The sequence below is a fragment of the Lutra lutra genome, chromosome 8 (genome assembly GCF_902655055.1).
Source record: "Lutra lutra chromosome 8, mLutLut1.2, whole genome shotgun sequence".
Lineage (NCBI taxonomy): Eukaryota > Metazoa > Chordata > Mammalia > Carnivora > Mustelidae > Lutra > Lutra lutra.
In genome coordinates, this window is record NC_062285.1 from 90,304,955 (window position 1) to 90,377,043 (window position 72,089).

Genomic DNA, 72,089 nt, shown 5'->3' on the forward strand with positions numbered 1-72,089 from the left:
GGGGAAGCCAGCTACAGAGACAGAGCCGAGGAGTGACTCTCAGCTCGGGGTTACCTTGAACCGGTCGCAGGCTCGGTCAGCTCGGAGCGCGGCCGGAGGTCAGGGTGGCGGGACTCATTGGGCGCTGTTCTCTGGGTGCGCACTGAGGAGTGGGGCCCCGGGCTCTCGGCTCCTTCGAGCCAGAGACCGGGAGGCCGCCATCTTCATTCCCGCCCTCCGGAACTCTATGGAAAGCGCTCAGGGAACAAAAGCTCCCGAAAGCAAACTCGAGCGGATTACTCAGCCCGGCCCGGGTAAGGGTGGTGCAACTCCGCCTGGGACAAAGACGCTTGAGAATCACTACAACAGGCCCCTCCCCCAGAAGATCAGCAAGAACCCAAGGCCAGGACCAAGTTCACCTACCAAGGAGTGCAGTTTCAATACAAGGAGAGCGGCCGGAATTCCAGAGGAGGAGAAAGAAAAGCACGGAACTCATGGCTTTCTCCCCATGATTCTTTAGCCGCACAGTTAAATTAATTTTTTTTCTTTTCTTTTTCAATTTTTTTTCTTCTTCTGCTAAATTTTTTTAACCTTTACACTTTTCTTTTTCAACATTTTTTAACTAGTTTATCTATAATATCTATACTATATATTTTCCTTTTATACTTTTTCTTTATGGTTTTCTTTTTTTAATTTTTTTTCTTTCTTCTGAGCCTCTTTTTATCCCCTTTCTCCCCCCCACGATTTGGGATCTTCTGATTTGGCTAAAGCATATTTTCCTGGGGTTGATGCCACCCTTTTAGTATTTTACTTGCTCCTTCATATACTCTTATCTGGACAAAATGACAAGGCGGAAAAATTCACCACAAAAAAAAGAACAAGAGGCCGTACCAAGGCTAGGATGTAATCACTACGACATTGGTAATATGTCAGATCTAGAGTTCAGAATGACGATTCTCAAGGTTCTAGCCGGGCTCAAAAAAGGCATGGAAGATATTAGAGAAACGCTCTCGGGATATATAAAAGCCCTTTCTGGAGAAATAAAAGAACTAAAATCTAACCAAGTTGAAATAAAAAAAAGCTATTAATGAGGTGCAAACAAAAATGGAGGCTCTGACGGCTAGGATAAATGAGGCAGAAGAAAGAATTTAGCAATATAGAAGACCAAATGACAGAGAATAAAGAAGCTGAGCAAAAGAGGGACAAACAGCTACTGGACCCCGAGGGGAGAATTTGAGAGATAAGTGACACCATAAGACGAAACAACATTAGAATAATTGGGATTCCAGAAGCAGAGGAACAGAGAGGGGAGAAGAAAGGTATATTGGATAGAATATTAGGATAAGAATTTCCCCAATATGGCAAAGGCAATAAGCATCAAAATCCAGGAGGTTCAGAGAACCCCCCTCAAGATCAATAAGAATAGGTCCACACCCCGTCACCTAATAGTAAAATTGACAAGTCTTAGTGACAAAGAGAAGATCCTGAAAGCAGCCCGGGAAAAGAAGTCTGTAACATACAATGGTAAAAATATTAGATTGGCAACAGACTTATCCACAGAGACCCAGCAGGCCAGAAAGAGCTGGCATGATATATTCAGAGTATTAAACGAGAAAAACATGCAGCCAAGAATACTATATCCAGCTAGGCTATCATTGAAAATAGAAGGAGAGATTAAAAGCTTCCAGGACAAACAAAAACTGAAAGAATTTGCAAACACCAAACCAGCTCTATAGGAAATATTGAAAGTGGTCCTCTAAGCAAAGAAAGACCCTAAAAGAAGTAGATCAGAAAGAAACAGAAACAATATACAATAACAGTCACCTTACAGGCAATACAATGGCACTAAATTCATATCTCTCAATACTTACCCTGAATTTTAATGGGCTAAATGCCTCAATCAAAAGACACAGGGTATCAGAATGGATAAAAAAAACAAAACCCATCTATATGTTGCCTACAGAAAACTCATCTTAAACCTGAAGACACCTCCAGATTTAAAGTGAGGGGGTGGAAAGAATTTACCAGCTAATGGACATCAGAAGAAAGCAGGAGTGGCAACCTTATATCAGATCAATTAGATTTTAAAGCCAAAGACTATAATAAGAGATGAGAAGGACACTATATCTACTCAAAGGAACTATCCAACAAGAGATCTAACAATTTTAAATATCTATGCCCCTAACGTGGGAGCAGCCAACCTAGAAACCAATTAATAACAAAATCAAAGAAACACATCGACAATAATACAATAATAGTAGGGGACTTTAACACTCCCCTCACTGAAATGGACAGATCATCCAAGCAAAAGATCAACAAGGAAATAAAGGCCTTAAATGACACACTGGATCAGATGGACATCACAGATATATTCAGAACTTTTCATCCCAAAGCAACAGAATACACATTCTTCTCTAGTGCACATGGAACATTCTCCAGAATAGATCACATTTTCGTCCTAAATCAGGTCTCAACCATTATCAAAAGATTGGAATCATGCCCTGCATATTTTCAGACCACAATGCTCTGAAGCTAGAACTCAATCACAAGAGGAAATTTGGAAAGAACTCAAATACATGGAGAGTAAACAGCATCCTTCTAAAGAACGAATGGGTCAACCAGGAAATTAAAGAAGAATTGAAAAAATTCAGGGAAACAAATGATAATGAAAACACAACGGTTCAAAATCTGTGGGACACAACAAAGGCAGTCCTGAGAGGAAAATATATAGCGGTACAAGCCTTTCTCAAGAAACAAGAAAGGGTCTCAGGTACACAACCTAACCCTACACCTAAAGGAGCTGGAGGAATAGAACAAGAAGAAACCCCTAAACCCAGGAAGAGAAGAGAAATCATGAAGATCAGAGCAGAAATCAATGAAATAGAAACCAAAAAAACCAATAGAACTAATCAACAAAACTAGAGCTCTTTTCTTTGAAAGAATTAATAAGATGATAAACCTCTGGCCAGACTTATCAAAAAGAAAAGACAGAGGACCCAAATAACTAATATCATGAGGTGAAGAGGAGAGATCACAACAAACACCAAAGAAATACAGACAATTATAAGAACATACAATGAGCAATTGAGGAAGACACAAAGAAATGGAAAAATATTCCATGCTCCTGGATTGGAAGGATAAGTATTGTGAAAATGTCTATGCTACCTAAAGCAATATACACATTTTATGCAATTCCTTTCAAAGTACCATCCATTTTTTTCAAAGAAATGGAACAAATAATCCTAAAATTTATATGGGACCAGAAAAGACCTCGAATAAGCCAAAGGAATATTGAAAAAGAAAGCCAAAGTTGGTGGCATCACAATTCCGGACTTCAAGCTCTATTACAAGCTGTCATTATGAAGACAGCATGGTACTGGCACAAAAACAGACACATAGATCAATGGAACAGAAGAGAGAGGCCCAGAAATAGACCTCAACTCTATGGTCAACTCATCTTCGACAAAGCAGGAAAGAATGTCCAATGGAAAAAAGGACAGCCTCTTCAATAAATGGTGTTGGGAAAATTGGACAGCACTGCAGAAAATGAAAATTGGATCATTTCCTTACACCACACACGAAAATAGACTCAAAATGGATGAAGGATCTCCAATGTGAGAAAGGAATCCATCAAATCCTTGAGGAGACACAGGCAGCACCCTCTTCGACCTCAGCCGCAGCAATTTCTTCCTAGGAACATCACCAAAGGCAGGGAAGCAAGGGCAAAAATGAACTATTGGGATTTTATCAAGATCAAAGCTTTTGCACAGCAAAAGGAAACAGTTAACAAACAAAAGACAACTGACAGAATGGGAGGAAGATATTTGCAAATGACATATCTGATAAAGGGCTAGTGTCCAAAATCTATAAAGAACTTAGCAAAACTGAACACCCAAAGAACAAATAATCCAATCAAGAAATGGGCAGAGGAACAGAACAGAAATTTCTGCAAAGAAGACATCCAGATGGCCAACAGACACTTGAAAAGTGCTCCATATCACTCGGCATCAGGGAAATACAAATCAAAACCACAATGAGATATCACACTCACACCAGTCAGAATGGCTTAAAATTAATAAGTCAGGAAATGACAGATGCTGGTGAGGATGCGGAGAAAGGGGTACCCTCCTACATGTTGGTGGGAATGCAAGCTGGTGCGACCACTCGGGAAAACAGCATGGAGGTTCCTCAAAATGTTGAAAATAGAACTGCCCTATGACCCAGCAATTGCACTGCTGGGTATTTACCCTAAAAGATAAAACGTAGTGATCTGAAAGGGCAATGCACCCGATGTTTATAGCAGCAATGTCTACAACAGCCAAACTATGGAAAGAACCTAGATGTCCATCAGCAGACGAATGGATAAAGAAGATGTGGTATATATACACAATGGAATACTGTGCAGCCATCAAAAGAAATGAAATCTTGCCATTTGCGACGACGTGGATGGAACTAGAGGGTATCATGCTTAGCGAAATAAGTCAATCGGAGAAAGACAACTATCATATGATCTCCCTGATATGAGGGATAGGAGATGCAACATGGGGGGTAAGGGGGTAGGAGAAGAGTAAATGAAACAAGATGGAATTGGGAGGGAGACAAACCATAAGTGACTCTTAATCTCACAAAACAAACTGAGGTTTGATGGGGGGAGAGGGTGTTGGGAGGGGAGTGGGATTATGGACACTGGGGAGGGTATGTGCTATGGTGAGTGCTGTGAAGTGTGTAAACCTGGTGATTCACAGACCTGTACCCCTGGGGATAAAAATATATTATATGTTTATAAAAAATAAAATTAATTAAAAAAAAAGAAAAAAAAAAGAAGACAACGATTGAAAAAAGGTAAGGGTACTAAAATCTCTTATTCATTAACTGAGCAGGAAATCATTTGTGCAGAATTAAATCTTCAACGCGTTTCTGAAGACCTTCAAGGGAATGACAAGAATTACCACTGCAAAAATAAAGCACACAGTAAGACACACAGTACAACTGCTCTAGGATGTGAACTTGGGGTGCAGATGTGTGGGGAAGAGTAGGGAATGATCTCACATATTTTTCATTTGTTGGTGAGAGCTTGAAGTTGGAATAAGGTATTTTCATTGATATCTGAGGACTAACTTTACTCAGGCGTTGTAAATCATAGTCTTTGACCAACAACTCATGGAGCATTGTGTTTAATGGAAATTAAATGACATATGGCCAGAAAGATTACAATGGTAGATATGGGTTTGTGGTCCATGTTTATACCTATGATTCCCTGTGCATCTTTGATTCTCTTGTATGTAAACTGTCTAAACTTTAGTCTTCATCCATCCATCCTTTCACTGTTTCATTTCTCTCCCCACAGATTTGCCGTCATCTCTAGAGACGCTCCTTGCTGTGATTTTGGGAATCACCTGCCTTGTCTTGACCTATATTGTAGCAAGAATGATAAGTTCTCATCCCTGTGAGTAAATCTTTGAATGATTATGAGAAATCTTTTCATTTTAATGATCATCAGTGCCTCTAAGCATATCAAGTATCATGGAATGGAACTTTCCTTTTCATGTATGCATTTAGACAAATGTGGAATGCTTATTCTTAATTTCTCAAAAGTATAAATAACAATGATTGTAGAAAATATTCATGTACACATAATTGAAAACACAAGTTAATTCTTGAGACTCGGTAAACGAAATACTCTAAGAAATGCTGATGTTTGGTTGTTTAAGGTTTTGGATTGATTTACCCTCAAATCTTAATGATATTGTTAATTTTAGCAAATCAGTTTTATTCCAGAATATTCTAATCTTAGAAAGTATATCAAGTTTCAAACAGAAAAACTAGACTTATTACAAGGATTAATTTTTATTTTTAGATAGTGGAACACCACAGCAGAACAATTCGTACCCAGTTACAAGAATCCAGGAATGTATGTAATGATTTTTATAGTTCTGATAGTAGTACAGTTTATATTTTGTCTCCATTTAGGCTGTACAAAATCATCATAGAGTTTGAGGGGAAACATATATTTTAAATGCAGAAAATAGATGTTAGTACGTAATGATTATAAGAGCTTATTCCTTCTTAATGCAACAATATAAAGAAATCCTCCTTTAAAATTACCATACCCATTGGGCACCTGGGTGGCTCAGTTGGTTAAGCACCTGCCTTTGGCTCAGGTCATGATCCTGGAGTCCCGGAATCTAGTCCCACATCTGGCCCCCAGCTCCACAGGGGAGTCTGCTTCTCCCTCTGTCCTTCATCTCTCTCGTCCTCTCTCTCACTCTCTCTCAAATAAATTTAAAAAAAAATCTTTAAAATTGCCATACCCTTTGTTAGTAACTGCTTCAAATTTCCTTCTGCCCTGACATGATAAGAGGTAAATCATTATATAATTCCAAAAAAGTGGTTTTGTTCAGTGACTCAAATGACGTGTAGATATGGACTTTTTTGTGTGTTTGCCTTTTATAGGCACATAAATTAGGGGAGGGAAGCCTGACTCTTTTGGGAGTGTGTGTGTGTTTTATTTTTGCCAGCTGTGAGGGTGCATGGACATGTCATATACATATGTGTATATATATGAAAGTTGCAAATTTGTGAGTTTTAATATTCAAAGTCTTTTGGCTAATATCTCATAATCTTTCTTTAGCTGACCCATGTGGTCATTGTCCAAAAGAGTGGATTACATATTCCAAAGATTGCTACTACATTAGCACTGAAAGAAAACCATGGAATGAGAGTCAGTTGTCCTGTGCTTCTAAGAACTCTACCCTGCTCTCCATAGAGGATGAAGAGGAAATGGTGAGGTTTCAAATGTTTCCAGCTTTTATTAAAAGCCTATCATTTAATATTACATTTGTAGATCTCATCCATATAGTCAAACATATTTCTTACTTATTTTAAAATCTGTTACTATTCTATAGTTTGAATCTATGATATTTTACTATTTTTATACCTTTAATGTACATTTAATAATTTCTAGTTCTTGCTTTTCATAGAAAGCCATACTTCTATAAATGCTCTTTTGACTGAAATAACCTACTATATTTCTTACCACACATCATGAAAACTATATGACTGGGGCACCTGAGTGGCTCAGTGGGTTAAGCCTCTGCCTTCAGCTCAGGTCATGATCTCAAGGTCCTGGGATTGTGTATCAGGCTCTCTGCTCAACGGGGAGCCTTCTTCCTACCCCCCCTCTGCCTACCTCTCTGCCTACTTGTGATCTCTCTCTCTCTGTCAAATAAATAAGTAAAATCTTAAAAAAAGAAAACTATATGATTGTGCATACTAATCAAAAAGTAGTCAGAATATAATTACAAATCAGATAATGAGCGAGAAGTTTTGAGTCTCTATTAGTCCTGCCAATTTTAATGCTGTGAAATATCTTTGCTTATTTTTGGAATTTGTATCGATTGAATCATTCAGTATGCATTATTATATGTGTCTCCTTTTGCTCTCATATCATATTTGTAATCTGTCTATATTACTGCATTTGTCTATAGTTTGTGAATTTTCACTGCTGCTGTCTTATATGAATAGGACATTTTAAAAACTATCCTCAGAAACTTACATTCTTTTTAGTATGTGGGTTTTATGAATAATTATTTTATGAAAGGCTTTTTCTATGTGTTTCCCACATATTGCATTTATAATAACTTATTATACAGAACTACATAGAATATAGTATATTTATGAAATGTAAATAATGCATTTGTCAAAATAATGCATAAATGTAACATTACAATTATGTTTACATGAGTTTATTACACATTTTTTTCTAAGCATTAGTATGAAATTGCACGGTAATAGATATGTGTGTCTTTCAATATATTACATTATCCCTACATTTATCTAATGTATTGTGTAAATACATTGTACAAAATAGTCCCTTGATCCGAAAATCAGAGGTCTGAGAAAAATTATGACAAAAAGTTCTGGTGGTTATATAACATTATCATTTTTCTGGGATGTGAGTTATTAGGATATTGTCTTCGGTGAGAAGGACTCAAGTGTATCCCTTGCTCATTTCTCCTAGATGTTGTTTTCTTTTGTCTTCTTGGAAGTCATTATCATGTTTTAAATATGAGCTCTTTTTTGAGTTTACAAGATGGAAATAGCTCTATATTGCATTTTACTCCTCTATTGGAGTCCTTTAATGATCAGAATTTTAGTATTACCATGTTCCCATATTTCATTTGGGTATTAGCGATTATTTTGAACCTATTTCAGAAGTTAACTAAAGTTCATAACATAATTTCCCATATTACTTTTATCATTTTTCTTTATTTATTAATTTTTCACTTTAATTAGAGTTTCTGATGCAATTGGGAATTATTTTTGGTGATGTTGTGTTTGGCGATGCAGTGAGATAAATGTGAAGGTTATAGTTTTCTACATCATGAACCTAATTGACGGAGCATAATGTAAGCAAAGTTGATCTTTTCTTCATAAATAGCTTTAATACATATATAGTCATATACATTCCACATATGTTCTAATCTGCTTCATATAAACAATGTAGATAGTATATATCATTATATAGAAAATTATAAACACATATATCAGTCTACACATTTTGTCACAACCCACAGCACTTTGAATAAAATGTAGAGCCTTACCTTTCTTGATGTCCCTTTACTGTGTCTCATTTCTATTATGTTTTAAATGTTTCTCTACTTACATTGAGAATTATGTGAATGTTATCACTTTGCTACAACTGATGATTTTTATTCAAATATCAAACAATTTAGACTCTAGAATTGAAGCGAAGTCCCTAGACTAATGATAGTTTTATACTTTTCTTTTGTTTTCCCTTTCTTCCTGGTGATCCTTGCAAGATTGCTTCTGTTACCATTTTAATTCTGTTTGGATAATTCCCTTTAGCAGTTCTTTCAGAGTGGGGTGGCGGTGACACTTTTCCTAGTTTTCTTTATCTCAGAATGTCTTGAGTTTCCCGTATTCCTGAGTGATATGTCCCATGGATAGTCAATGGTTGCCTGAAATAACGCACTTAGTGTCTACATTTTTTTGTTTGTTTGTTTGTTTAGGTCTTTCTAGATGCCTTTTTTCTATTATGTGACTAGAGAGAAAAAAAAAATATTTGGGGGCCTTTTGTCTGTGCACTTTTGTTGTCTGTGGTTTGCTCCCAGTCTGAGATATGTGAGCAAAGGAGAAATTCAGGGCACTCACCACCGTGTCATTCCTCGGGGTTAGAGGGCACAGTTCTGTCAGTTTTCTCATCACCTGTTTGAATGTTATGTTGTTTTGTGTATAATATCCAGGTTTTTAGCTGTATTTGGGGGGGAAGTTAGGGAACAGTAGCATATCCTCTCCTTGCTGGAATAGGAATTCTGATATGTAGTGGTTCTAAGTGAATGTTCCTAAGACTGATAGTGTTGAGCAACTTTCTCTGTATTTATTTGCCATCAATATACATTTTTGGTGAAGTATCTTGAAAATTTTTTTATATTTTTTAATTTTTGTTATCATATTTTGAGAATTCTTTCTGTATCCTGGCAGCAAGTTTTTTATTAGATGTATTATTTGTAAATATTTCCTCTCAGTCTGTGACTTGTCTTTCTTTTCTCTTCAAAGCGCAGACATATCTAAGGAAACTACACTTCATCACTTTTGTTCTTTTATGGATCGTGTTTTCTTTCTCTCTAAGAAAATCAATGCCCAACTTGAGGTCAGATGTTCTTCCTAATAAATCTTCTTGAAATTTTATCATTTGCACTAACAGATGATCATTTTTAAACATTTTTGTATATGGATAAACTATATATTATTAATTTGTTTTGAAACTAATGTTTCCACAACCTACATTTATTTATTTATTTATTTATTTTTAAGATTTTCTTTATTTATTGACAGGGAGAGGACACAGCAAGAGAGGGAACATGAGCAGAGGGAGTAGGAGAGGGAAGTGGCAGGCCTCCTGCCAAGCAGGGAGCCCAATGTGGTACTCGATCCCAGGACCCTGGGATCATGGTCTGAGCTAAAGGCAGACGCTTAGCGGACTGAGCCATCCAGACACCCCACCACAACATTTATTTTAATACTATACTTTCTCCAAGGAATGATTTTGCATCATTGCCTAAATCTGCATTCCATATATGTGTGGGTATGAACTTTGCTCTTCCGCCTCAGTATCTTTGATCTTGTATATATTTTTGTCAATCCATACTTTAACAACTGTCCTTTTATAAACAGTGGATTTATATTAGTTCTTTTTCAGAGTTATTGTATCTATTCTAGATCTTTGCATGAATGTTTTCTTTTTTTTAAATTCACTTTTTTTAAAGATTTTATTTATTTATTTGACAGACAGAGATCACAAGTAGGCAGAGAGACAGACAGAGAGAGAGAGAGGGAGGAAGCAGGTTCCTGGCAGAGCAGAGAGCCTGATACAGGGCTCGATCCCAGGACCCTGGGATCATGACCTGAGCCAAAGGCAGAGGCTTTCACCCACTGAGCCACCCAGGCACCCCTGAATGTTTTCTTTTTTATTTCTATCAGTTTAAATGTCTTTTTAATGAAAAATAAAAATGAGTTTTATCTTCTGCATCATAGAAATCACATCTTTTGACCTTCTTTACTCTGCTAATGTGACATATTAAGTTAATGGAATTGCAAATATAAATCTGATTTGTTATTGCATCAATAAATCTACTTTTCTTGTAGTTCATTATTTTATATATTATCACAATCAGTTAGATTGCCACTGACATGTAATTTCCTTTTGTTAGTATTACAAGAAAATGCACACAACATGTATTTTATTAGACCATTTTTTCTACCTTGTAAGATCTTCTTTTTGGTTTTTAATTTACATTTCATCTTTCTTTCCTCGTAAGCATCTAAGTATTCTATAACTGACTATGAAAAGTTTTCTGCATTAGAGATTAAATTATATTAGAAGTTAAGACACTTCTGATATTTTTATTTTCTTTTGTTTTGGTTTTCACAAGTTGTATTTGGTAGGATGCTTTCAATTTTACGTCTAGTTTTAAACATATTTACGTATTTTCATGGTATTCTCTTATGTTAATTTTACTGTGGTACAATGTACATACAGACTGTTCCACATGAGATACAAGACCAACAGCTGGCTGAATTTTCAAGTGTCACCATCATAGGAAGGAGAAAATGAATATTACCAGCACTGCAAAATGCCCCTTTCATGTTTTCAGCTCCATTTACAAACATTTACATAAGTAGAATAATACAGTATGCATATTTTATTTTTGGCATTTTCAGGGGAAGCTAAACTTGTGCCTTTCATCTATAGTTGCATGAAGTTGTAAATCGTCCAAACTCCTTGCTGTTTCTTTTTCTTTTTTTAAGATTTATTTATTTATTTGAGAGAGAGAGATCACTGGTAGGCAGAGACTGAGAGAGATCACTGGTAGGCAGAGAGGCATGCAGAGAGGGGCAGGGGGGAAGCAGGCTCACCTCTGAGCAGAGAGCCTGATACAGGGCTTGATCCCAGGACCCTGGGATCATGACCTGAGCCGAAAGCAGAGGTTTTAACCCACTAAACCATCTAGGCTCCCCTCCTTGCTGCTCTGTTGTTTGGTTCTATTACAGGGCACTCATCCACGCTATTGCTAATGCTCCTGGATATTTGGGTATTGATCGACTTAGGCTGCCATGAGTTACTCTACTATTCGTACTTCACAGTCAATTTTCTACTTAGTATATGTTTATTATTTCTTTTTCTTTCTAACTTTAATAGTTTCTTCTCTGTACAGTATCTTGAGAGGGAATCTATTCAGATCATCCATTTTATAACATTCTTCCTTTTGGGTATAAGTGACAGAGCTATGAATTGTCTCTAAACACTACTTTTGTTCCATCTTAAAACTTTTGATATATTCTCAGTTTTGTATCACCCAGTACAAGGTATTTTCACAGATTTTATTTTTGAACTATATATATTTCAGGAAGTGTGTCACTTTTCCACATGTTTGGAAATCCCTAAAATTTCTTTCTGTTGTTGCTTCTAGTTTATTTCTTTAGAGAAAATTTGATTTGTCTTCAGAGAATATACTTTGTAAAATTTCCATCCTGTCAATGTTTGATCCCTATTTATGACCTAGAAGAATAATTTCTATATATGCCAGTTTTGTCAAGCTGTTTCCTAGAGCTCTGCCAGTCTTCCATGGGGCTCCTGATTTTGTGACTGGATGGTCTCTCATTTACTGATGGAAGAGTTTTACAATCTCCAACTGTGTTCATTGAATTGTTCATTTATCTTCCCAAATCTGTCAGTTTCTATTTCATGTGTTTAAGGGTTCCATTGTTTGGAATTATAATTTATAATTATTTAATCTTTTTCTCATATGGACAGCCTTAATGTGTGAAATGTTTCTTTTAAATTCTAATTAAATTTCTTGTTTTAACAGCTACGTTTTCTGATACTAGAATAGCCATTTGTACTCACTTATGGGGTTACTGTTTGTATGGATAGCTCTTTTGCTTTTGTTTTTCTTTCATCCCTTGTGCCTTCAAATCTAAAGTGTGTATATTACAGAAAGCATAATGACAGATCTTATTCTTTTTTTCTTATTCAGGAAGATAATTTATATTTTTTGATGGTAATATTTACTGAATTAGCATGAATGTATTATTTTGATAGTTGGATTTAGGTCTCCCATTTTGCTATTCATTCTATATTTGTGTCTTGTTTTCTTCTTCTGCCTGATGTATAACACTTATCTGATGTATATATGTAGGAGTGACATCACTGAATAATATGGTATTTTTATTTGTAATGCTTGAAAAAATGCTGTACTATTTTCCATTGTGGCAGCTCCAATTTATATTTCTTCCAAAGGATTTCCTTTTCTTAAGATCCTCACCATTATTCTCTTATGGTTTTGGAAAAAGCAATTCTAACTGGTGAGAGTTGATATTTTATTGTGATTTTGATTTTCATTTTCATGATGATCAGTGGTTTTCTTTCTTGTACCTATTGGCCATTTCTATGTCTTCAGAAAAGTGTTTCTCAGACCTTGTGCCCATTTCTGAATTGGATTATTTTCCTTGTTTTTATTGCATTGGTTGTGATATTTATGTATTATGGATATTGGTCCCTCATCTGATATATGGTTTACAATATTTCCCTGTTCTGTACGTTGTTCTTCCAAATATTTTTTCAACTTCTTTGTTCTTTCCTTTGCTGTGCAAGTGCTCTTTAGTTTAATGTACTCTGTTAATTTTCTTCTTTTTCTTTCTCATTCATGAGATGAATTAATTCTATTATTCCTTTCTCAATTTCATATATTTTTTCTACTGTATCTCCAATTTCTGGAGAGCCAATGAAGTGAATTTTCATTCAGGTGTATAATGATAAACTAAGAATTTCTCTGTGGTTTATTCATATAGTTTTATTTCTCTATTGATATTTCCTATTTGCTATATTCCTGCCATTAAATGTTCATTTACTTATCTGAACTGTTTTCTTTATTATTTCCATATAATTATTTTTTTTAAGATTTCTCTTATTTATTTCAGAGAGATTGAGAGACAGAGACAGCACAAGCATGAGTGGGGAGGAAGGGCACAGGGAGAAATGACTCCCCACTGAGCAGGGAGCCCAATGTGGGGCTTGATCCCAGGACCCTGGAATCATGACATGAGCCAAAGGCAGAAGTTTAACCAACTGAGCCACCCAGGTGCCCCATATAATTTCTGTATATTTATAAACAGTACTCTAAAATACTGTCTTTTAATTAATGTAACACCTTATCCCAGTAGAAGTTTATATTGACCTATGCTTTCACTTAGCATAGAAGACATTTGTCAGTGTTTTTTCATGTTCTGTATTTTGTTTTTGATTTTAGGTAGATATTTTTGGTAATACAGTATAAATAACAGTCTGTTTCATATTCTTAGATGTATGTTTTTTTTAAGTTCTACACTATACTGAAGGATCTTCTCCCGTATAATCTGCCTGCTGATATATTTGTTCACTGTTTCCAAATTCTTATTCTTTATTTTTATTTTTTAGCCTACATGCCCTGGTGATTTTGTAGCTTAGATGAAACCCACAAGTTTTTTAAAAACTGTATTCAAAGACTGCAAGTCAGTAGAGCTTGTACCTTCTGCCATGGTGTGTGTGTGTGTGTATGAGTGTGAGAGGGAAGTGCTCACAACTTGAATATCAGTTCTCAAGTCTCCTTCTGCTTTCACTTTCTGCTGGCTCATCTTGGTCTCCTCTCCATGTGTGCATAATTTTTTCCATCAGTCAGGAGTGTGTAGAAAGCTCATGTCAACTCTTCTGTTGTACTCTCACTAACAATATCTTGCCATTGTATATATGGGGGTCACAATGCTTGACAGAAAACCACAACCTCTGACTAATGAACATATGGGTTTTCCTCATTCATTAACAAGCAAAATCATCACTCTGAGCTGAAAAGTCAATGGGCTCTTTCAGTCCCTTCCCCACTGCTGATCGAGTCTCCCCTGTGGCACCAGCACCATTGCTTTCTGCAGCTTCTCCAAATTATGGAACTACAAGCTTCTGGATCACTGAGCTACGGTGGGCAGGTACGGAGGCATGGGAGCAGTTCTGGGCTAGAAAACTACAGATGTGCTCCTTTTCACATGAATCTCTAGGAGTTTTTCAATAATGGATATTTCATAAAGTATTATTAACCTTTGATAAATTATCAGAACACTGCAATCATCTTTGTAATGTTTTCCTATTCATTTACTCCTACTAAGATATTTTTATAACATGTTCAGTGTATAACACTATATTAAAATGTGAAAGATTCTATAGAATAAGAAAACATAACAGTGGTTATTACAAATTCAAATAAGAGCTTTTATTTGACTTCTAAAAAAATTGTTTTCTCATAGTGTTTGTTCGGCTTCCTCATTCATTCTTCATGGATTAGTAGAATTTCCCAGAGTATCAATATTAATCCATCTCTGTGTCCAAAAGACTCTGCCTTCTTTCCTAAACCGTAACTTTCTTGACAACTTTTGTATTTTATGCCTTAAGAGGACCAATCTTACAAAGAATCAGTACAGTACGTGAACAATCCTATAACACAATTGTTAAAGTGTTTCCATAGCAGAATAATATGGGAAATACTCAGATTCAGATGTACAACTGTTACTTTACATAAACTGTTTATTGTTCAAAATATTGTGATTTATATTTTTTAAGAGTAATAAGATATAATTCTCTGTATTTCAGGTCCTCAGTTTTTTCAGCAAGTGACAAGAATTGTCCATTTTTCAACTTTGACTCAAACATAAGATCTTTTGAAAACTGTTTAGATCTAAAAATATATGTTTATAAGCATTAGGCATTTTAGTTACCTAATTTTGGTATAATGCTATCTCACCACCTATAAAGAAGATATTTCTCATTTCTTCAAAAGGCATGCAATTTTCCTATATACTTTTCAGATACTCTTTTTAGAACAATTTTAGTTCACAACAAAATTGAGAAGAAGGTACATAGCTACCTCCAGTGTCCCTGTATGCACACATGTGTGGCCTTGCCCATTCTCAGCATCATTCACTAGAATGGCTCATTGGTTACCAAAAAGGAACCTGCAGTTTGAATCATAATCATGCAAAGCCCAAAGTGCACCTGAGGTTTCCCCCTTGGTGTCAAAGAACTGTTTTTCCATCTTAATTTTATTAATGTAAAAAATATATGCTCAGGTACATATTATACAGTTCTTAAGCTTTTGTTATTTGTTAAATAATAAAGTGCAAATTATAATATCAGGCACTGTTATTGTGAAGTCTTCAATAAGGTCATCAATCCACTCATATTTCCAAATGAATTGATTTATCCTGCAAATAAAGATTGCAAATAAGGGTTGAATGACCCTGGGTGGCAAGATTACCCATGAGAATTGACTCAGGAACAGAAAACAAGGAAGGGGGCGCCTGGGTGGCTCAGTGGATTAAGCCACTGCCTCCGGCTCGGGTCATGACCTCAGGGTCCTGGGATCGAGCCCCACATCGGGCTCTCTGCTCAGCAGGGAGTCTGCTTCCTCCTCTCTCTCTCTCTGCCTGCCTCTCTGCCTACTTGTGATCTCTCTCTCTGTCAAATAAATAAATAAAATCTTAAAAAAAACAAAACAAAGGAAGACTGATGTAAACCATTATTATCCAATTGTAAGGGAAAGTCTACTAGATGGAAAGGCTACTAAAATGAAGAAAATCATAAAGAATTTCTTAGGATTAAAGGAGAGTACCCAAGGGAGAGATCACTGGGAAGCCACATCTGCTCTCTGAAGATGGGATTTAGATATCATTGAAGACAATGTGGACACACACAGCTTCCTGGCACACATGCTCCCTGCGTTGACCTGGGACAGAGCAGCTCCAGAGTCCACAGGTTGAACTAGGTGGGGATGGATCTCAGGCTGTGACTGGCAGGCAGGAAGAACGCCTGTTAGGAGGCACAAAGCAGAAGGGCAGGAAGCTTTGACTGGGACTGGCCACAAGGACCTGCTGGAGGCTGAATACACTTCCTGTGTGCATGCAGCTGGCAACAAAGCCATAGGGGCCAAACACCCTGAAAACACCATGAAACCAGGAAGAAGAGCCCTTTCTCTTGCAGGATCTCTCCACTGCCTTTATTAACGGAATTTAGCCTCATGTGAGCTGACAAGGAAGAGACTTTATAGGATCCCGCTCCATTGTCTGAGAACAGGGCACAGAGGGATGGGTAGATTTAGAGCTGAGAGTACTAAATTGTTAACAGACACTCAGGGTTATAATGCAACAAACACAGGATTGCTATATACAAGCCATTCCCCTCTGCCCCACGTCCTCAGAGAAAGGGATAAACCCTTTTCTTCTGAATCACTTTTAGTCCAGCACTATAAAAAATTAGTTTCATTTTTTGGTAGAGAGTGGTTTCTTCTCAATCATTAATAACCAGGGTCCTTCACTACTTTTTCTGGTGTGATGTTTTCCTTACTTGGAGTTCAGATATTTTAGAAGACATCTATTTTTTATTAAATTCTCCAAGTCCCCACTTCTGTTGCCCTTACCCAGACCCAAAACTACTTTGGTCTAAAAAATAAAATGTTAAATAATGAAGAAAACAAGAATAAAAGTTAAAGATATTTGTGTGAGTTGAACAGCTTATTATTCCCATAACTCAGGAATAACTTTAGTAATTTGATAATGATTCAGATATTTCTACCTTAGTTCAATGACAAGAGGGAGAGAGATTGAGCTCAATTATTACTTGCAAAAAAATTCATACTTTTATATACATGTGTATCTTTGAATATAGACTTTTTTTGCACATATTATTTTTTTTAAAGATTTTATTTATTTATTTGACAGAGAGAGATCACAGTAGACAGGCAGATAGAGAGAGAGAGGGAAGCAGGCTCCCTGCTGAGCAGGGAGCCCGATGCGGGACTCGATCCCAGGACCCTGAGATCATGACCTGAGCTGAAGGCAGAGGCCCAACCCACTGAGCCACCCAGGCGCCCGCACATATTATTTTTTTAAGGTTTGTTATTTATTTTGCACAGAGAGAGAGAGTTCAAGGAGGGAGAGCAGCAGTCAGAGAGAGAAGCAAGTTGCCACTGTAAAGAGAGCCAGACTGGGGGTGTAGCACTCAATTCTAGGACCTGGGATCATGACCTGAGCGTAAAGCAGACGCTTAACTGACTGAGCCACCCAAATACCCCTACACATATTCTTTACACTCTCTGTACTGATTTCTTATACTCTGATTGAGAAATTAATTCAAAATCAAATTCATATAGTATGTAAATGCTACCTGTAACAATTTGCTGACATTGTGCTCAAACAACCCAAGATTGCAATGACATTGTAAGATAAGCATTTACTTCTCATTCACCAGTTTCTGCTTTGGGTGGGTTTTAGTTGATCTAGGCTTGGCACGCATGGGCTTGGCTCCAGACTGCAAGTACAGATTCAGCTCAGATCTTTTGGACATATTTTATTCTTAGAAGAGGAGCTACCTAATATATATAACATCTTATAGCAGAGATTAGTGGTTAAGAGAAATGTGCTTCTTTTTTTTTTTAATTTATTTGACAGAGAGAGATCACAAGTAGGCAGAGAGGCAGGCAGAGAGAGAGGAGGAAGCAGGCTCCCCGCTGAGCAGAGAGCCCGACGTGGGGCTCGATCCCAGGACTCTGAGATCATGACCCTAACCGAAGGCAGAGGCTTTAACCCACTGAGCCACCCAGGCGCCCAGAGAAATGTGCTTCTTAATGCCTGGACTCTGAACTCATAAGCTATCACATTCTCACTCACATTAGATTGGGAAAATAAGTCACATGACCAAACTTACCATTAAGTTTCTATCGGGTTTACTCCTCTCAAAGTGCTCTGATGAAAGGAATGTAGTTTTCTTGAACAAAAATCTAATCTACCATAATAACAATAATAGAAAAATAGCAATTTTTTTCTCGTTGTATTTCATGGGAGAAGCTTGTTTGTAAAGAAAAATATTGGGAAATAGATTTTTGAAATCAAGTTGCAGTTATTATTCTTTCTCTTATTGGTCAAGAAACCCAGTCTCCTCACCTGGTGTGTTACTTTGGACATATATAATGATCTCTTTTGGAGTAGAAGACATTTTTAAAGGAATTTTCAAGGTTTGCAAGGTAGTGTGTTTGGTTCCTGGATTTGGGAAGCTCCTGGGGCCTAGGGAAAGAAGACACTGAAATGTCCTGTTCCTTCCAGTGTTGAGTATCCCATCGACACATATGTATTTCTTACCACGGAGAAGAAAGAAAAGTAAGAGAGAAGCTCTTTAATATTAACATTCTGATGTGGAACACCTCCCAGTTTTTTCTTAAATTATGTTTTACATCTCTACATACTTCTAAAAAAGATGCTTAATGTCTTACATGTACCCATAAGAAGCCATGGGAAGACTTTGGTAGAGTGAGCTTAAGTGGAGGATCCACCAAATGCACTGGAGATATATAAGCATGGAACACTATTTTAAGGGAGTTAGGTGTGAAATCAGAGTAGAAAGAGTCATGGAAGGGCTCAGTCATATAAGTGACTGACTCTTGATTTCAGGTCAGTTCACAACCTCAGGGTCATGAAATTGAGCCAGTGTCCAGCTCCATGCTCAGCGCAGCGTCTGCTTAAGATTCTCTCTCCTTTGCCTTCTGCCCCTAACCCCTTTCAAATGAATAAATAAATCTTAAAAAAAAAAAAAGAGAGAGAAGACCATATGGTCTTGATGATAATAGCTTTATAATACAGTTTCAAGTCCAGAATTGTAATGCCTCAGGCTTTGGTTTTCTTTTTCAACATTATTTTGTCTTTTGGGGGGCATTTCTTATTCCATGCAAATTTTAGGATTGTTTGTTCTATGTCTGTGAAAAATGCTGATGGTATTTTGATAGGGCTTGTATTGAATGTATAGATTGCTTTCGGTAACATACACATTTATTAGTATTTGTTTTTCCAATTCATGAGGATGGAATTTTTTTCCATTTTTCTTTGAGACTTCCATAATTTCTTTCATAACTGTTCTATAGTTTTAGTTTTTCTTTACCTCTTTGGTTAGTTTTCTTCCTCTGTACCTATTCGTTTTTGGTGCAATTTAAAATAGGATTGATCCCTTCATTTCAATTTCTTCTGCCTCAGTGTTAATATATTGAATGCTGCTGACTTCTGTGCATAGATTTTTATCCTGTGCCTTTGCTGAATTCCTGCATGAATTCTAGTAATTTTTTGGTGGAATCTTTGCATTTTCTACATAGACTATCATATCATCTATGAAGAATGAAGAGCTGAATTCTTCTTCACTGATTTGGATGTCTTTTAATTCTTTTCGTTGTCTGATTGCTGAGGCTAGGACCTCTAGTGCTATTGAACAACAGTGGTGAGAGTGAACTCACCTGTCTTGTTCTTGACCTTCTCATACTGCTGGTGAGAACGCAAACTGGTGCATCAACTCTGGTAATCAGTATGGAGGTTTCTCAAACAGTTGAAAATAGAGCTACCCTATTACACAGCAGGTGTACTACTTGGTATTTATCCAAAGGTACAAACACTGTGATTCAAGGGGGCATAGGCACCCCAATGTTTGTAGCAGCAATGTCCACAAGAGCCAAACTAGGGAAAGAACTCACATGTCCATCGGCAGATGAACAGATAAAGAAGACGTGGTATATATACATTGAAGTATGACCCAGCAATCAAAAAGAATGAAATCTTGCCATTTGCAGTGATGCACATGGAACTAGAGAGTGTTATGCTAAGCATAATAAGTTAAGTCAGAGACAGACAATTATCGTATGATTTCACTCATATGTGGAATTTAAGAAACAAAACAGATGAACATTGAGAAGGGAGGAAAAACAACGCAAGATGAAAACTGAGATGGAGGCAAATCATAAAAGACTCTTAACTATAGGGAACAAACGGTTTCAGGAGGGGAGATGGATGGGGGGAAGGGACAATTGGGTGATCTGCATTAAGGAGGACATTGATGTAATGACCATGGAATGTTATATACAACTGATGAATCACTAATTCTACCACTGAGCCTTTAAAAAAATGTCTCAGAGAAGTCCAAGATATAAAGATCAGTGTGGCAGTTTTCTGTGTCTAACTTTGTAAGACTATACATTAGGTTTTGAACATTATGGGCTTCTTATTCTAGATCTCAGAGTTAAGCAGTCCTCATTCAGTACTAATTTCAGAGGAAGCCATTTTATAATTTGCTGTGTTTGCAGCACAGCAGAAAGTATATTCTTTGCAGGCACTCAGTTCCAAAGAAAATGCAAAAAGGACAAAGTAGTGTCTGTCCAGTCTCCTGTACCCAATTGATTAATCTGAATTTTTATTTTCTGAAATTAATGATTGTATAGTTATGAATAAAATAAGGCTTTAACGTTTAAAATTGTTGCTCTGCTCTTAAGTATAGCCATTAGTTCTTTGTGTCTCCTCCTAAGGCAACATGTAAATATCTAGTCTAGCTTTGTCCCCCTCAAATGCTCTGGATTGGATAAGAATAATAATGGAATCTGAGAGGGGATCAAAAATAATTTTTACAAGAGATTCAATGTGATAGGATCCAAAGTTATGACACATGTAATTAGCATCTCACAAGGAGAGGGAAACAATTAGCAGAAGATTATTTGAAGAAATAATGGCTGAAGCTAATTCGAATTTGTTGAAAAACACCAGTTAAATTCAGGAAGCCCAGCAAAACCCAAATTAAAATAATAAAAACTAGATCACATGTGGGCATATTGTAGTCATACTTCTGAAACTGATAAAAAATATGAAAGCAATGAGAGAGTAACAACACTTCATATACCTAGAATTCACTAGAAACAATACATTTAGGAGAAAATAATCATCTCATTAAAAAACCCTGCCAACTCAGAATGTGATATCATTAGTAGTCTTCCAGAATGAGGGTAAATTAAGACATTTTCCAAAAACTACTTGGCCTGCCATGCAAGAAGTGTTAAAGGAAGGACATGTGTCTGGCTTATGTGTCATAGTTTCATGAGAAATCGTTTATTTGGGAAGGCATAAGGATCTGTAAAGTTATAAATATCAGGGTAAATATGAAAGACAATCTTTGTTAATTTCCTTGCCGGATGCATGACCATTCAAAGCAAAGTTTGCAAGTTTCTTCCAGTGTTTATAATGTATGTGATATGTAAGACCTATGACAACTATTTACCATAATGGGGAGTGGAGGGTATCAATAGACCTGTTCCATACAGGATTTCTTAGGTTGTACAACTAATTCTACCTAGACCATGAAAAGTTAAGACTACAACAATCTTGGTACAACCACTAAGAAGCAACTGTAAACAGGGAGAGCCTAGAAGCCAATTATTAATTGAAATGGAGTTCTAAAAATTATTCAAATAATCCCAGAGAAGGCAGGCACAAAGTGCACATAGACAAAATAAATTACAAATCCGGAAGTATATAATTTGGGGAATTAACACATCCATAATATGAATAGTATACATATGATGACATAATTAAGAAAAGAATTCTTCTATCCCAAATTCTTACTCTGATTATTCCTCCCCATGAGTATGTGTGGTCTAGCTTCAGTTAGTATTCCTCTGGTAGATTCAATTTAAGCTATTTTCCCTTAAAGTGGATATAGTGTTTTCAGACTACAAAAGATGGGTTTTGAAAAATACTTATATTCTTATTTTTCAATTTCCAAATATATACTAGCAGATAAAAATAAAGTTCTAGTCTTTCAACCACATAATCTTTGCTATTATCTTTTTCATATTAAAAAATCCTCTAAGTGTATATTTTATCATAGGCAAATTATTTCCCATTTTTAAAAGATTTTATTTATTTGACAGACAGAGATCACAAGTAGGCAGAGAGGCAGGCAGAGAGGGAGAGAGGAGGAAGCAGGTTCACTCCTGAGATCATGACCTGAGCCGAAAGCAGACGCTTTAACCCACTGAGCCACCCAGGTGCCCCTATTTCCCAGATTTTAATGATCATTGTTGCTAAAGAAAACTTCTGCAGTTTTTCTCAATCTAGGCCATGTAGGATATGGAAACTATGCTCAAATTGAAAATCATGCAAAAAAAAAAAAAAAAAGGAAAAAAGTCAAAAAGCAAAAGAGAAACACACACACATGCAACTGCCCCTAAGAACAATGTATTACTTAAAATATAAACCCTGGGGAATTTTACTAGTACCAAGCACATTAGATATAGCCTTAAGAAAAACATATACTGGCAACAGGCCTCTGGGGGAGAGGACGATGTGCGGCCTTGAAGCTGAGCAGCTGGGGATGCCCGGCTAGCTCAGGGCACAATGTCGCCTGCTTCATTTATTCACTCTCTCCCCGCCCCCACCCAGAACACCTGTGGCTACTTAGATAAATCCTTTGAATGTGCTTGTTTAACTATAAACTTTATACTGTTTGTATAGATATATTTTGCCCTCCTTTTTGTTTATCTACAAGGCATATGACTAATGTTTAGCCTTCTTTGGCCTCTTCTGTTGGTTACTGTTTCTATCTAATAAAAGTGATACTTGAGGAGTTGTTCAGGGCAACAGTTTTTTCTACTGTTGTCCCCTGCTCCCTTTCTCTTGCAGCTGACTGGTTTGTGCCTCATTCTTCTGTTTGCCCACAGGAAGCGGCAAGTGGAGCCCAAACAGGGACCAGAAACATAACAGGAGAAGAAGCCCCAAGGTGAGTTTTTGCAAGGCCGTGCCTTTTCCCCCCACTGGTGAGTTGTGGGTGCTTATCACAGGGTATGGTAATCTAAAGAGCACAAATGATTATCACCCTTATGTTTGCTTACTGAGAAGGCTCCTAAAAGGCAGGAGGAGCAAAAGTCAGCAAGGACCAGCTTAAGGAGCTTTTAAAGGTAGCTAAAGAGCATTGCTCCTGGTTCCCTATATTTGGGACTTTAGATTTACAAACATGGGAAAAAGTAGGTCATAAGTTAAAACTTTTGCATACAAAAGGAAAACCAATTCCAATTACTATGCGGCCTACTTGGACCCTCATTCGCTCAGGTTTGGAGCCTTCACAAACCCCTGATTCGGAGACCCATAATGAATGTTCAGGAGAAACTAAAAAAGAGGTACCTGAACATGCTGTCCAGGAAGAGAAGAAATTACTAAGGCCGTCATAAAGGAATATATAAAGGAGGAATCTCCTCCTCCTCCTCCAATAACAGAACAAAAGGTGCAAATGGCACTGTCGCCATCGGCTTCACCATTCTATAAGAAGGCACCATTGAATGAAAAAGATGAAAATACATGCTATCAGCCATTTCAAAAGACCTCCTTGAAGCACAGCGAGCGGGAAACCTAGATGTCTTACATTTTTAATTTTCCCGGTTATTATAAAGAACATGTCGCTCCGGGACATGATCCTAACAACCCTAATGGTATCTATGAGGCCAAGCATGAGCCATTTCCCCTCAAATTATTGAAGGAACTAAAACAAGCAGTACAAAACTATGGAGTTAATTCTCCATTTACAACGGGACTCATTCAAGACATCGCAGAAGGCAATCGATTTATTCCGATGGATTGGTCATTGTTAAAAAAAAAAAAAAACAGTTCTATCTTCAAGTGAGTTCTTACAATTTAAAACATGGTGGCAAGATCACACAGAAACAGCAGCTGCCCATAACAGAGCTCGTAATGTTCCTTTTTCCATGGAACATAATTCCATGGAGCAGCTCATCAGTATTGGGCCATGGGCCCGGGTGCAAGACCAAGTACTAATGAATGATCAAGCTATTGAGCAGCTCCGGCGTTGCTGTTTGAGAGCCTGGGAGAGAATAGAATCCCAAGGAGAGAAGTGCTCTTCTTTTCAAAAGGTGGTACAAGATCCAAAAGAACCCTATACTGATTTTATTGCAAGATTACAAGAGGCTATCAAAAGACAGATTAATAATCTTGAGGCTGCGGATACCATTCTTCAGCTGTTGGCTTATGAGAATGCTAATGCTGATTGTAAGAAATTGATAGCAGCCTTTAAAGGCAAGGGAACATGACAGATTATATTAATCTATGCCAAGAAGTAGGAACAGAGACCTATAAAGCTGATTTTTTTTAGCTCAAGCAATGATTGCTCTGACCACAGGAAAATTTAAAGGACAATGTTTCAACTGTGGGCAAGCAGGGCATACTAAAGCTCAATGTAGGCAAAAAGGAAAATTCCTTCTGCAAAATATAAAAAATAAAACACCTGGTCTCTGTCCCAAATGTAAAAAGGGAAACCATTGGGCAAGTCAATGTCATTCCAAAGTTAGCAAGGATGGATCCTCCCTTCAGGGAAACTTATTTCGGGGCAAGCCCTCAGCCCCAAAAAACAAGGGGGCCAATTCTCCCTTAACACCCAGCTTTCAAACAAATGTACCGTTTTAAATTTATTACATGCCATGCCTGGTAGTGCTGGACTAGATATCCCCATTTCCAAAGATTATCTTTTAATTCCTACCAAGCTTCCCATAAATTCCAACTATTTTTTATGGCCCTTTACCAAAGGGGACCACTGGGTTACTTTTGGGGAGATCTAGCCTTACTTCAAAAGGAGTACTAGTTCACACCAGCATTATTGATTCAGATTATACTGGTGACATTTCAGTGATGTTAACTACTGCGGTTCCATACCATTTTCAAAAGGGAGACTGCATTGCCCAGTTGTTATTTTTACCCTATCTCCAGGGTCAGTCTAAAAACAAACAAAGAAACTCTAATGGGTTTGAAAGTACTGGAAAAACTGGAGCATATTTAATTGAGAAAATTTATCAAGATAGACCAATTTGTCATCTTAAAATACAAGAAAAGGAATTTTCAGGTCTAATTGATACTGGAGCTGATGTCTCTATCATAAGCTCATTACATTGGCCTAAAAAATGGGCATATAATTCCTCTTCTGTTACTATTACGGGATTAGGACAGGCTGGCAACGTGCGTCAGAACTCCAATATTCTTTTTTGTGAAGGACCTGAGGGTCAAAAGGGTTATCTACAGCCATATATTGTAGACTTACCCATTAACCTGTGGGGGATAAAATTTACTAAGTCAATGGGAAGCCTCTCTGGTTATACTTTCCCCTAAGGAGGATTCCCAGATTTTTGACTGAGGGCCACTGCTCCTAAACCCATTAAGTTAACTAGAAAAATGACAAACCTATTTGGGTGGAGCAGTGGCCCTTAACACAAGAGAAATTACTTACTTGCAAGCCCTAGTAGAGGAACAGATAAAAAAGGACATATTGAAGAATCTCACAGTCCTTGGAATTCACCAGTTTTTGTTATTAAAAGAAAAAATCAGGAAAATGGAGACTTTTAACAGACCTATGTGCGGTTAATTCTGCTATCCAACTCATGGGGTCTCTCCAACCTGGATTGTCTCCTCCTAATCTAATCCCACACAAATGGCCAATAATTATCACAGATTTACAGGATTGCTTTTATACTATACCACTTGCTAAGGAAGACTGTCCCCATTTTGCTTTCACTATTCCCAGTGTAAATTTAAAAGAACCAGGCAAACCATATCAATGGAAAGTTCTTCCACAAGGGATGTTGAATAGCCCCACTATCTGTCAGGAGTATGTGGCAAAAGTTATACAGCCAGTTAGAAATCAATTTCCACAAGTTTATCTTATCCATTATATGGATGATGTGTTATGTGCAGCCTCTGACAACATGCAATTGCAGGATGCATTCAGAATGCTTCAATTGCAATTTGAAAAATACAAACTAATTATAGCTCCAGAAAAAATACAAGTCACTGCACCTTTCTCATACTTGGGGTTCATTATGAATAGGACCTCAGTTAAATTAACCACAGAAAGTTCGAATCCATAGAGATAAAATTACAACCTTGAATGATTTGCAAAAATTATTGGGAGAAATTAATTGGATAAGACCTAAAATTGAAATTCCCACTTGTACTTTACAGCATCTACTTGCCTCTTTAAAGGAAGATCCCAATTTAAACAGCCCTAGGACACTATCAAAAGAGGCCTTAAAAGAATTACAATTTGTTGAAAGCCAGATTCACTCAATGGAAATGGATAGAGTCCAACCTGAGATACCATTAGATCTTCTCATTTTTCATACCCTACATACACCCACTGGGTTAATTATTCAGGAAAAACTAATAATAAAATGGATTTTTCTCCCAAATAATACTGTTAAAACACTCACTACCTATATAGACCATACTGGCAGTATTATTCAATTAGGGAGAAAAAGAACTCGCCAAATACACGGATATGATCTGCAGGTTATTGTTCTGCCTTTAAAAAAGACACAAATTGAAACAGCATTCCAAAATAATTTAAATTGGCAAATTACCCTTAATGGCTTTACTGGAAACACTTTTTCTCATTATCCCTCTTTACCTGTTGTTTCCTTTTTATTTATTTATTTATTTATTTATTTATTTAGATTTTATTTCTTTGTCAGAGAGAGAGAGTGAGCACAGGCAGACAGAATGGCAGGCAGAGGCAGAGGGAGAAGCAGGCTCCCTGCTGAGCAAGGAGCCCGATGTGGGACTCGATCCCAGGACACTGGAATCATGACCTGAGCCGAAGGCAGCTGCTTAACCAAATGAGCCACCCAGGCGTCCCTGTTGTTTCCTTTTTAAAACATACTGCTTTTGTCCTTCCTAAAATTACTTCTAAAAATCCAGTAACAGATGCCCCTACTTATTTTTCTTATGGTTCTGTCAAAGGTAAACCTTGTTATTATAGTCCTACTTTGAAGGTCATATCTACTACTGGTCTCTCAGCACAAAAATCAAAATTAATGGTGGTTATTGCAGTTTCAAGACGTTTCTTCTGCATTTAATCTGTTATCTGATTCTTTGTATACAGTGTATGTTTTACAGCATATTGAAACTGCTACTATTTCTACATCTGATGTCTCCCTCCACTCATTATTTCTTCATTTACAATCCCTCATTCATCAACATTCTGCTCCTTTCTATGCTACTCATATCCAAAGTCACACCGGCCTTCCTGGGCCATTAACCAAAGGTAATGAAGTAGCTGATTCTCTTGTCTTCTCAGCTTTTCAGGAAGCCTCCGATTTTCACTCTCTTACACATGTTAACCAAAATGGACTTCGGCACAAATTCCCTATTACTAAGGAACAAGCAAATTCTATTGTCCACTCCTGCCTACACAGCCAGTGGATATCAACCCACGAGGCTTAACAGCCAATGAGATATGGCAGATGGATGTTACTCACATCCCTTCATTTGGGGATGATCAAAGATGGTTGGTGGACTTTCCTACTGATAATTATCTGACTAAAGTTCAGTTACATTTACTCTCCACTAAAGGATTCCTAGCCAATAAATATTGGGGTCCTAGCTATAACACAGCAGCACCCCCTATTCCCAAATGCAAACTAACACAAATGTGGTCTGATGAGGGAATTCACCCTTTATGGGAGGATTGTCGAGCTTCTCACCCCAGTATTGTTATTAATGATTCCTATGGAATTGTATGGGACTGGTCCCCTAAGGGGATGACAGTCACCAATTGCACTGGGAGACCCTGCTTCTCTCATCGAAATATAAAATGGCAAGTTTTTGATGATCTCATTTCACCACAAACCTTAACCTCAGGAGATGCACCTCTGATCTGGTTTGGACAAGGACTTTCTATGCCATCCCCTTTTGTTAATTATCATAAAAAAACAAAATAATTTATGGAAGGTCACCACTGCTTTAAATCACATGAGTTTGGAATGGCTCTTACATTCATCAGTCTAATGACTATGCATTCTCTTTTTTCCTAATGGATGAAGAATGGGTAAAAGCTTGTGTTAAAAATCCCTATGTTTTTGTTTTTAAAAAAATGACTTTTGATCATAACAATAGAGAAATAAACTGTCTCAGATGTAAAATGTTCACCTGTGTGGATAAGAATGTCTATACAGACAATTCTATCATTCTCATAGCTAGAAGAAGAATAGGCATTTGGTTACCAGTGAAACACCACTGTGTTTGGGAAAGCTCTCCAGATATGCATGTACTTTTAAGAGTTTTGAAGGACTGGGTCCATAGAACAAAAAGATTTCTTGGGTTGCTTATAATAGCTATTTTAGGAATTATAGCCATTACTGCTACAGCTACCACTGCAGGAATAACTTTGCATCAAACCATACAAACCACACAATTTGTACAAAAGTGGCATGAGAATGCTAGCAAAGCTTGGAATCAACAAATGATCATGGATCAAAAATTAGATGAAAGTATTTCTGATTTAAAAGCAGCCATGATATATATAGGAGATGATCTTCAAAATATAAAGCTTAGACTTCATATTTTATGTGACTGGAATGTTTCTTCTTTCTGTGTTACTCCCCATGCCTATAATGAATCAGAAATATCTTGGAGCAAAATTCGCCAGCATATTACTAATCATTATGGTGATAATCTAACTTTAGATATTAGACAACTTCACGATACTATTCAAAGCATTACTCACTCATCATTACAATCAGTTCCAAAAGTGAGTTTTACTCAAAGAATTAACGATATTCTGTCTAATCTAAACCCTTTTACTTGGATCAAACAAACTGGTCTCGGCGTTATAGGTGGAATGATTATTCTTTCTATTGCTGTAATTTTTTTATGCTTAGTTCTCAAATGCATGCGAAAATCCCTCCAACGACTGAAGAATCAAGAAACTGCAAAATCGACTTTTCTAACTTCTTCACAAACAAAGAGGGGGAAATGCAACTGCCCCTCAGAACAATGTATTTTAAAATATAACCCCTGGAGAATTTTACTAGTTACCAAGCACATTTAGATATAGCCTTAAGAAAAACACATACTGGCAACAGGCATCTGGGGGAGAGGACGATGTGCGGCCTTGAAGCTGAGCAGCTGGGGATGCCCAGCTTGCTCAGGGCAGAATGCCACCTGCTTCATGGAAGCCAAGCAGCTGGGAACGCCCGGCCTGCTCAGGGTGGAATGCCCCTGCTTCATTTTTCCGTTATCTCCCCTTTTCCCTCCAGAGAGCACCTGTGGCTACTTAGATAAATCCTTTGAATGTGCTTGTTCAACTATAAACTTTATACTGCTTGTACAGACATATTTTGCCCTCCTTCTTGTTTATCTACAAGGCATATGACTAATGTTTGGCCTTCTTTGGCTCTTCTGTTGGTTACCGTTTCTATCTCATAGAAGTGAGACTAAGGAGTTGTTCGGGGCAGCAGTCTTTTCTACTCTTGTCCCCTGCTCCCTTTCTCTTGCAACTGACTTGTTTGTGCCTCATTCTTCTCCCGTTAGCCGACTGAAAGCGGCACACACACACACACACACACACACACACACACACACACCCCAAATAATGGAACTGTTGAATATTGATTATAAAGTACAAATATTTAGAGTGAATAAAAGTATAAGGGATACGGAATGGCTACCAAAAAGAGGTTAGTGTCTGATGGTTAGACTTTGGAAAAACCCAGAATAATTTTTAAAAATCAAAAAGAAGAATCCTAGAAATGAAAACAAAAACATTTAAATGAATAATCAATGGAGTGATTAAAGGACAAGTTAGAAAAGATTAGGGAGAAAGTAAGTGAATTGAAAGAACACTTGAAGACAAGAGAAAAGGAGAGAGAAACTATAAAAGCTACTCAGACATGAGGGATAACATTTGCTGAGAGGATCAGAGTCGTAGGGAGAATGCAGATAAGCCATATGGAAGACAGCATATGTGATGGTAATCAGGACTGGTTGTCCACTGGATCGTCCCATTCAAGAAACATGGTTCATCACTATTGGAAAAGATACCTTTGATGAACACTGTGCTGCATCATAGTAAAACTATTTCTAATTCCCATCCTTCCGTTTTCTGTTGAATCTATGACAAATTGGATTTTGCCCCAACAGCTCACTGGAACCATTCCCTATTCTGTACACAAAATAACAAAATCTCATCTTACTTGATTAGCAGCAGCATTCAACAGAGTGGATCATTCATTCCTCCTGGAAACACTTTTTCACTTGGTACCCATGGCAACATAGTTTTCATGGGTTTGAGTCCTATCTCGTCATTACACTTTTGATCTTGTTTGCTGATTTCACCTCTTCTCCTCTTCCTCTTTACATGAGAGAGTCTCAGAGCTTATCCTAGAACTTCCTCTTATTTACATCCACTTTAAGATCCTAGGTGACCATCTCTGATACTTCATTTTAAGCAGCACGTGAAAGCTGAAAAGCCCAGTTTTATACTTTCTTACCCATATCTCACCATTCACCTTGGGACAGTGATATCTGAGTCCTTAGTCAACTGTTCCATTTGTGTGTTTCATGAAAAATTCACTCTTTGGATGTCCAGTCCAAACACAGACTCTTAATCACACCTACTTCATGTATAATCCTTCCCAGCTCATTGAATGGAAACAGATTCAATCTCTTTTCAGATACTCAAGGTAAAGCACATGCTTCATCCGTGACCCCTTTCCTTCTTTCTCAGGCCACGTTCTCACGTTAGAGGCTTCTTAACACTGACTTCAAAGTATTCCAGAGTCCAATCTCTTATTGCCATTGCCCCCTCTTTAACTCAGCCCAAGCCACCACATTCCTGTAGTATTTTGAGTATCCCTGTTTTTGTTCTTAATTTTTTATTTCTTTTTATCTGCCAAATTGAGACTAATATAATGCAATTAGAGCATGCTACTCATCTGTTCCTGCTTCCCAAAAAAGAAGTTACAGACTTACCTAGCCAAAATATTCATGTATATTATTTTATAATACAGCATTTCTCAATTTTTACTTCATTATCTCCCCCAAACTCAACCGGTCAAGTTACAGACACATTATCGCCATGAAAATTCACAGCCAAATATATGTTATGTCTCTCTTCATGTATTATTATGTGTAACTATGCTTAGATAAAATGGGCTAGATTTTTTTTTGCTACCAATACAACAGAAATACAATTATAAGAGAATATTATTTTCCTTAAAAGAGGAAGAGAGAGAGAGCACAGGCAGGCAACATGGCAGGCAGAGGCAAAGAGTGAAGCAGGCTCCCCACTGAGCCAAGAGCCCAGTGCAGGACTCAATCCCAGGACACTGGGATCATGAGCTAAGCCAAAGGCAGACACTTAATGGCTGAGACACCCAGGTGCCCTAAGAGAATAGTACTCAAAAAAATATTTAGAGCAACAAATGGGGACAACATGGAAGAAATGGATAAATTCCTAGCAACATGAACTACCAAAACCAAAACAGGAAGAAATGGAAAACTTGAGCACATGGAAAACCAGCAAGAAAATTGAATCAGTCATCGAAAATCTCCCAACAAACAGAACTCCAGGGCCAGATGGTTCCCAAGGGAATTCTGCCAGACATTTAAAGAAGAGTTAATACCTATTCTCCTCAAAAAGTTCCAAACAAATAGAAATGGAAGGAAAACCTCCGAATTCATTCCATGAGGCCAGCATTAGCCTAATCGCAAAACCAGACAAAGACTCCATTATAAAAGAGGACTGCAGGCCAATATTCCTGATGAACATGGGTGCAAATAGTCTCAACAAAATACTAGCAAATCAAATCCAACAATAACTAAAAAAGTCAAGTGGGATTTAATTTTTGGCTGCAAGGGTTGGTCAGTATTCACAAAGGAAACAATGTGATACACCATATTCATAAAAAAGTATAAGTACCATATGAAGCTTTCAACAGATGTGTAGAAAGAATTTGACAATGCACATTCTAAATAGTTGGAGGTAAATATCACTAAATTCCTGTTGTTAATGGGGCAATGTTAACAGATATTTCCCATTATAATAGAAATAACATCAGGAGAGTTTAAGGGAAAGAAGCACGTTATGCCAAGATTTAGCAACCTGTGTAAAAATAGAACTGACACATCTAAGATACTCTTCAAAGACCTGAATTTTCAGGTCTCAGCATTTGTGACCGAGAAAAAAGCAAGTTAACAGCATGGGTGGTCAAGCCTCTGAACCCAATATCTTGTGGAACATTAACATTTCTCAGAGTCACATTGCAATTAACTGACACACTACAAGCTGTAAGTCTTGGACATTCTGGAGGTGTGTGATGAGATAAAGTGTCTTCAAAATTGACCAAGTGTAAGGATTTCCTGTTCAAATTTTAAGTGACACGTTGATGAGAAATCTACTTTTTCCACTACTGCCTCACTCTGAGTGCTCACAGGGCCGGCAGTCTGTGAAGACCACAGATACTGTCTGTTTACAAGAGTAACCTGGTCTCCCAGTGGAAGATGTAGGACTCTCTGGCCAACAGAAGGTATGTGTCACACCTCTGCTGTCTCTCTCCTAGCTGCCTCACTTAGTGGGAGATACAGATGCTGGATGGGATGCACATGAGGTACAGTTAATATGCAATCAAATCACAGAAAACATTGGCATATTTATTCCAACAATTCAGGGTAACAGACAAGAATGAATATGAAAAACACTGGAGAATTTCTTAACATATTCAAATTCTTGCCTGTGGAGAAGTAATTAGGTGCATATACACGCACATAATTGTGTCTGCAGATCAGTATAATTTCATGTGAAATCCCATAAGCATCATGAGAAGGGAGAGTTAATTTTGGATTTGTCATCAATATAGATAAAATTACATATACTACTTGATCTTTTAGCCTAGTCTTTGAAAATAGATTCTTAAAACAGATGAACATAGGTGAAGGGGAAAAAAAGAGAGGAAGCAAACAATAAGACATTCTTAACTATAGAGAACAAATTGAAGGTTGCTGAAAGGCACGTAGGCAGGGGATGGGCTAAACGTGAGATGGGTTATTAAGGAGGGCATTTGTAGTGATGAGTATTAGGGGTTATATGTAAATGATGAATCATTAAGTTCTACTACCAAATATAATATCATACTATATGTCAACTAACTAGAATTACATAAATATTTGAAAGAAAATAATTTAAGATGAAGCCTTCAATCATAAATGTCAAACTTAATTCCTCATATACTTGCTTTGCTAAATGAAAGCAGTTTGATTGTTCATGGAAAGCAGATGAGGTATCTTCTGGAAAATCCTAATTTATACTTAGGTATGAAATAATCAAAAAACCTTTTAAAAAATTGATCAAAACTTGGTAAAAAATGATATTTAATACTGAAAGAGATGCCTGTCTAATGGATTATGTTACATGCTCTAAAGGATATGAATCAGCAATGATATTGTGACTATTCTGTTAAAAATACTTAAGATAACTAATTTACTGTTGAGAGCTTAGCAAAGCTGGATGAAATATTAAGTGCTTTAAATGCGTTATATTTTATATATTTTAATTCCCAGTTCAGATTAGTATAAACTAGGTAGCTAGATAGGAAGTAACTTCTTAAAGGTCATAGTTTGTAAATTTGAGAGCCAGGAGTTATTCCATATTTCAGTGACTTTGAGCTCATTGACTGAATTATGAAATTACATTTATTTCATTTATTAGAATTCCTTATACAACTAAAGTTTCCCTACTGCCTTTGACATTCTTAGGTTTTTCTGGAAGTGTACCAACAGTGTTCTTCCATAAATGAACTATACTTTTATCTATCATTTTATAGTTTTCACATCTTTTTTTTGTTTTTTTTTTTAAGATTTTATTTATTTATTTGTCAGAGAGAGAGAGGGAGAGAGAGCAAGCACAGGCAGACAGAATGGCAGGCAGAGGCAGAGGGAGAAGCAGGCTCCCTGATGAGCAAGGAGCCCGATGTGGGACTCGATCCCAGGACACTGGGATCATGACCTGAGCCCAAGGCAGCTGCTTAACCAACTGAGCCACCCAGGTGTCCCTAGTTTTCACATCTTTATCATAAAATCAGTTGTCATTTTCTGGTGTTAAATAAGTACTTTTAAAGAATAGTTTTTGGTGTTTTTGATTTCATTATTGTTCAGGGTTTGAATAAATTTATTGTGTCATGTAACATTTTTCAACTTATAAAAGATTCATTAAATATTAATGATTCCTCCAAACTCCACAATTACTCAAAGTAAAAGACCACTTGATAGCACTACATGACATTTTAGTAAAGAAACCTGAGCCTTAAATAAAAGTAATTTACTCCAGGAAATTCCTATATGTGCTAAAACTAATATTCCCTAATTTGGGGACCTAATTTTTTAAACCAATAATGCATTTAAAACTTGTCAAAAAAAATTGGTGCAGCATTTTCTTTCTAATACAGCATTTTAATATTAACCCAGTTATCTAATAGTATTGACATGTTCTGTGGAATCTGGCCTTACATTAATGAGGACAATATTATTCCTGACCTCTTTTCTTCTTCACTAATTTGATGCTTTACATGTTTCCAATCAATACTATGGTGTCAAACAGAGAATATCATTATAAAAACCACTTATTCTATCATAAAGCACTTCTTTAAAGCTATAAGGAAGGTAGTACCAGATTTTACATTGTTCAGTTGCAAATGAGTACTATCACTCACCCCACACTCCACCCAGTGTGACTGTCCCAGCAATCTTGTCATTGCATACACTATTAATCAAGACCTTCAGTACAGTCCCAGCCCTGTGCCTGACAGGACGCAGCTGCAGAGATGAATAACCAAGAAGTTACCTATGCAGAACTCAGTCAGGTTAAGGGTTCAAGACGACAGCAAGTGAAAGCTAAGGACACTAAAAGTGGCATTTTGGGAACAGAGCAGGAAATAACCTATGTAGAATTAAATCTTCAAGATGTTTCTCGGGATCTTCAAGGGAATGGCAAGAACTTCCAGTGGAAAGGTAAAACACTTAATACAGACATACAACTGTTCTAGTATATGCACTTGGGGAGCAGGGGTGCAGGGAACGAGTAGGGAATGATCTTCCATATTTTTCATTTGTGTGGATCAGAGCTTGGGGCTGGAATATGGTATTGTAATTGAAATCTGAGGATGGATCTTGTTCAAGTGTTGTAATTTGTGGTCTTTGTGTAATTTGTGTAATTTGTGGTCTTTACTTTACCTCATGGAGGTAATATATTTACTGCAAATATAATGGGATATTCTGAAAGAAGAATCCAATGATAGAGGCAAGTTTGGGGTCCAAATTTTTATATGTGACTCCCTGTGCATTGTTGGCTTTCTTTTTTTCTTTCTTTCTTTAAGATTTATTTATTTATTTCACTGACAGAGATCACAAGTAGGCAGAGAGGCAGGCAAAGAGACAGGAGGAAGCAGGCATCCCACTGAGTGGAGAGCCCAATGTGGGGCTCGATCCCAGGACCCTGGGACCATGATCCGAGCCGAAGACAGAGGCTTTAACCCACTGAGCCACCCAGGCGCCCCATTGTTGGCTTTCTTTTACATAAATTTCCTAAATGATTATTTTCCATCTGTGTTTTCTCAGCATTTTCATTTTTTTTTTTTTTTCCAACTATTTACCTTCATGTCCAGGGAAGCTCATTGCTGACATTCTGGGAATCATCTGCTTTGTCTTGATGTCCACTGTGGTCACAATAGCTGTTGTTCACTGTAAGTAAGTGTTTTCAATGACGACAAGAGAATTTTTCACATTAATGATCATCGGTGCTCGAAATGTTGCACAATATTATGGAATTGTATTACCTTATTTTAATGCATGCATGCTCTAAGTGTGGAATGTCAAAAGTAGAAATAACAGAATAACTCTATGTAGAGAGTATTACACATATATTCAGATTTCGTACCTGAAATACAAGTTATGGCAGAGACTTTAGGGAGATATACTAGTTAGTTCTTGAGACTGTTTAAACCAAATACTGCAGAACACTGTGAGTTTTGATTCTTTAAACTTTTGAATTGTCTTCCCCCACATGTTCACTATTTTATTTAATTTTTATGGGTAAAATCAATTTTATTACAGAGATTTCTCATTCTAAATAATATACCAAACTTCAAACTAAGAAACTCAGATCATAATGATTTATTTCATTTAATATTAAGTTTTATGAGCATTGTTTTAATTTTTCTAGTTACTACAGGACCAGTGCAGAACAAGGCGTCTGTGGAAATAACGACCCAGAAAGGTAGAAAATCATTTCCAAAACTCTGATATTAGGATAGCTTATATTTTATCTGTATCTTAAGCTAGACAAGGATGATAATAGATGGTTTTGGGGAAAACGAATTAGAAAATTACGTAGTAAATTTTCATAATTGATGAGTATAGGAGAGTATTCCTTCTTACACAACAGTATGCGGAAATACTCATTAAAATCAGCATACGTGAGGTACTTGGATGGCTCAGTGAGTGAAGCATCTGACTCTGGGTTTTGGCTCAGGTTATGAACTCAGGGTCCTGGGACTGAGCCCCATGTCGGCTCCACACTCAATGCAGAGTCTGTTTTAAATTCTCTCCCTCTCCCTCTGCCCTCTGGTTCATGCTCTCTCTCTCTCAAATAAATAAATAGATCTTAAAATAAAATAAAGTTACTACACCCATTGTTATCAATGGCCTCAAATTTCCTCCTGCTTTAACATGATATAATATAAACCGTTATACAATTCCAAATAAATTGTTTTGTCCAGGGACTCGAAGTACATGTAGAGATGGACATTTTTGTTTGTTTTATACTGGCACATAAGTAAGGGATGAAAGCCTGACTCTTCTGGGAATGTGCATGTGTTTTATTTTTGCCCACTTGTGAGGGTGAAGTGATGTGTTGTATACACATTTGTGTATACATGTGTAAGTTGAAAACTTGCAAGTTTTAATATTCAAAGCCTTTTGGATACTATTTCATAATCTTTTTTTAGCTGATCCATGTTGTCATTGTCCAAAAGAGTGGATTACATATTCCAAAACTTGCTATTACATTAGCACTGAAAGAAAACCATGGAATGAAAGTCGGTTGTCCTGTGCTAAGAACTCTACCCTGCTCTCCATAGAGGATGAAGAGGAAATGGTGAGGTTTCACATGTTTTCAGCTTTTATTAAAAACTTATCATTTAATATTACATTTGTAGATCTCATCCATATAGTCATACATATTTATATTTCTTGTTTATTTATTTTAAAGTCTTTTACTATTCCATAGTTTGATTCTATGATATTTTGCTAATTTTATACCTTTAATGTATATTTAATAATTTGTAGTTCTTGCTTTTCTTAGAAAGCCATACTTCTATAAATGCTCTTTTGCCTGAAATAACCTTACTATATTTTTTACCACCCATCATGAAGACTATATGATTGGGGCACCTTAACCAGTGGGTTAAGCTTCTGCCTTCAGCTCTGGTCATGATCTCAGAGTCCTGGGACTGAGCCCCGCATCGGGCTCTCTGCTGGGCGGGAGCCTGCTTCCCCCTCCTCTCTCCTCTCCTCGCTGCCTACTTTTGATCTTTCTCTCTCTCTGTCAAATAAATAAAGAAATCTTAAAAAAAAAGAAAACTACATGATTGTGCATATTCATCACAAAATAGTCAGAAGATAATTACAAATCAGATCATGAGCGAGAAGTTTAGAGCCCCTATTACCCCTGCCAGTTTTAATACTGTGAAATATCTTTGCTTATTTTTGGAATTTATATCCATGGAATCATGCAGTATGCATTATTATATGTGTCTCCTTTTACTCTTGTATGATATTTGTAATCCATCTTTATTACTGCATTTGTCTGTAGTTTGTGAATTTTCACGGCTGCTGTCTTATATGAATATGACATTTTAAAATCAATTCTCAGAAATTTACTTCCTTTTTGTATGTGGGTGTTACAAATAATAATTTTATGAAAGGCTTTTTCTATGTGTTTTCCATGTATTGTATTTATAATAACTATTATACATAACTACATAGTATATAGTATATTTATGAAATGTGAATAATGCATTTGTCAAAATAACAATGCATAAATGCAACATTGTAATTGTATTTATATATGATTATTATACATTTTCTTCAAAGCATTAGTATGAAATTGCTCAGTCATAGATATGTGTGTCTTTCAATATATTACAATTTCCCTACATTTATCTAATGTATGGTGTAAATACATTTTACAAAATAGTCCCTTGATCCAAAATTCAGAGGTCTGTGGAAAATTATGACAAAAAGTTCTGGTGGTTATACAACAGTATCATTATCCTGGGGTGTGAGTTATTAGGGTATTCTCTTTGGTGAGAAGGACTCGAGTATGTCCCTTGCTCATTTCTCCTAGATGGTGTTTTCTTTTGTCTTCTCGGAAGTCCTTATCATGTTTTAAATATGAGCTCTTTTTTGAGTTTACAAGACGGAAATAGCTGTATATTGCATTTTTACTCCCCTATTGGAGTCCTTTAATGATCAGAATTTTAGTATTACCATGGTCCCATATATCATTTGGGTGTTAGTGATTATTTTGAACCTATTTCAGAAGTTCATCAAAGTTCATAAACATAATTTCCTATATTGCCTCTATCTTTTTTCTTTCTTTATTAAATTTTCACTTTAATTAGAGTTTCTGATCCAATTGGAATTACTTTTGGTGATGTTGTATTTGCAATGCAGTGAGATATATATGAAGATTATAGTTTTCTACATCATGAACCTAACTGATGGAGCATAATGTAAAGCAGTCGATCTTTTCTTCATAAATAATTCTACATATATAGTCATATATATGTCCACATATGTTCTAATGTGCTTCATATAAATAATATAGATAGTATATATCTTTACATAGATAATTATAAACACATGTAGCAGTCTTCACATTCTGTCACAACCCACAGCACTTTGAGTAAAATGTAGAGCCTTCCCTTCCTCGATGTCCCTTTATTGTGTTTCATTTCTACTTTGTTTTAAATGTTTCTTTACTTATGTTGAGAATTACATGAATGTTATCACTTTGCTTCAACTGATGATTTTCATTCAAATATTAAACAATTTAGACACTAGAGTTGAAGCAATGTCCCTTAGGCTTAATGATAGTTTTATACTTTCTTTTGTTTTCCATTTCTTCCTGATGATCCTTGCAAGATTGCTTCTGTTACCATTTAATTTCCGTTTGGATAATTCCCTTTAGCAGTTCTTTCAGAGTGGGGGTGGCGGTGACACTTTTCCTAGTTTTCCTTTATCTCACAATGTCTTGATTTCCCCTGCATTCCTGAGTGATGTGTCCCATGGATAGTCAATAGTTGCTTGAAATAACGCACTTAGTGTCTACATTTTTTGTTTGTTTGTTCAGGTCTTTCTAGCATGCCTTTTTTCTATTATGTTGACTAGAGAGAAAAAAACATTTTGGGGCCTTTTGTCTGTGTACTTTGGTGTCTGGTTTGCTCCCCAGTCTGGGATATGTGAGGCAAAGAGAAATTCCAGGGCATTCACCGCCATATCATTCCTTGGGGTTAGAGGGTGCAGTTCTGACAGTTTTCTCATTATCTGTTTGAATGTTATGTTGTTTTGTGTATAATATCCAGGTGTTTTAGCTGTATTTGGTAGAGGAAGTAGGGAACAGTAGCATATCCTCTCTTTATTGCTGGAATAGGAATTCTGATATGTAGTAGTTCTAATGTGAATGTTCCTAAGACTGATAATGTTGAGCAACTTTCTTTGTATTTATTTGCCATCAATATATGCTTTTTGGTGAAATATCTTGAAATATATTTGTTATATTTTTACTTTTTGTTATCGTATTTTGAGAATTCTTTCTGTATCCTGGCAGCAAGTTTTTTATTAGATGTATTATTTGTAAATATTTCCTCTCAGTCTGTGACTTGTCTTTCTTTTCTCTTCAAAGCGCAGACATTATCTTAAGGAACTACACTTCATCACTTTGTTCTTTTATGGATCGTGTTTTGTTTTTCTCTAAGAAATCACTGCCCAACTTGAGGTCAGATGTTTTTCCTAATACGTCTTCTTGAAATTTTATCATTTGCACTTACAGATGATCATCTTTTAACATTTTTGTATATGGTATAAAGTATATATTATTAATTTCATTTGAAACTAATTGTTTCCACAACAATTATTGTAACACTATACTTTCTCCACAGAATGACTTAGCATCATTGCTGAAATCTGCATTCCATATATATGTGGGTATAAACTTTTCACTTTCTCTTCAGTTTCTTTAATCTTGTATATATTTTTATCAATCCATACTTTTAAAAATGTCTTTTTATAAACAGTAGGTTTATATTAGTTCTTTTTCAGAGTTATCATATCTATTCTAGATCTTTGCATGGCTGTTTACTTTTTTATTTCTATCAGTCTAAATGATTTTTTTAAGTTAAGAATGAAAATTAGTTTTATCTTCTGCATCAGAGAAATCACATCATTTGGCCTTCTTTACTCTGCTAATGTGACAGATTAAATTAATGAATCACTTCTTGGCCTTTTGGCTAAGATCAAGTGCAGATTAAGTTAATGGAATTTCAAATGTAAATCCAACTTGGTATTGCTTCAATAAATCTACTGACGTCATAGTCCATTATTTTTGTATATTATCAGAACCAGTTTAGATTGCCACTGACATGTAATCTCCTTTTCTTAGTATTCCAAGAAAATGCACACAACACATATTTTATTGACCCTTTTTCTATGTTGTAAGATTGTCTTTTTGGTTTTTAATTAATATTTCATCTTTCTTTACTCATAAGCATCTAAATATTCTGTAACTGAGTATGAAAAGCTTCTGGATTATAGATTAAATTATATTAGAAGTTAAGAGAATTCTGATATTTTTATTTCCTTTTGTTTTGGTTTTCACAAGTTGTATTTGGTAGGATGTTTTCAATTTTATGTCTAGTTTTAAACATATTTACATATTTTCATGGTATTCTCTTATGTTAATTTTACTGTGGTATAATGTACATACAGATGGTTGCACAAGCAATACATGCCAACTGCTGGCTGAATTTTCAAGTGTCACCATCATATGAAGGAGAAAATGAATATTACCAGTACTGCAAAATGCTCCTTTCATGTTTTCACCTCCATTTACAAACATTTACATAAGTAGAATCATACAGTGTGCATATTTTATTTTTGGCATTTTCAGGGGAAGATAAACTTGTGCTTTTCATCCATATAGTTGCATGAAGTTGTATATCATCCAAACTCCTTGCTGCTCCATTGTCTGGTTCTACTACAGTGCACTCATCCATGCTATTGCTAATGCTCTTGGATATTTAGGTATTGATCCACTTAGGCTGCCCTGAGTTACTCTAGTATTCGTACTTCACAGTCAACTTCAGTCTAGTATATGTTTATCACTTCTTTCTTCTCTAACTTTAATAGGTTCTTCTCTGTACAGTGTCTTGAGAGGGAAACTACTCAGATCATCCATTTTATAACATTCTTCCTTTTGTGTATAAGTGACAGAGCTATGAATTATCTCTAAACACTACTTTTGTTGCACCTTAAAACTTTTGATAATTCTCAGTTTTGTATCACCCAGTACAAGGTATTTTCACAGATTTCATTTTTGAACTATAAATATTTCAGAAGTGTGTCACTTTTCCACATGTTTGGAAATTCCCCAAATTTCTTTCTGTTGTTGCTTCTAATTTATTCCTTTAGACAAAAATTGATTAGTCTTCAGAAAATATACTTTGGAAAATTTCCATCCTGTCAATGTTTGATCCCTATTTATGACCTAGAAGAGTAATTTCTATATATGTCAGTTTTGTCAAGCTGATTCCTAGAGCTCTGCCAGTCTTCCATGGGGCTCCTGATTTTGTGACTGTATGGTCTCTCATTTACTGATGGAAGAGCTTTTAAATCTCCAGCTGTGTTCATTGAATTGTTTATTTATCCTCCCAAATCTGTCAGTTTCTATTTCATATGTTTGAGGGTTCTATTGTAAGGTGAATAATACATATTTGTAATTATTTTATCTTCTCATGACAGGCTTACCATGTTGAAGTGTTTCTTTTAAGTTCTAATAATATTTTTTGTTTTATTTATTTTTTTTAAAGATTTTATTTATTTATTTGACAGGGAGAGATCACAAGTAGGCAGAGAGGCAGGCAGAGAGAGAGAGGGAGGAAGCAGGCTCCCTGCTGAGCAGAGAGCCCAATGCGGGGCTTGATCCCAGGACCCTGGGATCATGACCTGAGCCGAATGCAGAGGCTTTAACCCACTGAGCCACACAGGTGCCCCAATATTTCTTGTTTTAACAGCTACTTTGTCTGATATTGTTGTAGCCATTTGTCCTCACTTACAGGGTTACTGCTTGGAGAGTGGATCTTTTGCTATTGTTTTACTTTCACATCTTTCTGCCTTTGAATCTAAAGTGTGTGTGTTATGGAAAGCATAATGATGGATCTGAATTTTTTCTTTTTTATTCAAGATGACAATTTTTATCATTCAATTGGAATATTTACTGAATTACCATGAACGTCATTATTGGGATAGTTGGATTTGGGTCTCCCATTTTTCTATTCATTCTATGTTTATGTTGTTTTCTTCTTCTACCTTCTCTGACATCTTTTGTATTAAACATATTTTAGTATCCTATACTAGTTCCCCTTTGATCTCTTAGCTATATTCCTAAGTTAGTTCTTTGTAGAAGCTGGGCGTTACAATTACATCTTTTATTTGTTTTTACTGAGATATAATTGATATAACAGTGTGTAAATTAAAGGTGTGCAAGGTGCTCATTTGCTCTTCGATGTATTACTGACTGATTACTATGGTAATGTTAGATAATGCCTCTCTCACATCATATACTTAACATTATTGTTGGTGTTGAGAAGAGCAAAGATTTAGTCTTAACCAAGTTTGAAGTTTATAATATAGTAATGATGACTATAATCACTATGTTGTACATTAGATTCCAGAACTTATTATGTAGTAGCTGTAACTTTGTTTTCTTAAACATCTCATCAATTCCCATGCCTTGCTATCCCTGGTAAACAATATTATATTCATTGCTTTTTCAAGTTCAATGTTTTAGATTCCACATTTAAGCAAGGCCATACAGTATTTGTCTATTTTTGTCACGTACATAATGCCTTCAAGGTACACCCACTTGTCACAAATGTCAAGATTTTCTTCTTTCTCATGACTGAATAATATTTCATTGTGCATATATGTATGTATGTGTGTGTATACATATATATATATCACACCTTCTTTATCTCTTTATCCTTTGGCAGATACCTAAGTTCCTTCAATAATTTGGTTATTGAGAATAATGTTGCAATGAGCATGGTGTACAATAACCTTTGAGATACTAATTTGAGTTTTTAATATATATGTAAGAGTAACATTAGTACATAATATGGTATTTTTATTTGTAATTGCTTGAAAAAAATTGTGGGAACACCAATTTATATTTCCTTCAAAGGATTTCCTTTTCTTCAGATCTTCACCAATATTCTCTTAAGGTTTTGGGAAAAACAATTTTAATGGGTGTGAGGTGATAATTAATTATGGTTTTGATATGCATTTCACTGATATTAGTGATTTGGGGTATCTTTCTTGTACCTATTGGCCATTTTTCTGTCTTCATAAAAATGTTACTCAGGCCCTGTTCCCATTTTTGGAATTGGATTATTTCCTTTGTTTTTATTGCATTGGTGGGGCTATTTATCGATTTGGATCTCAGTCCCTTATCTGATCTGTTTACAATATTTCTCCTGTTCTGTACATCATTCTTCCAAACTTTTCTTCAACTTTTTTGTTTTTTCCTTTGCTGTGCACATGCTCTTAATTTAATGCAGTCTCACTTTTCTATTTTAATTTCTCTTGCCTATCTTTTGGTGACTTATCCAAGAAATCATATGAAGGATCTTTTCATTTTGGTCTCTACCAGTGATTTTATATTTTTTTTGTTTTTACCTTGCTTATTTTTGTCTCTTTTTTCAGCTTGAAGAATTACCTTTAGCATTTCTGTTGGGCAGGTCTAATGGTTCATATTTCTTCTAAAATGTGGCCTTAACCAACCACCACTAGAGAGTCATGCCACTTTCCTCTGACTGCCATCTGGGGAAAGAGTTGAAACTTTGACATACCATCCCCTGGGATGCTGGGAAAGTCTTTATCTCTTCTTCGTTTCTGAATGACAGCTTTGCTGAGTAAGGTATTCTTGGTTGACAGTTGTTTTTCCCTTTGATTGTATTAACAATATTATCCCACTCTCTCCTGTCTTATCCATGAGAAGAAGGTCTTGCTGAGAGGATCTTTTTTGATGTCTGATATGGTATGTAGACCTCAGAGTCCTCAAAGAAATATTGGAGCTACAATGCTGTCTACTTCCCCCCATGTTCTCCTCAAGGAATTTCATAGTTTTATGATATCTTATGTTTAGGTCTTTGGTCCATTTTGAGTTAACATTAGTATATGGTGTAAATGTAAGCATCGGATTTCATTCCTTTGCAAAGAAATCATCAGTTTCCCAACTATTTGTGAAAGTCAATTTCCCAGCACCTTTTGTGAAAGGTACTGTTCCTTCCCTATTGAATGTCTTGGCACCCCAATCAAAATGATTAGACTGAATATACATTGGTTTGTGTTTGGGCATATTTTTATTTTTTTTTTTAAGATTTATTTATTTATTTGTCAGAGAGAGAGAGCACAAGCAGGAGGGAGTGGCTAGCACAGGGAGAAGCAGGCCTCCTGCTGAGCAAGGAGCCCTATGCTGGACTTGATCCCAGGACCCTGGTATCATGACCTGAGCAAAAGCAGAAACTTATCCAACTAAGCCACCCTTGAGTCCCAGGATGTATTTTTAAGTTACTGTTTCCATGAAGGACTTATGGCCTGGGGCTTCTTATACTGGTGTGACGCACTCCAATCTAACTTGTGTCCATGGCATGTGTGGATTCTATGGTAGAAAATGTGGTCTCAGGCTGCTGAAGATGGAAGATGTATCACCCATTCCATGGTTTTCACACAAATTCAGTGACCTCATGCTCCACCCTGTTCCTTCAGGAGTATTTCTTTTCTGTGTTGGCATGTGTTTTTCAGTCATTTCATTATGTTTTGAGTTATAATATAGTTCTATTATTAGTTTGTTGAGCCTCTGGAGTCCATAATATTTTTAAAATGATATTTAAGAAGTTGTTCATTCTTTGTGACTTATGATTATTTTTCTGCACTGCTTCTCCCCCCTGCTTCTCTTTTCCTTCTTAGATTGTATTTAGACCTATGCTGGTTTTCCTGGTACTGTGTTGAAGGTTTCTGACTGTGTTAATGTTTCTGTTTTTTTGCTTTCTTTCTGTGAGATGAGTAAATCCATTATTCCCTCCTCAATGTCATCAGTTTTTTTCTAATGTATCCCAAATTTTCTGGAGAGCCAATTTAGTGAATTTTCATGTAGGTGTATGATGATAAACCAAGAATTTCTCTGTGATTTATTCATGTACTTTTACTTCTTTATTGATATTTCTTACATCCTATATTGCTGCCATCATATGTTCATTTAATTATCTGAACTGTTTCTTTGTAATTTCCATATATTTATAAATAGTACTATAAAATGCTTTTTTTCTTCCATCCAAGTACTAACCAGGCCCGACCCTGCTTAGCTTCTGAGATCAGACGAGATTGGGCGCATTCAGGGTGGTATGGCTGTAGACTAAAATGCTTTTTAGCTAATAAACATAACATTCTTATCTCAGTAGAAGTTTATATTGACTTATGCTTTCTCCTAGTATGGAAGAGATTGCCAGTTTCTTTTCATGTTTTTTTTTTTTTTAATTTTTAGGTAGATAGTTTTGATAATATAATTTAGTCATCATGCAGTCTATTTCATATTATTAGATTTGTATTTTTTGTAAGTTGCACAAATTTTATTGCAGGATTTCTTCCCTCAAATCTGCCTGCTAATATTTTGTTCAGTGTTACCAAATTCTTATATTTTAGCCTGCATTCCTAGGGATTCTCCTTGTGACTTTGTAGCTTAGATGTTACCTACAAGTACTCTTAAAAACTGTGTTCATTGGGCGCATTTAGGGCATTCACATTGAGAGTGATTATTGATAGATACGTTTTTATTGACATCGTGTTACCTTTGAAGTCTTTCTTTCTGTAGATTGTCTCTATATTTCTGTTCAATGCTATTCTTAGGATTTTTCCTCTTTTATAGAACCCCCCTTAATATTTCCTGCAGTGTCGGCTTGGTGGTTGCATAGTCTTTTAAGCTTTGCCAGTCTTGGAAACTCTTTATCTCTCCATCCATTTTGAATGTCAGTCTTGCTGGATAAAGTATTCTTGGCTGCATGTTCTTCTCATTTAGTGCCCTGAATATATCTTGCCAGCCCTTTCTGGCTTGCCAGGTCTCTGTGGACAAGTCTGAAGTTATTCTGATGGGCTTTCCTCTGTAAGTAAGGAGCCTCTTTGTCCTAGCAGCTTTCAAGAGATTGTATCTACAATTATGATTCCTCAATTTGACTATCAGGTGCCTTGATGTTTTTCTGGAATCTATAATCTTGGGTGGAGACCATTTGGCCTCTAGTACATGAACGCTGGTTCCATTCGCAAGATTGGGAAAATTTTCATGAAGAACTTGTTCCACTCTATCTTCTAGACTTCTTTCTTTCTCCTCGCCTTCAGGGATTCCAATAATTCTGACGTTAGAACGTTTCATGGCATCATTTATTTCCCTGATTCTGTTTTCATGGTTTCTAAGCTGTTTGTTCCAGGCTTCGTCTTGATCCTTTCTCTCTATCTGTTTGTCCTCCAGATTGCTAATTCTATCTTCTGTCTCAGGGACCCTAGCTTTGAGAGAATTTAGATTAGATTGGAATTCATTGAGAGCATTGTGAACCTCAGCCCTGGTAGCTTTTAGCTCTGCCCTAACATTGTGAACATCCTGTCTGGTCGCTTTCAGCTCGGCCCTAATCAATTCCGTTTGGTCATCCATGGCTTTCTCCAACCTAGCTATTGCCTGGATATTGAAATACAGAAAGGGAAATTAGAGAATCGATTCCATTTACTATAGCACCAAGAACCATAAGATACCTGGGAATAAACCTAACCAAAGAGGTAAAGGATCTGTACTCGAGGAACTACAGAACACTCATGAAAGAAATTGAAGAAGACACAAAAAGATGGAAGACAATTCCATGTTCTTGGATCGGAAGAATAAACATTGTTAAAATGTCTATACTGCCTAGAGCAATCTATACTTTTAATGCCATTCCAACCAAAATTCCACCGGTATTCTTCAAAGAGCTGGAGCAAATAATCCAAAAATTTGTATGGAACCAGAAGAGACCCCGAATCACTAAGGAAATGTTGAAAAACAAGAATAAAACTGGGGGCATCATGTTACCTGATTTCAAGCTTTACTACAAAGCTGTGATCACCAAGACAGCATGGTACTGGCATAAAAACAGACACATAGACCAGTGGAACAGAGTAGAGAGCCCAGATATGGACCCTAAACTCTATGGTCAGTTAATCTTCGACAAAACAGGAAAAAATATCCAGTGGAAAAAAGACAGTCTCTTCAATAAATGGTGCTGGGAAAACTGGGTAGCTATGTGTAGAAGAATGAAACTTGGCCATTCTCTTACACCGTACACAAAGATAAACTCAAAATGGGTAAAAGACCTCAACGTGAGACAGGAATCCATCAGAATCCTAGAGGAGAACTTAGGCAGTAATCTCTTCGATATCAGCCACAGCAACTTCTTTCAAGATATGTCTCCAAAGGCAAAGGAAACAAAAGCCAAAATAAACTTTTGGGACTTCATCAAGATCAAAAGCTTCTGCACAGCAAAGGAAACAGTCAAGAAAACAAAGAGGCAACCCAGGGAATGGGAGAAGATATTTGCAAATGACAGTAGAGACAAAAGATTGATATCCAGGATCTATAAAGAACTCTTCAAACTCAACACACACAAAACAGATAATCATATCAAAAAATGGGCAGAAGATATGAACAGACACTTCTCCAATGAAGACATACAAATGGCTATCAGACACATGAAAAAATGTTCATCATCACTAGCTATCAGGGAGATTCAAATTAAAACCACATTGAGATATCACCTTACACCAGTTAGAATGGCCAAAATTAGCAAGACAGGAAACAACGTGTGTTGGAGGGGATGTGGAGAAAGGGGAACCCTCTTCCACTGTTGGTGGGAATACAAGTTGGTGCAGCCTCTTTAGAGAACAGTGTGGAGATTCCTCAAGAAATTAAAAATAGAACTTCCCTATGACCCTGCAATTGCACTACTGGGTATTTACCCCAGAGATACAGATGGAGTGAAAAGAAGGGCCATCTGTACCCCAATGTTTATAGCAGCAATGGCCACGGTTGCCAAACTGTGGAAAGAACAAAGATGCCCTTCAACAGATGAATGGATAAGGAAGATGTGGTCCATATACACTATGGAGTATTATGCCTCCATCAGAAAGGATGAATACCCAACTTTTTTCTCAACATGGACAGGACTGGAGGAGATTATGCTGAATGAAATAAGTCAAGCAGAGAGAGTCAATTATCATACGGTTTCACTTATTTGTGGAGCATAACAAATAGCATGGAGGACATGGGGAGTTAGGAGAAGGGAGTTGGGGGAAATTGGAAGGGGAGGTGAACAATGAGAGACTATGGACTCTGAAAAACAATCTGAAGGGTTTGAAGAGGTGGAGGGATGGGAGGTTGGGAGAACCAGGTGGTGGGTATTAGAGAGGGCACGGATTGCATGGAGCACTGGGTTGGTACAAAAACAATGAATACTGTTATGCTGAAAATAAATTTAAAAAAATGATTAAAAAAAAAAACTGTGTTCAAAGTCTGCAGGTGAATAGGACTTCCATGGTCTGTCATGAGATGTGTGTGTGTGTGTGTGTGTGTGTGTGTGTGTGTGATTGTGTGTGTGTGCACACATATGAGTGTGAGAAGGAAGTGCTCACGACTGGAATATCAGTTCTCAAATCTCCTGCTTTTACTTTCTACTGATCTCCTCTCCATGTATGCATAATTATTTTTCCATCAGTCAAGAGTGTACAGAGAGCTCATGTCAACTCTTCTGTTGTTCCTTCATTAATAGCATTTTCCTATTATATTTATGGGAGCCACCGTGCTTGACAGAAAAACTGCAACCTCCAACATTTTTTTTTTTTTTTCTGGAGTGGAAAGAATTTTATTGATACCTGAGAAAAAGTGCAGGAGAAACATTCCTACTGACCATGTAGCCTGCCCCTTGGGCTGACTAGGCCCCAAGACTTCTCTCATCCTGCTTTTGAGATTTGGGTCATTTCAGGCCTAACTGATGAATACCAAAAGGCTGGTGAAGTAGGCAGCCAGAGTCTGGAGAGACAGCATGTGCAGTCATGGTTCCTGAGGCCAGGGCAGGGTCAGCAAGGAAGACATGCTGATCAAGACTTAGAGTCTCTTGGGTCACAGCCCCAATTCCAATGAAAAACAACTCCTTCCAACCTCCTGGTTTCTAACCAGCAGGGCTGTCATCTTCTCCTGATACACGTGTGGGTTTTCGTCATTCATTAACAAGCAAAATCATCACTCTGAGCTAAAAAGTCAATGGGCTATTTCAGTCCCTTCCCCACTGCTGATTGAGTCTCCCCTGTGGCACCAGCACAATTGCTTTCTGCAGCTTCTCCAAATTGTGGAACTACAAGCTTCTGGATCACTGAGATACAGTGGGAAGGCGGGGAGACAAGGGAGCAGTGCTGGGCAAGAAGACTACAGATGCACTTCTTTTCACTTAAATCTCTAGGAGGTTTTCAATAATAGCTATTTCATAAAATATTATTAGCCCTTGATCAGTTATCAGAACTCTGAAATTGTTGCCTTTGCCAGTTTGTTCTCTTCATTTATTTCTACTAAGTTTTTTTTTAAAGATTTTTTTTTTTTCATTTGACACACAGAGACCACAAGTAGGCAGAGAGGCAGGCAGAGAGAGATAAGGAGGCAGGCTCCCTGCTGAGCAGAGAGCCAGATGCAGGGCTTGATCCCAGGACCCTGGGATCATGACCTGAGCCAAAGGCAGAGGCTTCAACCCACTGAGCCACCCAGGTGCTCCTCTACTAAGATATTTTTATAACATGTCCTGTGTGTAACATTGCTTGAAAATTTGAAAGAATCTATAAAGTCAGAAAGAATTACCTATGTTTGTTTTGCAAAATTCAAATAAAAGCTCTTATTTGACTTCTAAAAAAATTTTTTTTCTCCTAGTATTTGTTGAGCTTCCTCATTTGTTCTTCATGGATTAGTAGAGATTTCCAGAACATCAGTATTAATTCATCTGTGTGGCCAAAAGTCTCCACCTCCTTTCCTAAAGTGTAAGTTTCTTGACCACTTGTTTTATGTCTTAAGAGGATTAATCTTACAAAGAATAAAAGCAATATGTGAACAATTATATAACACAATTATGAAAATGTTTCCATAAAAAATGATATGGGAAATATTCAGATTTAGATGTACAGCTATTAGTCTAAATCAACTATTTATTCTTTAGTATATTGTGATTCATATTTTTTAAGATAATGAGATCTAATTCTCTGTATTTTAGGTCATCAATTTCTTCAGAGAGTGACAAGAAGTGTCCCTTTTTCAACTTTGACTCAAAGAAAACTTCTTTTGAATCCTGCTTGAATCAAAAAAAATATGTTTGTAAGCTCTGGGCATTTTAGTCACCTAATTTTGGTATAATGCTATCTTACTAACTATAAAGAACATATTTCTTATTTTTTCAAAAGTCATACAATTATTATCTCATAATATACTTCAGATATAATTTTTAGAGCAATTTTCAGTTCACAACAAATTAAGAAGAAGGTACAGAGATTTCCTCTATTACCCCTAAATACACAAGTGCATGGCCGCACCAGTTATCAGCATCACTCACTAGAATGTTTTTTTACTGAAGGTCCCACTAAGTTGGCTGAAGAGTGGGGGACTCCATTTCAACCAGTCTCCTAAATTTAGCTAGGAATCTACCAAGCCACTTTGGACACCCATGAAATCAGCCTGAGATATAAGATTATACATGTCTGGATCTCTATGGGGGCTAAGGATCATCCGTGGAGAGGTTCAAAAGATGGAGTTGGGTTTGCACAGACAGATGTTGCAGGACAGAAGGGGGGAGAGCCAAAAGAAACCAGCCATTGGAAATTAATACCCCAGGTCAAAAGCACCCTGGGCTCGGGCTTGGAGATAGGTGGCTGCAAGACAGGAAGGGACTGATAACACTGTTCAAAAAGAACAAAGGGGCTTAAGGGACAACTGCAGGGACCAGGTGGCCTAGATGTGGACACATGGACTGGCCACGACCACTGCCCACCTGTGCCTGAGAGGACCCAGTGGGGATTTGAGTCAGTGGTCCCTGGGGCTTGGCAGCTAATGCTGCCACCATAGTCACCTCCGCCACTACTGCTGCCACTGCAGCTGAAAGGACCCAACTTTGTCTGGAGACCACCGTCCTGGGAGCAGCAGCCACCAGGCCAGGGCTTGCCCAAACTGTTATCACTCATGTTTTTTGTGGCACGGGGGTACAGAGACAAGTGGGGGTCTCAGCTGGCCACTGAGAGGGAGACTGGGAATGCACACCACCTGTGAGAGGTTGCATTATTCAATGGGGTTTGCAGAAGGGGCCTCTGTGTTTTGGACAATTCAGAGAGGAGCAGAGGGTGGCTTCTCCTTGAGGCAGAGGTCTGGATGTGGACAGTTTACTTTGCTCTGAACCTCCAAAATGGCATGAAAAGCCACCAGATAAGAAAAGCCAAGAACAAAAGCCTGAAAAACCAGGTTCCATAACACCCAGTCCCATGATAGGAACCAGGGCAAATCCACCCAACTGGATTAACTGAAAAACAACACAGCAGAACCCTCCCTGCAGAAGACAAGCTGAAAGAACAAGAGGACACAACACAAGGGTCCCCATAAAACTATAAAAACCCCAACACCAGAGGAATACCATTTATTAAGCCCTGATACTGCCTCACAGCCTTATATTTCTGAGATAACAACTTTTCTCTCTCTTTATTTTTAATTCTTTATCATGATTCATGCTTTTTGCTGTTGTTGTTTTGTTGTTGTTCTAACCTACTAACCATTTCAACTAGATGTTTAATTAATACAACATATTCCATAGTAACATTTTAACTTGAATGTTTCATACATATACTTTTTTCTTTTTTTCTCATATATATATATATAGATAGATAGATAGATAGATAGATATAAGCTTCAATGTAGTCCTTTATTCCCTATTCAGTAATACCTTTACATACATACCACTTTTAATTTCTCTGTATATCTGGTAAGTTGAGTTCTCTAACAAAGATAACAAAATATACCCAGGAAGAACAGAAATGGGCATTCCTTGCCCACACTGAGGGATTATAACCACCTTCCCATCATCCCTCCTTTGTTATTTATTTATTTATTTGTCTTTTTATTTGTTTGCTTGTTTTTCTTTTGTACTTTATAAATATTACTCTTGGGGCTCTTTTGGCTGGAATTGTTTTTTGTTTCTTTTTTTTCTCTTTCTTTGTCTTTTTCTTTTTCTATTTCTTTTTCTTTCTTTTTGGTGGTGACATCTGTTTGCTCTGAACCTTCCCAGGTGCTTCTTGGGATACAAATACATACAAAAAAGGATAAAAAGGATGTATTTTTGGCTGTACATCCTCTCAACCACAACTCAACAGAATGATGAGGAGGAAGAACTCCCAAAAAAGAAAAGGTCCAGAGACAATGGCCTCTCCCACAGAACTAATAGATATGGATTAAATCAGGAGGTCAGAAATAGACTTCAGGGTAGCAGTTATGAAGACAATAGTCAGGCCAGAAAAAAACTGTTAATGGCAACATAGATTCATTAAGGGAAGAAGTGAGAGCAGATTTGGCAGAACTTAAAAATGCTGTCAATGAGATACAATCTAATCTAGATACTTTAACAGTTAGGGTAAATGAGGTAGAAGAAGGAATTTGTGATCTTGAAGACAAACTGATAGGAAAGAAGGAGCAGAAGAAAGAAGGAACAAAGAGCTTAAAGTCTATGAAAACAGAATTAGAGAAATAAATGGTGCCATGAAACGTTTCAATGTCAGAATTACTGGGATCCCTGAAGGGGTGGAGAGAGAGAGGGGACTAGAAGATATATTTGACCAAATTGTAGCCAAGAGCTTCCCCAATCTGGGGAATGAAAGAAGCAATCCTGTCCTAGAGGCAGAGAGGACACACCCCAAAATCAATGAGGGCAGACCAATGCCCATGTAATAGTAAAACTTGCAAATCTTAGAATGAAGGAGACAATTTTAAGTGCAGTTGGGAGGAAGAGATTCCTTATGTAAAGAGGGAGGACGATCAGAATAACGTCATACCTGTTCATATCAATCTGACAAACCAGAAAGGTCTGAAAAGACATATTCAGGGTGTAAATGAGAAGAATATGCAGCCAAGAATTCTTTACCTGGCAAGGCTGTCATTCAGAGCGGATAAAGAGATAAGAAGCTTGCAGGACCTGAAGAGGCTGAAAGAATATGTGACCACTAAGCTGGCCCTGTAAGGGGGTTCTATTAAAGGAGAAAGACCCCAAGAGTGATCCAGAACAGAAATATACAGAGATAATCCATAGAAACAGGGATTTCACAGGCAACACGATGACAATAAAATCTTATCTGTCAATAATCCCTCTCAATGTGAATGGCCTAAGACAATGGAATGTCCTTTTCCTTGCAGTGTTGAGTATCCCATCTACACATATGTGTTTCTCACCATGCAGAAGGGAGAATATAAGAAAGAAGCTGCTTAATATACACACAGAACAGTATTTATAGGGAGTTAATCAAGTGCGTAGTCAGAGTAGAAAGAGTCATGGAGGGATGTCTGGCACAGTCAGTTAAGTGTCTGATCAGGTCATGACCCAAGGTCATGAGACCAACCCTCTGTCCAGCTCCATGCTCAGAGCCAGCTGCTAACACTCTCTCTTCCTTGCTCTCTGTCCCTAACCCCTTCTTTCAAATAAACAAATAAATCTTAAAAATAAATACCATACACTAATGATGATAGTAGCTTTGCAATACAGCTTTACATCCAGAACTGTTGAAGCCTCAGGCTTTGGTTTTCTTTTTCAACATTATTTTGTCAATTTGGTTTTTTTTTTTCCATATAAATTTTAGGATTGTTTGTTCTAGTTCTGTGAAAAATGGTGATGATATTTTGATAAGGATTGCAGTGAACCTGTAGTTGCATTGTGTAGGATAGATTTTTAAAGAATATTTGGTCTTGAGGAAATTGAGAGGCAAGGCAGGGAACAATGGAGGGTCGGGAGAGAAAAAAATAAATAAGATGGATCAGGAGGGAGAAAAATCATAAGAGACTCTTAATCTCACAAAATAAACTGAGGGTTGCTTGAGGGTGGGAGGTAGGGATAGAGTGGCTGGGTTGTGGACACTGGGGAAGGTATGTGCTATGGTGAGAGCTGTGAAATGTGTAAGACTTACATTACACATTACACAGATTTACAGACCTGTACCCATGGGGCAAATTATACGTTATATGTTAATAAAAAATAAAAGAATATCAGTTCTTCCTATCCATGAACATGGAATGTTTTTGATTTCTCTGTATCTTCCTCAATTTCTTTCATGAGTGTTCTATAGTATTCACAGTACAGATTCTTTATCTCTTTGGTTAGGTTTATTCCTATATCTATTATGTTTTGTTGTTGTTCTTGTTTTTCTTGTTGCAATTATAAGCAGGATAAATTCCTTGATTTCTATTTCTTTTGTCTCATTGTTAGGATACGGCAGTACAACTCACTTCTGTGCTTTGATTTTATATTCTGCACCTTTCCTGAATTCCTGTGTGAGTTCTAGCAAATTTTTGTTGGAATCTTTGGGTTCTTTACATAGACTATCATTGTTGTTTGTGAATGAAGAGTGAAAGTTTGGATTCTTCTTTGCTGATCTGGATGCCTTTTATTTCTTTCTGTTGTCTGATTGCTGAGCCTAGGACCTCCAGTACTATGTTGAACAACAGCGGTGAGAGTGGACTTGTCTGTCGTGTTCCTGACCCTCATATACTGTTAGTGGGAATGCAGTCTGGTGCAGACACTCTGAAAAACAGTATGGGAATTCCTCAAAAAGTAAAAAAATATGACTAATTTATGACCCAGCAATTGCATTACTAGGTATTTACCCCAAAGATACAAATGTAGTGAGAAGAACAGTCATAGGCTCCTAAATGTTCATAGCAACAGTGTCCACAATGGCCAAACTATGGAAAGAACCCAGATGTCATCAAGTGGTGAATGGATAAAGAAGATGTGGTATATATAGAATGGAGTATTATTCAGACATCAAAAAGAATGAAATCTTGCCGTTTGATGTGCATGGTACTAGATGGTATAATGCCAAGCAAAATAAATCTGTCAGAGAAAGACCAACACCATATGATTTCACTCATATGTGGAATTTAAAAACAAAACAGATGAACATAAGGGAAGGGAAGGAAAAATAAAATAAGATGAAAATTGAGAAGGAGGCAATTCATAAGAGATACTGAACTCTAAGAATCAGAGGGTTGCTGGAGGGGCGGTGGGTGGGAGGAAGGGAAAATTGGTTGATGGGCATTAAGGGGACACTTGATGTAATGAGTGCTGGGTATTATATACAACTGATGAATCACTAAGTTCTATCCTTGAAAAATGAAAAAAAAATAGTAATTAAAAAAGAAAAAGAAAAAAGAAAAGAAAGAGTCTCAGAGAAATCAAGAATATAAAGATTAATGTGGTATTTTTTTCTGTGTCTGACTTTCTGAGAATATACATTAGGTGTTGAACAAAATGGGCTTGTTATTCTAGATCCCAGAGTTACACAGTACTCATTTCAGTACTAAATTCAGAGGAAGATGAAACCCTTTCATAATTTACTGTGGCTGTACCAGAGCAGAACAGGTATTCTTGGCAGGCACTCAGTTCCAAAGAATATGCAGGAAGGACAAAGTTGTGTCTGTCCAATCTCCTATACCCAATTTATTAAATGGAAAATTTTATTTTCTGATAATTAATGAGGATAATATTATGGATAAAATAAGACTTTAGCATTTAAAATGTGTTTTTCTGCCCTTAATTGCAAACACTGGTTCTTTGTGGCCCATCCTAAAACAATATGTAAATATCTATCTTTTGTCCCCCTCAAATACGCTGGATTGAATAAGAATAATAGTGTAATCTGAGTGGTGATGAAAAGTAATTTTCACAAGGGAAATCAATGTGATAATACCAAAAGTTAGGACATGTATAATTAGATCTTACAAGGTGAGGGAAACAATTAGCAGGTTACTTGAAGAAATAATGGCTGAAGCTATTTCAATTATGTTGAAAAACACCACGTTAAATTCAAGAAGCCCAGCAAAACCAAATATAAAAAAATAATAATAATTGGATCACATGTGGGCACATTGTAGTCATACTTCTGAAACACATAAACAATATTGAAAGCAATGAGAGAATAACAACACTTTATATGCCTAGAAATTCATTCAAATTAATGAAATTTAGGAGATAATAGAATATTCATCTCAAGTAAAAAACACTGCCATCCAGAATTTTATTTCATTAATAGTCTTCCAGAATGCTGGTAAATTAAAACATTTTCCAACAACTACTCAAAACATTCCAAAAAAAAAAAAAAAAAAGGAAGAAATGTGAGTAAAACTTCAAAAATCACTCTGTGAGGCCAGCATTACCTTAATAACAGAACGAGACAAAGACTCTACTGTTAAAGAGGATGATAAGCCAATATGCAGAATGAACATGGATGCAAATATTCTCAAGAACATACTAGCAAATCAAATCCAACAATAATTAAAAAATCAAGTGGGATTTAATTTTTTGCTACAAGATTGGTTCAATATTCACAAAGCAAACAATGTCATACACTACATTTAAAAAATAGGTTAAGAACAATTTGATCATTTCAATAGATGTAGAAAAAGCATATAATAATATGCAATAATCACTCATGATTAAAAATCCCTCAGTAAAGGGATAGAGAGAACATACTTCAAAGTAATGCAAACCACATATGAACCATGCACAGCTAATATCATCCTCAATGGGGACAAAATGAGAGCTTTTCTTCCACAGTCAGTAACAGATTGGGATGACCACTGGCACCATTGTTATTTAACATAGTCCTGGTGGTCCTGGCCGCAACAGTCAGACAACACAAAGAAATAAAAGGCATCCACATCAGCGGGGAAGCCGTCAAACGTTCACTATTTGCAGATGACATGATACTATATGGAGAAAACCCAAAAGTCTGCAACAAAAATTGCTAGAACTGATGCAGTAATTCAGTAGAGTCACAGAATATAAAATCAATGTACAGAAATCTGTTCCATTTCTATACTCCAGTAATGAAACAGCAAAAAGGGAAATCAAGGAATCAATCCCATTTTTAACTGCACCAAAATCATGAGTTACCGAGGAATAACACTAACCAAAGAGGTGAAAGGTCCATACTCAGAACACTATAAAATACTAATGAAAGAAATTGAAGAAGACACAAAGAATGTAAAAACATCCATCCTCATGGATTGGAAGAGCAAACTTTGTTAAAATGTCTATAGTACCCAAAGAAATTTCCATACTTAATGCAATCCTTATCAAAATACCAACAACCTTTTTCACAGAGTTAGAAAAAACAATCATAAAATTTGTTTGGTTCCCGAAAGACATCCAATGGCCAAAAAACCCTTAAAAGAAAAAGCAAAGCTGGAGGCACCCCAATTATTGACTTCAGGTTGTATTAAAAAGCTGTAGATAAAAGGCTTTTGCACAGCAAAGGAAGCAATCAATAAAATTAAAACACAGTCTATGAAATGAGAAAATATATTTGCAAATGACATCTCTGTTAATGCAATAGCATTCAAAATATGTAAAGAAGTTATAAAACTCAACACCCAGAAAACAAATAATCCATATAAAAAATGGGTAGAAGACATGAAGAGACGTTTTTCCAAAGATGATTTCCCGATGACTAACAGACACAGGAAAAGATGCTGAACATCATTCATCATCAAGGAAATACAAATCAAAAGTACACTGAGCCATGACCTCACACCAGTCAGAATAGCTAAAATCAACAACACAAGGAAACAACAGGTGCTGGAGAGGAAGCAGAGAAAGGGAGCCCTCCCACAGTGTTGGTGGGAATGGAAACTGGTGTGGCCACTCTGAAATATAGTACAGAGGTTCCTCAAAAAGTTAAAAATAGAACTACCCTATACTCCAGCCATTGCACTAATTGCTATTTACCCAAAGGATACAAAAATACAGATTTGAATGGATTCACATATCCAGTGTTTATAGCAGCTTTATCCACAACAAAAAAATTATGGAAAGAACCCAAATGTTCATCAAGGGGAGAATGCATAAAGACAAGGGTTTACATATCTACCATGGAATATTACTCAACCATCCAAAAAGAGTGAAATGTTGACTTTGCAACGACTTGGGTAGAGCTAGAGAGTATTAAGGTAACCAAAAAAGTCAGTAAGAGAAAAACAAATACCATATGATTTCACTTGTATGTGGGATTTAAGAAAGAAAATGATTGAACACGGAGTGGAAAAAAAGGAGAGGCAAACCATCTGAGTGTTACTGGAGGGGAGAGGGACTGTGGAAGGGTAAAATAGGTGAGGGGTATTAAGGAGTCCACTTGTCATGGTTACCACTAGGTGTTTTATGTAAGTGATTATTCACTAAATTCTACACCTGAAATGGAAAAAAAAATAAAAATGATAAAACCAAACAAACAAACAAAAAAGCCAATGACAAGATTTCTTTTTTTTCATTTCTGAATAATAACCTACTGCATGTATGTCACAGTGTCTATATTTATCCTTCTGTTGTAGACACTTAGGGTGATTCTCTACTGTAATGAACATGGGACTAGAGATCTTTCTTTCCGAGAGTGGTGTCCTTTCCTTTGGATATATGCTGCGTATCTTGGAGAAACTCTGGGTTTGGTTCCAGACCAGTGTGATAAAGCCAAATGTCACAATAACCCAGTCATATGGATTTTTGGTTTCCCAGTGCATACGAAAGTTATGTTTACACTATAATGTATTCTATTCAGTGTGCGGGAGCATTATGTCTAAGAAAATAAAGTACATGTTTTATCTAAAACATATGTTCTTGCTGAAAATGCTAATCATCTCCTGAGTTTTGAGCAAGTTGTAATCATGAGTCACAGGTCACAGTAACACGTTTAGTAATAATGGGAAAGTTACAAAGATGTGAGAATTACCAAAATGTGACACAGACACATGAAGTGAGAAAGTGCTCTTGGAAAAATGGTGACAGTACACTTGCTCCACACAGACTTACACAAACCTTCGATGTATAAAACACATAATATCCCCTAAGTGCAATAAGCAAAAGGCAATAAAAGGGGGTATGTCATCCCCAGAAGTGGAATTGACACTTCTGTTTTTAAGTTCATTAGGAATGATAGGTTCACATAACCCAATTCATGATACAAGAGGAGGAATGATGAAATTATTTGCATTTGATGCAAACTAGATAATATGAAATTTTATTTTTTTAAAGAATTTATTGATTTATTTGAGAAAGAGAGCACAAAAGAGAGAGCGGAATCGGGAAGTGCAGAGGGAGAAGCAGGTTCCCTGCTGAGCAGGAAGCCCAACATGGAGCTCAATCCTAGGACCCTGAGATCAAGACCTGACCCAAAGGCAGACCTTAAACCTACTGGGTCACACAGGCACCCTTATTTCCTTTGGAGTTCATAGTCATATATCTGTGTTTTAAAAGTCTACATTTTCTGCTGTCTTATTTTTTGGTTAAGAGCAATGCTTAAAAATTAGCTTTGTTTCCCCCTATGTTCCTAGAATTTGTTTTTTGTCGTTTATTGACAAATGTCCCTTTTAAAAAAGAGATAACTGGTTATGATTGAAGGATGAATCAATGAATAATGCCATGAGTAGTTACTTAATATTGTAACCTCTGCCATGGTGACATAGTTGAATATTGTCTAAAGTTTTAACCTTCCCAGAGACATTTATTTTTATCATGTGAAATTTAAATAACTTATTTACAAATAATAAAGTTGAAGGTAGGAATCTAAAAAACTAGGGCAGAAAAATTGAGAACAGTTTGGGAATTGATAATAGCAACAGTTACCATAAAGCTGAAAATGTAGTAGTTACTCAAAATAGTTGGAGGTAAATATCAGTAATTTCCTATTCTAATGGGATGATGTTTTCAGATTTTTCCCATTATAATAGAAATGACGTAAGGAGAGTGTAAGGGAAAGAAGCACGTTATGCCAAGACTTAGCAATGGGTAAAAATAGAACTGACAGATCCAAGATACTCTTTAAAGACCTGAATTTTCAGGTCTCAGCACTTGTGACTGAGAAAGAAGCAAGTTAACAGCATGGGTGGTCAAGCCTCTGAACCCAGTATCTTGTGGAACATAAACATTTCTCAGAGTCATGTCGCAATTAAATGACACAGTATGAGTTGAAAGTCTCGGACGTTCTGGAGGTGTGTGATGAGATAAAGTGTCTTCAAAACAGCCCAAGTGTAAGGATTTCCTGTTCAAATTTTAAGTGATACATTGAGAGAAATCTACTTTTTCCACTATTGCCTCTCTGAGCGCTCACAGGGCCGGCAGTCTGTGAAGACCACAGATACTGTCTGGTAACAAGAGTAACCTGGTCTCTCAGTGGAAGATGTAGGACTCTGGCCAACAGAATGTATGTGTCACTCCTCTGCTGTCTCTCTCCTAGCCACCTCACTTAGTGGGAGATACAGATGCTGGATGCGATACAACAAATACACAACGGAATCACAGAGAACACTGGTTAACTCTATTCCAACAACTCAGGGTAACAGGAATAAATATGATATTTGTCAGAGAATACCTTTAAATATTCATATTCTTGCCTGTGGAGAAGTAGTCAAGTGTATACACTCAAAGATGATAAAGGTTTATAAATGCATATAACTTCACGTGAAATCTCATAAACATCATGCATGACAAGGAACAGTTAATTTGGATTTGCCATCAACATAGAAATAATTTCATGTATTACTTGATACTTAGCCCAGCCTTTAAAAATACATTCTTGAAATAAAAACATGCAATCATGAAGGCCAAATATAATTCTTCATATACTTTCTAAAATAAAACTGTTTAATTTTTCCTAATATCAGGAAGAGGTAAGTTTCCTAATGTGCTAATTTAAGCTTACCTTAAATAAAGACAAGATTTCTAAAAAATATGAACAAAACATTGCAAAAGATTTTACCACACTGATGAAGACAGCCCTGTGAATCACGTTATATAGTATGATATGAATCAGAAACAATAATATGGCAATGGGTTAAAAATATAAATAAAATAACTAATATTAATAAGAGTTTATAAAAGTCTGCTTGAATCTTAAGTGTTTTACATGTATTAGAGCATACATATTTTTATCTCAATGATACAATTAGTAAGATAAGTAAGATAAGTAAGTCTAGATAGCTAGACACAAAGTGACTTTTAAAAGATCACGTATTGTACCTTTGAGAGCCAGGAGGGATTCTAGAGCTCACTGACAGCAGAGCTAATTATGTGAATTACTAGATTACGTTTATTTGAGTTATAACAATTGCTTGCACAATAAAGCCACCTTCACTGCCTTTGATAGCCATAGATTGTTTCTGAGTTCAGAACAACACTATTCTTCCATAAATGATCTCTACCTTTGTTTATCATTTTATACTTGCATATGTTGGTCATTTTATTTTATACCTGCATATGTTGGTCATTATCAATTACCCTTTTCTGGTGTCAAATAAGGGTTTTTAGAAATCTTTTCTATTATTGTCTTCTTTTGGTTTTCAGCAGTATTATTTAGGTTTTGGATAAGTGTAGTGTGTCATGTAGTATGTTTTTTTTTAATATTTAATTATTTATTTGACAGACAGAGATCACAAGTAGGCAGAGAGGCAGGCAGAGAGAGAGGAAGAAGGAGGCTCCCTGCTGAACAGAGAGCCTGACGGGGGGGCTCGATCCCAGGACCCTGAGATCATGACCTGAGCCGAAGGCAGAGGCTTCAACCCACTGAGCCACCCAGGTGCCCCATGTGTCATGTAGTATTTTTCACCATATACAGTATTTCTTTAAAATTTAATTATTTCCAGAATTCTACAATCATTCAAATTTAAGGTCATTTAATAAGACCTCAACACATTTTACTAAGTATACAGAAGTCACCAAATAAAACTAATTTACTGCAGGAATTTCCTGTATATGTTAACAGCATTGTTTAGATTTTGGATAAGTTTTAGTGTGCCATGTACCATTTTTTACAATGTACATTATTTCTCTAAAATTTAATGATTTCCAGAATTCTATAATCATTCAATTTGAAAGGTCATTTAATAAGACCTCATCCCCTTTTACTAAGTATACATAAGTCACCAAATAAAACTAATTTACTGTAGATATTTCCTGCATATTCTAATACCATTATTACTCCAATTACTTTACAACATTCAATCATTAACCATTCATGGATTTTAAAAATTGTCATAAAAATTAATCTCCTTATTTCCTAATAACAGCATTTTAGTTTTAACCCTGTTATTCTAACAGTGTGTCTATGGAAATTGACTTTAAGCTAATGAGGGCATCATTCTTTGTGAGTTTCTTTATTCCTCACTAATTTGTTGCTTTTCATGGCTACAATCAATAATATTGCAGAAACATAAAATAACACTTTAAAAATCACTTATTCTCTGATGAAACACTTAATTCAAGCTCTGAGGAAATCAGAACCAGAATTTTACATCATTCAACTGCAAAGGAGTGTTACCACTTATCTAACACTCCTCCCAGTGTGACTCTAGCAGGGCTCTTGTCATTACCTACACCGTTTGTCAACTACATCAGTCCAGTTTTCATACAGCACAGGCCCTGAGATCTCTCAGCTGCTGAGATGAATAACCAAAGAGAAAACCTCTCAGAACCAAATCTGGTTAAGGACTCAAGAAGACAACAGTCAAAAGGTAAGTGCACTAAAAGCTCTAGTTCAGTAACTGAGCAGGAAATCATCTGTGCAGAATTAAATCTTCAAAATGCTTCTGAAGACCTGCAAGGGAATGACAAGAACTACCCCTGCAAAAATAAAGCACACAGTAAGGCACAAGGCACAACTGTTCTAGGATGTGAACTTGGTGTGCAGATGTGTGGGGAAGAGTAGGGAATGATCTCACATATTTTCATTTGTTGGTGAGAGCTTAAAGTTGGAATAGGGTATTTTCATTGATATCTGAGGACTAACTTTATTCAGTCATTTTTGTAATTCAGTCTTTGACCAACAAACAACTCATGGAGCATTGTGTTTAATGAAAATTAAATGGCATATGGACAGAAAGATTACAATGGTAGGTAGGGGTTTGTTGTCCATGTTTATACCTATGATTCCCTGTGCATCTTTTGTTCTCTTGTATGTAAACTGTCTAAACTTTAGTCTTCATCCATCCATCCTTTCACTGTTTCATTTCTCTCCCCACAGATTTGCCGTCATCTCTAGAAAAGCTCATTGCTGGGATTTTGGGAATCACCTGCCTTGTCTTGGCCTATATTGTAGCAAGAATGATAAGTTCTCTTCCCTGTGAGTAAATCTTTGAATGACTATGAGAAATCTTTTCATTTTAATGATCATCAGTGCCTCTAAGCATTACAAGTATGAAGGAGTGGAACTTTCCTTTTCATGTATGCATTTAGACTAAATGTGGAATGCTTTTTCTGAATTTTCAGAAGTATAAATAACAATGATTGTAGAAAATATACATATATACATAATTGAAAAACACAAGTTAATTCTTGAGACTGGCTAAACGAAATACTCTTAAGAGTTGCCGATGTTTGGTTGTTTAAGGTTTTGGATTGATTCACCCTCAAATATTAATGATACTGTTAATTGTAGTAAATCAATTTTATTCCAGAATATTCTAATCTTAAACGTACACCAATTTTCAAATGGAAAAACTAGAATTATTACAAGGATTAATTTTTATTTTTAGGTAGTGGAACACCACAGCAGAACAATTCGTACCCTGTTACAAGAATCCAGAAATGTATGTAATGATTTTCATAGTTCTGATAGAAGTACAGTTTATATTTTGTCTCCATCTAGACTGTGAAGAATCATCATAGAGTTTGAGGGGAAACATATATTATAAAATTCAGAAAATAGATGTTAATAAGTAATGATTATAAGAGAGTATTCCTTCTTATGCAACAATATGAAGAAATACTCCTTTAAAATTACCATACCCATTGGGCACCTGAGTGGCTCAGTTGGTTAAACACCTGCCTTCCGCCCAGGTCATGATCCCGGAGTCCTGGAATCTAGTCCCACATCAGGCCCCCAGATCCAAAGGGATCTTCTCCCTCTGTCCTACTCCTCTCTCATGCTCTCTCTCACTGTCTCGCTCTCAAATAAATTAAAAAAAAAATCTTTAAAATTACCCTACTCATTGTTACCAATTGCTTCAAATTTCCTCCTGCTATGACATGATAAGAGATAAATCATTATGTAATTCCAAAAAAGTGGTTTTGCTCAATGACTCAAATGACATATAGATATGGACTTTTTGTGTGTTTGCCTTTTATGGGCATGTAAATTAGGGGAGGGAAGCCTGACTCTTTTGGGAGTGTGTCTGTGTTTTATTTTTGCCAGCTGTGAGGGTACATGGATGTCATATACATATGTGTATACATATGCAATTTGTAAATTTGCAATTTTTAAAATTTGAAACTTTTTGGATAATATAATCTTTCTTTAGTTGATCCATGTGGTCATTGTCCAAAAGAGTGGATAACATATTCCAACAATTGTTATTACATTAGCACTGAAAGAAAATCATGGAATGAGAGTTTGTTGTCCTGTGTTTCTTTTTTTTTCTTTTTTTTTTAAAGATTTTATTTATTTCTTTGACAGAGATAGATCACAAGTAGGCAGAGAGGCAGGCAGAGAGAGAGGGGGAAGCAGGATCCCCCCCGAGCAGAGATCTCGATGCGGGGCTTGATCCCAGGACCCTGAGATCATGACCTGAGCCGAAGGCAGAGGCTTTAACCCACTGAACCACCCAGGCACCCCTGTCCTATGTTTCTAAGAACTCTACCCTGCTCTACATAGAGAATGAAGAAGAAATGGTAAGATTTCAAATGTTTCGAGTTTTTACTGAAAGCCTACCAGTTAATATATTTGTAGAGGGCACTGGGTGGCTCAGCTGGTTAACCACCTGCCTTCAGCTAAGGTCATGATCCCAGAGTCCTAGGATCTAGACCCACATCAGGCTCCCAGCTCCACGGGGAGTCTGCTTCTCCTTCTGATCACTCCTCTCATGCTCTCTCTCACTATCTTTCTCTCAAACGGATAAATAAAATCTTTAAATATATATATATATATACATATATATATATATATATATATATGTAGAGTTGACCCATATTTTGTACATATTTCTAGTTTATTTATTTTAACATCTGTTAGTATTCCACAGTTTGACTCTGTGATATTTTATTTATATTTTTATACCTTTAAGGTACATTTGATATTTTCCTGGTCTTGCTTTTCATAGAAAACCATGCTTCCAAAGATGCTCTTTTGCCTGAAATAACCTTACTATTTAATTTTACCATTATTATCAAGGAAACTAAATATATGATTGTACAATTGATCAGAAAGTAGCTACAACCATGTAATTACAAATCAGAGCATGAAAGAGAAGTTTAGAACCTCTAGGAGTCCTGCCCACTTTAATATTATGAAATATTTTGATTATTTTTGGACTTCAGTAATGAAATCATGCAGCATGCGTTTTTATGTGTGTCTCCTTTCACACGTCTGATATTTGTAATCCATGTATATTATCGCATTTGTCTGTAGTTTGTGAATTTTTACTGCTGCTGTCTTGTATGAATAGGACCTTCTGAGGATCTATCCTCAGAAATTTAGTTCCTTTTTAGAATGTGGGCATTATAAAAAATTATTTTTATGAAAAGTCTTTTCTATGTCTTTTAAAAAATATTAGATAGTTTATTTATTTGAGTGAGAGAGGGTGTTGGGAAGGGCAGATGGAGAGGGAGAGGCAGAAAATCTCAAGCAGACTCTGTGCTGAGCACAGAGCCCAGCTCAGAGCTGGATCTCATGACCCTGAGCTCATGACCTGAGCTGAAAACAAGAGTCAGACCCTTAACCAACTGAGCCACCCACTCACCCCAGCCTTTATATCTTTTTTTCCTACAAATTGTATTTATAATAATTTATTATACCTAACCACATAGAATATAGTATATTTATGGATTATAAATATTGCATTTGTCATAACAAAAAATTAATGTATAATATACATAATTGTATTAACATACAATTATAATACATTTTCTTCTTCATTAGTATGAAATTGCATGCTCAAAGTTTTTTGTGTTGTTCAGCATGTTTAATTATCCATACACTTTTCTAGTTTATTGCATAAATACACATTGTACAGAAGAGTTCTTTTATCCAAAACTCAATAGTCTCAGAAAAATTAATACAATAAGTTCTGATGGTCATATAACGGTATCATTTTTGTGGGCTGTGAATCATTTGGACATTCTCCTCAGTGAGGATGAGAAGTACTCAAGTGTGTCTCTTGTTCATTTCTCCTAGATGGTGTTTTCTTTTCCCTTCTAAGACCTTGTCGTATTTTAGATATGAGAGCTTTTTTGAGTTTATGAGGTGGAAATAGCTGTGACTTGCATTTTTATTGCCCTATTGAAGTCTTTTAATGACCAAAATTTTAATGTTACCATGGTCCAATTGATTATTCTGGGTGTTAGTGATTATTTTGGACCTATTTCAAAAGTTGGTCAAAGTTCTTGAATATAATTTCCTATATTACCTCCTGGATTTACCTTTCTCTTTTTTTTTTTTAATATTTTATTTATTCATTTTACAGACAGAGATCACAAGTAGGCAGAGGCAGGCAGAGAGCGGGGGAAGCAGGCTCCCAACTGAGCAGAGAGTCCGATGTGGGGCTCAATCCCAGGAACCTGGGATCATGACCTGAGCCAAAGGCAGAGGCTTTAACCCACAGATCCACCCAGGTGCCCCTGGGTTTACCTTTTTTTCTTTGTTTCTTTATTTTTTAACTTTTAATTAAGGTTTATTTATTTTTTGTGATGCTGTGTTTATGATGCTCTGAGATAAAAGTGAAGGTTACACTTTTCTACATCATGACCTATTGATAGAGCATAATTTACAGTACTGTAGATCTTTTCTTCATACATAACTTTATACATATAAATTTTTATATATGCCATATATGTTCTAATCTGCTTTCTGTAAATAGTATAAATATTAGATATCCCTGTATAGATAATTATATACACATATATCAGTCTACACAGTTTATCACAACCCACAGCACTTTGAGTAAAATGTAGAACCTTTCCTTCCTTTATGTCCCTTTACTGTGTCTCATTTCTACTATAATTGTCTTAAATGTTTCTCTAGTTACATTGAGAATCACATGGATGTTATAATTTTGCTTCAACTGATGATTTTGCTTCAAATATCAAAGAATTTAGATAACACAAGAGGTGAAGCAAAGTCCAATAGACCTAAGAATGATAGTTTTATTCTTTTGTTGTCTCCTTCTTCCTGATGATTCAAGATTCCTACTTTTATCATTTAATTTTTGTTTAGACAATTCCCTTTAGCAGTTCTTTCAGAGACAGTCTGGTGCTGACACATCTTCTTAGTTTTCCCTTATCTCAGAATGTCTTGATTTCCCCTGCATTCCTGAGTGATATTTTTGTTGGATAGTCAATGTTTTTTTATTGGAATAATGCACTTAGTATCTAAAATTTTCTCTCTTTCTAGCATTTTTTCCCATTATTTTGACGAAGAGAAAAAAATATTTTGGAGGCAGTTGTCTGTACCACTTGGTGTCTGTAAGTTGCCAGCCTCTCTGGCACCAGTCTGGGACATGTGAGGGAAAGAAAAATTCTAGGGAACTCACCACCATGTCATTCCTCGGGTCTGGAGTGCCTGATTCTGTTAGCTTTTTCATCACCTGTCTGAATCTTCTTATGTGGTCTTGTATTTAATGCCTGGGGCAGGGTAGCTCTATTTGGTGGGAGAAATAGGGACATCTGGTCTACAGTTGTTTTTTTTTTTTTTAATTTGAATTTTCCTAAGAATAATAGTGTTGGGCATCTTTTACTGTACTCATTTGCCTCCCATATATGTGTTTTAATGAAGTTATCTATTGAAATATTTTGCTTATATTGCTTTATATTTTTAGTTTCTGTTATTGTATTTTGAGAATAATCCCTTATGTGTCTTGGTAGTAAGGCTTTTATTAGATGTATGATTTGCAAATATTTCTTCCCAAGGCTATGACTTATCTTTCTTTTCTCTTCAAAAAGTAGAAATTATCCTGATCAACTACACTTCATTAATTTGTTCTTTTATGGATCATGTGTTTGGTGTTCTAAGAAATGTTTGCCCAACTTTAGGCCATGCATATTTTCTCATACATCTTCTTGAAATTTTATAATTTACACTTAAGGATGATCAATTTTTAACATTTTTGTGCACAGTATAAAGTATATATTTATTAATGCTGTGAATACTCCATTGTTTCCACAACATTGCTGAAAAACCTTACTTTTAACCAAATGACTTTGCATCATGTTGAAATCTGTATTCCATATGTATGCTGCTATAATTTTTGCACTTTATAATCTATTTTACTAAACTCATTATGTATTTTATCAGTTGCCTTCTGCAACAGAGATATCACATCATTTGACTTTCTTTACTCTGCTAATGTGACAGGTCAAGTTTATGGCATTTCAAATGTAAATTCAGGATGGTATTGCTTCAATAAATCTATTTATACCATAGCCCATTATTTTTACATATTGTCTGAATATATTTGCGATTGCATAACATGTAATTTCCTTTCTTTTAATATTCCCATCAAAATGCACGTCACATATTTTATTAGCTTCTTCTTACACCGTACAAGGGTCTTTTGGTTTTTAATTGTCACACATTTTCTTCATTCATAAACACCTAACTATTCTGTAACCGAGTGCAAAAAGCTTTCTGAGTGACAGATAAAAATGTATTAGATGTTGTAAGATACTTCTGATATTTTTATTTCTTTTGGACTTGGTTGACACAAGTTGTATTTGGTAGGATTTTTTTCAATTTTACATCTAGTTTTAAATATATTTGCATATTTCATAATATTCTCTTATAGATTTGTTGTGGTATAATGTACGTACAGATGGATGCCCATAGGATACTTGCCAACTGATGGCTGCATTTTCAAGTGTCACCATCGCCTGGAATGTGAAAATGAATTTTACCGGTACTGCAAAATGCCCCTTCCGTGTTCTCTGCATTTTAAAAAGTATTTATATAAATGGAATCATACAGATGCATATTTTATTCTTGGAATTTTCAGGGGAAGCTAAACTTGTGTGCTTCATCCATATAGTTGCATGAGGATATAAACTGTCCAAACTCCTTGCTATTCCATTGTTGGATTCTACTACAATCAGAATCCATTCTATTGTTGATTCCCTTGGATATTTGGGTATTTGATCTATTTGGGGCTACCATGAGTCATTCTAATACACATATCTCACAATCACCTCTCAGCTAAGTACATGTTTATCATATCTTCTTTCTCTAAATTTATTTGGCTCTTTTCTTTATAGTTTCTTGAGAGGGAGCTACTCAGATCATGCATTTTATAAGATTCTTCCTTTTGAGTATAAATGACAAAGCTACAAATTGTGTTTGCACACTACTTTTGTTCCCCCATAAGAGTTTTGGTATGTTCTCAGTTTAGTATCATCCAGTGCAAGGTATTTTCAAAGATTCCATCCTTGAATTGGAAAATTTTCAGAAATGGTTTACTTTCCACATATTTGGGAATTTCCCACATTTCTTTCTGTTGTTGCTTCTAATGTGTTCCTTTGTCTTCAGAGGCTATACTTTGAAATTTTACATCTTTTAAATGTTTGATCCCTGTTTATGACCTAGACTCCTTTCTATATATGTCAGTTATGTCAAGCTGGTTCCTATACTTTGACGGTCTTCCATAGGGCTCCTGGTTTGGTGATTGTCTGGAAGAACTTTTAAATCTTCAACTCTGCTCATTGAGTTATGTATCCTTCCAATTCTGTCATTTTCTATTGCATTTGTTTGAGGCCTGGATTCTGTTGTCAGGTGAATAATCTATATTTATCATTGCTTTATCTTCCTCTTATATTGAGAACCTTAACATGTTGAAATGTTTCTTTTAATTTCTAATAATAGTTCTTGTTTTAACAGCTACTTTGGTATTAGAATAGCCATTTTTGTTCATTTACAAGGTTACTGTTAGTCAGGTATATCTGTTGCTAATCTTTTCTTAAATCTATTTGTGTCTTTGACTCTGAAGTGTGTCTGTTACAGAAAGCATGTAGATGGATCTTACTTTTATATTCGAGATGATAATTCTATCTTTTGACTAAAATATTTATTTTATTCACATGAGTGTGATTATTGGGATAGTTGGATTTAGATCTGCCATTTTGTTATTTATTATATCTTGGTTTCACCTCCCAAGTTATCTGACATCTTTTGTATTAAGTATATATTATTTTAGTGTTCCATTTTTATTCCTCTATTAATGTCTTAGTTCTACTCTTTTTTTTTTTAATGTTCAGTTAGCCACATACAGTACACCATTAGTTTTTGATGTAGTGTTCAATGCTGGGAATGGCCAGCAATCCCTGTACCAATGGATGAAAAATTACTCCAAATTTTGCTGTGAAAGAGAAGAGAAGGCGAAAGGGTCAATGCTCAGAGATGAAGATCCTTTGCTCTTCTTTGCTCCCACTTTTATTGGTCCTTCAGTATAATCACAAATCCTTATCACTGTTTCTTAGGCACAGGATGTGTGACAAGGGGTCTTACTGAAAGTAGGAGGATCTGTTTACAGGAAAGATGAGATATGCTAATCTGCATGTTCTATGAATTCTGCTAAACATAGCCTAAGGGACAATGCATACATCACAGAGCAGCTGTTTGGGCTAAGAAAGCTTCCAGAAGGCAACCCCCCAGGCATTCCAACATCAGAGTGGTCACACAGGCCTTGCCATTCCAAAGACCCACACCCTTCTTGGAAACCTTCCTTCACCCTCAGTGGCCTCTGTGTTAGCATTTTACTAAGCCAGGTATTATGGCTGATTTCATGTTCTACATTAACCCCAACAGTTCAACAATTCATTATTTGCCTATAGCACTCAGTGCTCTCATCACAACACCTCCTTAATACGCATCATCTGGTTACCCCATCCCCCCACCATCCCCTTGTAACCCTCAGTTTGTTTCCTAGAGTCCAGAGTCTCTCATGGTTTGTCTCCTCCAATTTCTGCCCATTCAATTTTTTCCCTTCTTTCTCTGTGGTCCTCTGCGCTATTCCTTATGTTCCACATATGAATGAGACCTTATGAAAATTGTTTTTCTCTGCTTGACTTATTTTACTTACCTATATTCTTAAACTATTTCCTTGGTAGTAAGTGTAGGTATCACAAATATATCTTCTGTTTGTTTTTATTGAAATACAATTGACATATAGTAGTCTATAAATTTAAGGCATACATTGTGTTCATTTGATACATTATGTATTGCAGTATGAT

At 36.4% G+C, this 72,089-nt stretch overlaps 3 protein-coding genes across 3 annotated transcripts in view; all 3 read left to right on the forward strand.

Moving 5' to 3' along the window:
• Positions 1-5,368: 5,368 nt before the first annotated feature.
• On the forward strand, positions 5,369-15,698 carry LOC125107332 (NKG2-C type II integral membrane protein-like). The gene is made up of 5 exons (XM_047742304.1): positions 5,369-5,425; positions 5,837-5,890; positions 6,611-6,762; positions 14,836-14,942; positions 15,179-15,698. The coding sequence occupies exons 1-5, from the start codon at positions 5,407-5,409 to the stop codon at positions 15,288-15,290; spliced, it is 444 nt and encodes a 147-aa protein (XP_047598260.1). The 5' UTR covers positions 5,369-5,406; the 3' UTR covers positions 15,291-15,698.
• A 19,332-nt stretch (positions 15,699-35,030) lies between these two features.
• LOC125107329 (NKG2-F type II integral membrane protein-like) lies at positions 35,031-52,198 on the forward strand. Its single transcript, XM_047742302.1, has 6 exons — positions 35,031-35,217; positions 35,871-35,948; positions 36,428-36,481; positions 37,212-37,360; positions 50,534-50,640; positions 50,871-52,198. The coding sequence occupies exons 1-6, from the start codon at positions 35,031-35,033 to the stop codon at positions 50,989-50,991; spliced, it is 696 nt and encodes a 231-aa protein (XP_047598258.1). The 3' UTR covers positions 50,992-52,198.
• A 10,797-nt stretch (positions 52,199-62,995) lies between these two features.
• The window catches only part of LOC125106963 (NKG2-C type II integral membrane protein-like), a 16,346-nt gene continuing 7,252 nt past the window's right edge, over positions 62,996-72,089 (forward strand). Inside the window, exons 1-5 of the mRNA XM_047741525.1 lie at positions 62,996-63,394; positions 63,922-64,002; positions 64,415-64,468; positions 65,180-65,283; positions 65,487-65,549. Coding sequence (XP_047597481.1) covers positions 63,325-63,394; positions 63,922-64,002; positions 64,415-64,468; positions 65,180-65,283; positions 65,487-65,549 — 372 coding nt within the window. The 5' untranslated portion in view covers positions 62,996-63,324. The remainder of the gene's footprint in view (positions 63,395-63,921; positions 64,003-64,414; positions 64,469-65,179; positions 65,284-65,486; positions 65,550-72,089) is intronic.

What these genes read in the sequence shown, in the direction of transcription:
- LOC125107332 (XM_047742304.1), top strand. An exon ending in AGTTACAAGAATCCAGGAAT is followed by an intron (nt 5,891 to 6,610) that starts GTATGTAATGAT and finishes ATCTTTCTTTAG; the next exon opens with CTGACCCATGTGGTCATTGT. An exon ending in TAGAGGATGAAGAGGAAATG is followed by an intron (nt 6,763 to 14,835) that starts GTGAGGTTTCAA and finishes GTTTTCTCATAG; the next exon opens with TGTTTGTTCGGCTTCCTCAT.
- LOC125107329 (XM_047742302.1), top strand. Translation starts at nt 35,031, where the DNA reads ATGAATAACCAAGAAGTTACCTATGCAGAACTCAGTCAGGTTAAGGGT. An exon ending in CAAGAACTTCCAGTGGAAAG is followed by an intron (nt 35,218 to 35,870) that starts GTAAAACACTTA and finishes CTTCATGTCCAG; the next exon opens with GGAAGCTCATTGCTGACATT. An exon ending in CACAATAGCTGTTGTTCACT is followed by an intron (nt 35,949 to 36,427) that starts GTAAGTAAGTGT and finishes TAATTTTTCTAG; the next exon opens with TTACTACAGGACCAGTGCAG.